Genomic DNA, 71,239 nt, shown 5'->3' with positions numbered 1-71,239 from the left:
AGTAATTTTCCTATTTCTCATCTTCTGGAGTTGTATTTACTGTTTCAACAAAACAGCCTGATACAAATTTCAGATTTTTGTGCAGTTATTAACTAAATGAGTTGCATTTGGAGTAATTTATTACACAATCATCAGGTGCATCAGCGAGCGGGCATCATCATTTTGTTTGACAGGTTACAGTTTATTCCAAGAAAATGCATAAACTGAAAGAATGGAACGATTGATGCAATGCAATGTAAATCACGTTGAATTAAAAGTGTCTACCAAATGCATAAATGATAAAATTATAAATGACGATTTTGCATTACCATACCCTATATATTGACCAAATATTGTATATCAGAGCTTCCTATGATCTTATATTGTTTAATATAACATCACTCTGTTCTTCAGGTTATCTGTTGTCTGAGTTGATGGAGGAGTTTAATGTGTGTGTGTGTGGTTTTGTAGGCCTTGTGTAAGGATAGAATCTACCCTGGAATGCATGTGTTTGCCAAAGGATACGGGAAGAACAAAGAGCCTCTGCGCGCTTATGTCCTCACCTTCATCATCGGCCTGGCCTTCATCCTGATCGGTAAACTACACCCCACTCAATGCTGACTTATCTACTTACATGCTAATGACAGAAACTGTGTCTAAAATCCAAGTGTGTTGGTGTTTCAGCTCAGTTGAACGTCATCGCTCCCATCATTTCCAACTTCTTCTTGGCTTCTTACGCCTTGATAAATTTCTCTGTTTTCCACGCGTCGCTGGCGAACTCCCCAGGCAAGTGTGAAGCAGAAATCCTCTCTGATGAAACTGAAAATGAGCGTGGTGTTCCTCCTCAGGTCGCTGACACGGATGGTTTCATACATCATTGAGTAATTCACAGATCTCCATCTGAACAGGATGGCGTCCGAGCTTCAAATACTACAACAAGTGGGTGTCGTTAGCCGGAGCCGTGCTGTGCTGCGTGGTGATGTTTGTGATCAACTGGTGGGCAGCGCTGCTCACAAACGGCATCGTCCTGGCGCTCTACATCTACGTCAGCTACAAGAAACCAGGTCTGTAAAACTGCACAGGAGTACGGGACTTAGTTCATGCATCGGTTGTTGAGTTCATGTTGGGATGTGGGCGTGGCTCTCAGAAGAGGGGCGGGGTTTAAGTACTCTTAATGATCGGAGAATCCTTCATGCGTCACCAGAGAGAAGATTTAATGAAACATGACAAGGTCAAAACTTTAAAAAGTGTGAAATGTGCAGATGAATCATTTACAATAAAATTAATAATATGCATTTAGAAAATATATTGGGTGGGTTTTCAGTTCACGCCAACTAATGCAATGCTGTAAATGACATATAATATGCGATATAATTTTCACAGTATTTGATATATGTATTTGTTCATGTTGGTTAATTAAAATGTTGTTTTTCATGTTAGTTCATTATCATGTTAATGCAGCGTTCCTGTAGATCATGGAACTGGTTAAATGTATATCTTGAATAGTCACTTTGGATAAAAGCGTCTGCCAAATGCATAAATGTAATTATGGTTCATGATAAAGGCATAGGCATCTTCTGTCATCATTACTCACCCTTGTGTTGAATTCCTTTCTTCTGTTGAAAACAAAATAAATAATTTTGAAGAACATGGGTAACCAAACAGTTTCCGGTAGCCAGTGACTTGGGAAATGAGTGGTTACGAACATTCTTCAAAATATCTTCTATCCACAAGAAATAAACTCTTTTAGATTTGGAACAACACGAGGGAGAGCAAATGATGACAGAATTATGATTTTGGCGTGACTGTCCCTTTAACTGATGTGAGGCCTTATTGTATAGTGTTTTAAAGTCATACATCACAACTGAGTGTTAAAATGCATCTTTCTGCTGCAGATGTGAACTGGGGTTCGTCGACACAAGCGCTGATGTACAATAAGGCACTAACACACAGTCTGCATCTCACCGGGGTTGAGGACCATATCAAGAACTTCAGGTGATCCACCGGCAGATGCTGTCTTATGTGACTCTATAGAGACCCAAAACCTCTCTGAAATCATTGTTCCCACAGGCCTCAGTGTCTTGTAATGTCTGGATACCCAAACTCAAGACCAGCGCTGCTGTATCTAGTGCACGCCTTCACCAAAAACGTGGGTTTGATGGTCTGTGGACACGTGCGCACGGTTAGTAAATTCAGTAAACATCTGACACATTGCAGTTGTGAGCATCTACAAACGCAAACATGCACTTGTCCTTGCTTTTTCCCACAGGGATTCCGTAGGCCGAACTCGAAGGATATGATGAACGAGCAGGTCCGCTATCAGCGCTGGCTCCTGAAGACACGAATCAAAGCCTTTTACACTCCTGTGTTTGCTGATGATCTCAGACAAGGAGCTCAGTATCTCCTGCAGGTCAGAACAAAGAGCTCATGTAATGACCTCAATCAGAACGCCTTTAAATCTAAGAGTAAACCTGATGTTGTTGGGGTTCACAGACCACTGGTTTGGGTCGCCTAAAACCCAACACACTGGTGTTTGGCTTTAAGAACAACTGGAGGGACGGTGAGATGAAGGATGTGGAAACCTACATCAACACCATCCAGTGAGTCTGACTGTGTGATGCTCATCATGTCTTCATCTTTAAGAACTGAAATTTGAATGATGCTGTGTGTGTTTCAGTGACGCGTTTGACCTACAGTTCGGGGTGGTTCTCTTGAGACTGAAGGAAGGTCTCGACATCTCTCACATTCAAGGTGGAGTTTCGTGGCCTAATCGTTTATGTCTTTTCATCAGTGATTTTAACTCTGATTCTGTTGGTCTTTCTTCAGATGAATTTCAGACCTCGCAGGAGAAAGCTCCTGGAATGAAGGATCTCTTGGTGTCCATCAACATCAAAGACTTTGACAGTGATTCCTCAAAACCGTCATCTAAATCCACCAGTTGCCAAAGCAGCCCGCTCATCTTCAGAGGTCAGAAAACAATGACAAGCTACACGGATAAAGCTATAGTTCATCCAAAAATGAAAATGTGCTCAAGATTTGGATGAGTTTGTGTCTTCATCAGATTTGTAGAAATGTGGCATTGCATCAGTGTCTCAGCAGTGAATGGGTGCCGTCAGAATGAGAGTCCAAACAGCTGATAAAACATCACAATAATCCACAGCACTCCAGTCCATCAGTTAACATCCGGAGAAGACAAAAGATTAAAGAAATCCATACGCCATAATGAAAAAAGTGTTCTTGTCTGAATCAGGAGAGAAATCTGCACAGATCAAGAAAGCCAAAACTGCCCTAAAAAAATACGTGGCTGGATTTTGATGTGAGACACAACAGGAGATGCACTTTTTCACGGGAGGAAGTGTTATTATGGACTGTTTCAGCTTTTGTCTTCTCCAGATGTTAATTGTCGGACTGGATTATTGTGATGTTTTTATCAGCTCTCATTCTGATGGCACCCATTCACTGCAGAGCATCCATTGATGAAACTCAACCTTGTTCTTAGATTGATGATGAATGTTAATTCTCCACAGAATGGCTTTTGGTGTCTCAGATTTATTTATCTAAACTGATGGTAAGTTCTCCTCTCTGACGATGCATATGTGATTTCAGACACCAAGAAGCCTCCGATGCAGCTCAGTCCTGCGGACGAGAAACTTCTGGCTGCCAGTCAACAGTTCCAGAAGAAACAGAGCAAAGGAACCATCGATGTTTGGTGGCTGTTTGACGACGGAGGTGAAGAGTTATTTCCATTTCAGTTCTCAATGATTCTTGAGCTTCAATAAATGATTGCTGATTGATTGCTCATTGTAGGCTTGACTCTTTTGATACCGTATTTGCTAACCAACAAAAATAAATGGCGCGACTGCAAGATCCGTGTGTTCATTGGAGGAAAGATAAACAGGATTGACCACGACCGCAGAGCGTGAGTATTGCGCTGAATGTATTATTTTTTTCCTTTTGCTTGGTTTTATAAAGAAGATTTTTAAGATCCTAAGGAATTCAGTCAGTGTGTCCAAACTTTTGTCTGCTAGTTAAACAAATAAAGCATTTTATGTAATGGAGCTATTCATTTACATTTTAGTGAAAACTACTAAAGCTTTTGCTCTCGCGCAGAATGGCGGCATTGCTCAGTAAGTTCAGGATTGACTTCTCTGACATCACCGTTCTTGGAGACATCAACATTAAGCCAAAGAAGCACAAGTAAGTTTCGATCCATTTGGCTTGTAAAGAGCATGTTTTTCTCTGATATCCATGAGAAGCAGCTGTTGTTTGATTTCGTGCTCAGTAAGAAGATGTTTGAGGAGATGATCGAGCCGTACAGACTGAAGGAGGACGACATGGAGCAAGAAGCCGCTGAGAAACTGAAGGCTGAAGAACCCTGGAGGATCACAGATAATGAGCTGGAGCTCTACAGAGCCAAGGTTACCATCAGTTTCTCCTCAGGAGATGTGATGCTCTCACATTGCTTTGATATGGAGCGCCGCTTGTCTCTGATGTGTTATCTGAACAGTGAAAACCAATCAGAAAGACGACTTTAGACAAGGCTCTTCAGTCTTCCTTGGATGGACCTTATTTAAAAGCAGTTAGATAAAAAAAATTGATTTTTCCCATGATGATTTGATCTGCTAGTTGTCCTTCAATGTGTATATTCTGCAATCAGTGCAGACTAAACAACATAGGAAAATACTCCTGCTGAATACTGAATATAGATTTCAGAAATGAGGTTTTAGTCGAGTTACTTCTGTTTAAGTTTTAATGTGATGAGAGCGAATCACTGAGGACCACAAAATAATGCAAAAACAAATAAACAACATTTCTATCGTGTAGTTTTCAAACATAGTGTAGTCTGAACGAAAGACTCTTAAGAACTGATTCTTTTTAATGAATTAATCAAACGACTCAAATATATGGAAGCCCGTTTCTGCCACTGAATAAAACATAAAACATGGCAACTGTGACTTTTTATATCATTATTATCAGTGTTAATTTCGTTGACTAAATATTTTCGTCATTATTTTCGTCACCAATATATTTTTGCGGACGAAAACGAAACGAAAACTAAAATAGAAGGCACTGATGGAGACTAAAACTATGACTAAATTGATTGACATTATCGTCAACGAATAAAGGACGAGACGAAAATAGACTGTGACGAAAATCAAATCAGCAGACGGGAGTGATGCGAGGAATGAGCAAAAGAACCGGCAAAACAGAACAGACTGCATGAGAGAAGAGAACCAATCCGAGCCTGACTTATTGAGACGTGAAGCGAAGGTTTTCAGTTTTTAAATGAGCTCCCGGGAAGTCGGCGTTCGAAGAGGTGATGTCTAAAAGAGCGACAAAATGTCCACAGCTCAATTCACGTTTGACGACGAACAAAACAAAACAAAGTGTAAAGCACGCGGAGCGCTCATTCGTGGCAAGAACACAACCAATTTGAAAAGACATTTACAGACGAGCCACCCGGACATTTTCTCAAATGTAATTTCACAACGATGTTCTTTTGTTTATTGAGCTAAGCAAAATTGGAATAGTGCAGTGCGTAGATGTTGTAGCATTAAATATTACGAACTGAAAAGTACTGTAAAATAGCCCCTTCTTCAAATTAGATGAGAGCACAATACTAATACGTAATATCATGATAAATACATTTGATTAATACTAATGTTTAGTATATTTTATAATGTTCTACTTGCTGACAATATCACAAATATTTCTATATTAGTCATGTGAAACATGAATGTTCACATCCTATCATTATACATACAAATCTAGCAATATTGTAGTATTTAAAACATACAATATTGCTAGACAAATTAATACCTTATAAAATCTTGTTACTTTTTTTATCCACCTAGCTGCCAACTTATTAAATATTTACTTTAAATGTATGCACTTATTGTTCAGCTCAGCTGTAAGCTTTAAGGTCCTGGACCTAACTTTATTTTTCTTTTATTGATGGTCAATTGGCAGCTAGTTATTGTTTACATTATCATGACAGTGTTTGTTGCTGCATAAAAGCTTTTGAATCGAAATAAAGACACAGTTGTGTTGAAATAAAGTTGAATTTGTGTTTTATATATTTTGGTTAAGTTTGTTTCCTATACCAGCTGTAAAAAATTGTCTAGTAAATCTGTTATTGATTTTAGTCTTATTTTAGTCGACTAAAATACCAAGCAATTTTAGTCGACTAAAATAAGACTAAAATTAAAACAAATCAGATGACTAAAACTTGACTAAAACTAAAAAGAATTATAGTCAAAAGACTAAGACTAAAACTAAATTAAAATTTCGTGTCAAAATTAACACTGATTATTATGACATTTTTCTTGCAATTACAAGGGGGAAAGTATATTTTCTTACAAGTATATTTTTATATCGAACAATTCCGACTATTTTCCTCACAACTGTGAGTTGATATCTTGCATATCTATCTTTTTATTTCTCACAATTATTACATCATTCCTCAGACTTCTCTAATTCTAATAAAAGTTAGAATTCTTAGAAAAGTTGGTTTCTGTCTTATTAATAAAAGTCTAATTGTTAGGGGAAAAAAATACTATTTTTTTATGATTGCATGTTCATATCACGCAATTTATAACTGACTTTATAACAAGCAATTGCAACTTCATATTGCGCAATTTTGAGAGAAAAAAGTAATAATTGTGGCACAAAAAGTGGCAATTTTCAGTGGCAGAAACGGGCTTCCATGCAAATCTGTTTCACACTACTCAAATTCTGTTTATAAAGCACTTTATAAAATACATATTGTGTCAAAGCAGCTTTACAGTGTTAAACAGGTTTAATTCAGCTTTTAAAAAACACGTCTCTAGACTTGCGTTTCTTCCGCTCGTTCCACTGCCCATGTCTCACCTGTTTGCTTTGATCTGTGTGAACGGCCCCAAATAATGTCTGAAATAGCATCAACATCTAAGTGACCTCAGTTCTTACATTTCCTTCATTTAGTCGAATCGGCAGATCAGACTGAACGAGCTTCTGAAGGAACACTCGAGCACAGCCAACCTCATTGTCATGTAAGTACCGACCACACATTTAACACAGAAAACACTTCATTTGAAAGTATGTGGCCCTTGTGAAGCACACGTGCCTTGATTTGATTCACCTGAGCATCTGATTCATTTGGGTTTGACAGAACCATGCCACTCGCCCGGAAGGGGACGGTGTCCAGCGCTCTTTACATGACCTGGCTGGACACGTTAACTAAAGATCTGCCTCCGATTCTTCTTGTCCGAGGAAACCATCAGAGTGTTCTGACCTTCTACTCGTGAAGCGAACGTGAAGTGACTGTGTTACAATCAGTACATATTGGCCAGATTTGTTCGCTGTTGCCAAATCGAATTACAGTATATTTAATATATTGAGCTGAAATAACCGATGCTTCAGAAAAGTTTACTTGTAGATATTTTTAATGTAACAACACTTACCTCTAAAAGAGCAGATAAAATGATGCTTGAAATAAATTTAAAGGGACAGTTCACCCAAAAATGAAAATTCTGTCATTTACTCAACCTCAAGTTGTTCCAAACCTTCAAAATAGCTTCTATTCATACAGGTTTGGAACAATGTGATGGTAATTATGTCAACGTTTTCATTTTTGGGTGAACTATCATTTAATGTCCAGTTTTGCACTAACTCTGGGGATAAAAGTTAAACCGTTTAATTTGTCTTAATCCACAACACTGATGACATTTTTCATTGCCAAGCCTGAAATTAAGTTCTTGCCTCCTAAAAACAAACTCACTCTGAACATATTTGTGCTTATCTTCATCAAATCTTCAAATGTCATCTGTCCACACTTTATCTATTCAGGCTGCTGTTCTTAGACGCTATCAAATAGTTTACTAAGAACCTACTAATTCTGATAGTTCTGGAGAAAGTGTGTTTGCATGTGTCTTAGTGCCAATGCAAATGTTAAAAGACACTGTTCTAGAAAAGAGAGATATTGAAAGATGCAATGCATTAAATAAATGGCCTTGATTTTAACCATGTAATTTGTGTTTTCCGTGCATTATTTTATCATATATGATACACATGATTATTAAAACAAATTGCAGTTTTGCAGTGCCAAAGTAGCAGCTATAAACTTTGAGAAATGCTTAGTCGGGGTAATAGGAAATGCAACTGCTAACTAAAACACACAAATGCACACATGCCCTTTTGAAAGTGTAGTTCATTGCACTTTTTGGACTTTTAATTTAATTCATGATTTAAATAACTTTTGATCCAAATTAAGCAGAAACTAAAGAAAGAAGCGTAGCATTTTTAATCAGTGTAAAAACATATTTATGGAATAAATTGAAGGGAACATAATATGTCAAAATATTCTCTTAACGTAAATTCTTCATCAGTATTTTTTGTCTTGTTTTCCAGTGCAAACCAAAATACATTTTCTTGAAATGGAAAATAACTTCAAGACGTCTTGTTTTCTGAGAAACCAATCAAACTGAAGTGAGTTTATGATTAAAGCAAGAACAAACAATGAGTCAAAATCAACTTAATTAAAGGGAAAACAAGTTTTCATATTACACTGACAGATATGTGTGCTTGTTTTAAGATTAAACTCGTTTTATTTCATTACTTGAAGACATTTTACATTTGTTGGAAGTTTATCTTGATTTAATGTTTTGATGTTTAGACTGTATCTGTATTGGAAAACAAAAAATACTGAGGAAGATATTCATGCTTTGCAACGTTTAATGCAATGACTTTGGGACTTTCTGTATTGATTTAATACCTGTAAATAAAACATAATGATGCTGTTGTAACTTCTTGATGGATTCATTTGCAACACAACCATTGCTTCACTCAAAACATTAGTTAGACATGTTGATGGTTTAATGTGTTGAGAGAGCCGTTCTCCAGCACCACGGCAATTGAGTTTCCATTAGCACTGGTGTGTGATTAATACCCTCCCATCCACTTGATTTAGGATCCATCACCGTTTTCTGTCAGAAATCCTGTGTGGAGAATGTCAGTCAGTTCCTCCCTTCAGCAGAGAATCAAGACGCACGGAGCGGATCCGGATGACAGCGGGGATGACTGGGAGATCGGTGTCGGGAATCTGATCATAGACCTGGACGCGGATTTGGAGAAGGATCGACAGCGATTGGAGATGAATCGCGTTTTGAGCGTTAAAAGCGCGGTGGAGGGTCGCGGAGAGCTCGAATATAATTGCTCGAGCGCAGGCGCCGCGTTCGACGGCCTGACGAAGCCGTTCCTCTGCAAAGAGCCCAAGAAATTCAAGCTGAAACGCAGGAATTCCACTACGGATACGGATCGATTCCCGCCGCTGGAGATTGTGAGCGGCATTCCTAAAGTATGCGTCGGTAAGCGGCGCGAGGCTCAAGGACGCGGCGGGGAGATGAATTCAGCACCAGCGCCGGTGGACAGCGACGAACCGGCGCCGCTCGGCAGAACCAAAGACGGCAAAAAGGGCAAACCCCCGAGCAAAGGAGTGAAAAGAGAGAAAGACTCGGTTAAAACACGGAAAGAGAAGCCGAGCGATGAATTCGGTCCGCTGTCAGAGAACGGAAGCGCCTTGGGAGGAACGGAGAATCTCATCTGCAGGGGCGGAATGGACGCAGCTATTGTTGACCACATTGTCGACACGAGCACCGAGGAGCACAGCCTGAGGACGGTAAGCTCACATCTTTCCTTCAGAAACCTTCATGTCGAATCACCAAGTTGATAATGCGCGTGTAATGCGTCCGATTGAACCGTGCGATCATGATACCAATCCCGTCATGCAGTCAGACTACTAATGTGTGCAACTATCACGATCCGTTATGGAGGTGAAGAAACGAGCTCGAGGCTGTAGGTTGAGCTGATGGCGGATTTACTGTTTGTGTGAATGGTGTATTGTAATCAAAGGTGCTTCGGTGTCCGTGTCTGATTTCTTCTTTGTGAGCTTGGCTATTTGAATCTCTTTACAGCCGCGAGATTAAAAAACAAAACAAAAACAAAAGCGCACCAAACACCTTCCGTGCAATGAAGTCGTTTCGCATGGCTTGGTTTGCAATAGCAATAAAAACAGGTTTTCTTTTGTTTGTCAGCCATTTCCTTTGTTAAAGCAGCCCCTGTGAATTTCTTCACGTCTGTTGCCAATGGAAACCTAAGCATCATAATTCCCTCTGTTTGTTTTGGACAAAGACATACCGCCTTGCTTGAAGCCAAGATGCTTTTCGGGTGTTATTTACAGTTTTAAACATAAAAGACAAGCTCCACCTCCTCCAGTCTTAGCCATTCTGCACTATTGTCCCTGTACCTTTATCTAGTCTTCATCGTCTGTTTGATTACATCTTTAATTGATTTTTCCGTACATTTCTACCATATGACAGTCACCACTGATTAGCTACTACTAAATATTGTAGAAAGGTAATTTTCTGTAAAGTTGCTTTGCAACGATTTGTAAAGTCAAGTCAAGTCACCTTTATATATATAGCGCTTTAAACAAAACAGATTGTGTAAAAGCAACTGAACATCATAAATTAGTAAAACAGTGTGTCAATAATGCAAAATGATAGTTAAAAGCAGTTCATCACTGAATTCAGTGATGTCATCTCTGTTCAGTTTAAATAGTGTCTGTGCACATTTGCACAAGTCAACGATTTCGCTGTAAACTAAGTGCCATAAAAAGCGTCATACAAATAAACTTGAATTGAATTAAATCTAGATGTCTTTTTCATTTTGCCTCGATTCCAGTGACATCGCTCAGAAAGACACCATTCACAGGTGTATACTGACATACAGACTTAATGCTGTAAGAGTTTGTGTGTGCTCTCCTTCTATAAGGAGGATTAAGTGATTACTTGATTGTTGAATTTGAAAATACAGAAGTGAAATGTTTTGATGAAATCGATCAAAAAGAAACTGGCATGCTGCTGTATTATACTTCAGCTGGCACTGTGATTGTGCTCTTTTTCTCTCTCCAGTTGAGTGTTAAGACGCGGTCGGTTGGAACTAACACACAGGAAGCCGAGAAAGCCCTTGAGTCCAGCAACATGGAGCCATGTCAACCAGGAACGAGTGTCAATCTAGAGGGAATTGTGTGGCATGAAACGGAGGAAGGTGAGAGCATGTTATTCTGTGCATTGTTCCACACATATAAAACAATATGCTGTTGTAAAATTATCTCCATGCATGTGTTTCCAGTTAGTATCTCACATCACTATTCCTTCTTCACCACATTATGAATGAATCTATTCAAATTGGTTTCGCTGGATATGTGATGAGTGAAGGGCAAGTTTTGTCATTAGCTCCACAGGACTGCGTTTTCAAAGCAGCTGTGAGATGGACGCTTTTGAAGGAAGAGGAGACACTGGTTGCATATTGATTAAGCAAATTAAAATTGCAGACCACCATCTTAACTTCCATCACTGAGATCAAGCACAGAATGAATCCATTCGAAAATGTTTTAATCCTTTGGGTAATTTTGGTTGCTTTTTAATTATTTTAGTGGGACTCATTACTGTGAATGTTTCTCTTTGAATTCAGGGGTTCTAGTTGTTAATGTCACATGGAGGAAAAGAACCTATGTGGGCACTCTCTTGGACTGTACCAAACACGACTGGGCTCCACCACGGTAAAACACCTTCCTTTCTTCTTGATTACTTGACTTGTAGTGTATATATACTTTTAAATTAAGATTCAAGATGGATTTGGGGGTCTAGATTCGAACCCGTTTTGATTTTAGATCTGTTCATTTTAAGAAAGTTGATTTATTTACATGCACTTATGACTACTTGTTGTTCTTAACCAGGTTTTGTGAATCACCAATGAGTGATTTTGAAATGCCATATGCACGTGGACGAGGTAAACGGATGCGGCTGGCCATACCAGATCAACCAACTGCAGACCCGAGTCTTTCCAAGATACGAGGGCTAACTCACAAGAGGCGCGGTGTGGGAATCGGCAACAAAGGTAGACGAGGGAGTCTGAATCTCAGTGGCTGTAGGACACCTGGATACTACACCGTAGAGGACATCAAATCCAATTCACTTATATGTGGAAAACGAAAAGGCAAAGCCCCAGCTGATCTAGATTTAAGCTTGGTCTCTGAGGACATAAGGAATGGGAATGGGAAAAGGATACGAGCCAAATCCAGGAGCGCTCCATCCACACCTCAGGGTAAATCTGACCCTGTGTTTCTTGATCAAGTTTGTGCTTCCCCAATGCTAATAGACTGTCCGCATCCGAACTGCAACAAGAAGTACAAACATATTAACGGACTCCGTTACCACCAATCACATGCTCACCTGAACAGTGACAGCAAGCAAGAACTTGAAGTAGAGAGCGAGGACAGGCTTTCAGATTTTGATGAAGCCCTCAGCTCAGTACCTTTTGATTCTTCTGAGAACATAATCACCAAGAAGCCCAGAAGCATGTATAAACTCAATGCAGTCAGTTCTCCAAAGAACAGGAAAGCATTGCTTAACAATGATAGCAGTCACATGACTAATGCAAAACTACGCCCGAATGTGGCAAATAAAGAAAGATCCATAGATGATCTGAGTAACCTCCCACTCATTTCCAACATGTCTGTTGTCCTTGAGAACTGCCTCATGACGGATCGTAGTACATCTGTTGAGATGCCTAAGCTTGAAGCGGAGGATGTTATTGATAAGAGGGACATATGTAGCAAAGTTAAGAAAGAAGGGTACACTGAGAGATGCTTAGCCAAGTCTCGAACCAACAGACTCATCAACACTGCCCCTGCCCCTCCGAAGCTGACCGCTATTCCACCTGCCGCATTTTCCACTAAAATCACAGAAGTTTCTTCTCATCAGGCCTCTCCAACTGTTGCCCTCACAAAAGCCAAGAACCTCTCGCTGAAACCCATCAAGCCAAAGATGGAGATTATTGCACAAGTTAACATGGACCACACCACTGCAGTCCTGAGCAAAGACAGTAAGAGAAAGGAAAAGCATCGCATAAAGGAAAGGAATTATAAAGATCCCCGGAGTCCCAAAAGTGAACCAATTTACACCAAAGTTGATGACACAAAGACTATCGGGAAAGACTTTCCTGTGAGCCTCTTGAAAGAGCACTTGAGCAAGCAAGATGTTGTAAATGGTCCAAGTGAAACGCAAGAAAGCCGCATGGCGAGTATCAGAGCCGAGGCTGACAAGGTGTACACCTTCTCGGACAATGCACCGAGTCCTTCCATCGGGAGCTCTGCAAGAATGGACTGCGTCCCTCTTACAAACGGAGATGGAGCGAGTACTAAAACAAACAGCCCTGCATACTCCGACATATCTGATGCAGCTGAGGACGGTGGGTCAAACTCAAGGTCCAGACGGAACTCAACACAAGATCCAAACTCAAACAGCAACATCAATCCCAAAATTCCCTCAATGAGTACCGCTCCCACAGTGACCCCAGGAAAAGAGGTCCAGTCCACATCTCACGGCCATGGTTATGAATCCCATTGTATCCCAGTTTACATGCATTCTGGGCAAGCCAATTCCACTTCGTTCCATAAGGTGGCCTCGCCCTATGGTCGGATGAAGGATGATTTGAGAGATTTAAATGAGGATATAAAAAGCTCAGAATCCTCTAGCCACTCAAGTTCCCAATCACAGCTTCAGTATGCTGAAACGCACACAGCACTGGCTCAGTCTTTGTACTATGGACAGTACAGTCGGGGTGTTCCAATGGACCAGAAGGTTCTAATGATACCCAGCACCCACAGACCTCTAAGTGAGACATGCTGTGAGGAAATACAGTATAGCAAGAGCAGAGGTCACGTTAGACGAGGAGCCGAGCAAAAGGAACGAACAAAGGATGAGCAAAAACAGTTTATAAGCTCTCCTCAGTCGATTCATAAAGGGGCGAACTCTGTTAAGATTAACTGTGCAAAACCTGGCTTCATCTATGTGGATTTGGACAAGCAGCTGTCGTTTCAACAACAACAGGGGAAAGTGTCCCATATCTCCATGTCAAAAGAACAAGGGGTCCTCAAGGAATCTGAAGACCTCGGTTTGGAGAATTCAAACTCAAAATCAAATGTGGACACAAATGTAACATTTCTAAATGTAAGTTACTGATGTTACTTATCATTTACTGAGGAAATGTTCTTTTAAAGACAATAACAGACCTTGGTTTTGGTGGAATAACAATTCAAATCATGTTGTTTTGAGTGCTAGATCCTTAATCATCAAATGATCGAATTGCCAGGATTCTTTGATGATTGAGATCCTATTGATTTCTAAGACATTTCCATCCCTTTTGAAATTTTCCATGACAAAGAACGCATTAAACACTAGTTTCACAGGGCTTCTGTTTCATAACAAAGGGCTTCCCTGTAAGGTGTGTGATTTCATTGGTTGTCAGACCAGAAACTGTTTGACAGTAGATGTTCCTCTGGGTTTAGGCTTCAGAATCTCAGTCCTGGAGCCACTCATATCAGTCCAAATATGTGAAGCAGCAAAATCAAGAGGTCAACAAGATCTCTGAGGAAATGAGTCTGAGTCCAGACAAGGGGAAAGACTGGCACATGCCTCTAGAGCCCGAGTCCAGGCTGGAGGCTGAACTCCAGAATGTCAAGTGTGAGACGGCTGCTGAGGTCATCGAGGAAAGTACCAGACTGGAGGGGGATGAGATTGCGGGTGAGACGTCTGAAGACTCGCAGAACGCAAGAGGGGCTGCGTCATCACCCCAGCAATCCTTCATCCAGTTCCAGCACTCCTACCCCTATTTGCATTTGTGTGAGACAAGCAGCAATGCTTACAGAGTGATGTCTCCAGCTTTGGTGCATAATTACCCAGGTAATCATCTTCTGTACGTTGTAAATATGAACCCAAAACTTTCATGTGGTGGAGTTTGTACCACAAACTACTTGTAAGTGTAAGTCGTGTGTTTTCCATTCTAGGTTTCCATTACCCTCTGTATGGAAAAACGGCAGGTAGAGAGGATTCAGAAGGGGTTCAAAGCAGCAAACCAGTGACAGATTCGACAGCATTAGAGCTTCTGTCACATCCTCTTCTGCCATATCACGGCAAATCTCCCGTTGTATGTATCTCACTTCAAAATTCAAGTAAAAGATATTGGAAAACCATTTTTAGAAAGGCGTACTTTCTACAACAGGGATAGATATGGCCCTAAATGTGATCCCAAAACAACATCTGTTAAATATCTACAATATAGAATCCAGAAACACAGCGAAAACATGTAAAGAACATAAAATGAATGCTGCACTGTAAACCCTGATAAGTTCACAGAACTCAAAAAATATTTTGTAACAGATTACACAAAAACATTTAAGTGATGTTTTTAAATATTTTAGGTTTACATAAACTTAAAAAAATTAATTCCAGTTGCCTTAAATTATCTCAGAGTTATCTTAAATAATTATATTTCTGAACTTATAATTAGGGAGTAATTCACTCATAATTTTATCTATTTTTCAACTCCTATAATGTTTGAAATACACTCAAAATTAGGCTTTTGCTGTCCATCCTCAGTCTAACCACAGGCTCTACTCTTCACCACAACGGTAACACTACAAATCCAACATTACATAAACCTTTGTAAAATCTAATATAACACAACATTTATGTATTAACTTATGTCCCTCTATGTTAATCTTGTGTAAAAACACACAAAATAACACTTAATTTCTAAATTTATTTTCCTTGTTTTCTGATGCAAAGCATGCTGGGAACTAGAAAACACAATCATTTTAAGTTCACCTCACTACAACAAATTTTTGAGTTAACAGAACTTATTTAAATTAAGTCCAATGAACTTTCGTTATTATTTGAGTGCAATTAACTAATTTCATTTGATTAATTTCACTGTTCGGTTTTACAGTGTGGCAAATAGACTCATGAAACATGTTACCAGCATTGCACTTGAAGTACTTAAGATTAATTACTGTTGATAAATTTGATGGATTCATGTAGGCGCTGTGCATTTTAAATATGTGCCTTGTTGTCCAAAGACAAATTGACAGCACAAAGCTTTCCTTTAAAATGTTTATGTAAAGGTCAGTGGCTTTGGAATTCTAACCAAATAAAACATGATGACCATAGACAGAAGCAAAGTCTTTCACAGATGTTTACACATTGTATTTGTACTCCTTGTACAGCCTGGAGAAAGAGGATCTCCAGAGCAAGAACGCGAGACTGAACGGGAAAGAGAATCCGTTCCCTTCGGACGCCACCTTCAGGCGCATCATCTCACTCACCTGGGCATGAGCTACACTCTGGTGTCCGGCCAATATGACCCCTTTCAAGGTGAAAAGGTCAAAAACAACTGAACTATACTACACTACTGAACTCTGCATTAAAGAGCTCATATCATGAGGAATCAAACTGATCTTGTAAAAGAAAAAAAAAGTTTGTAATATTCAGACCTCAGAGGTTCTTTTCCAGTCTCATTCTAAACTTCTGTAACATTCTGACAAGGTAAATAAGCAAGTGCTATTGCCATGTCACATATTTAGAGGACATATCAGTCTTATGCCAAATACACACTTCACAACTCAAGGTTTTTGACTAATCAACCACACACCCTCTGTTCATACTGTCAAGAATAAACTCACCCATTGCTGTTCCTGAGAAAATATATTATAATTTCAGAAAATATTTCAGCCCTGTAGCGTGAGCTCGGCTTTAAAGAGACTGCAACAAAAATTACCCATTTAATTCTAAGTGCAATAGAGAGTGGGATTATCAATAAAAATCTAGGGAAAATAAATAAATCATAATTAATGAAAATAAAATGTGGAATTGAAATAAGAATTGATTGTAATGTTCTGTGATCTATGATCCTTAAGGTTTGAGTTCTGCAGCACTCGTTGCAAACCAGCAAGTGACGACGACACAGACCTGCTCTAGCGGTGAGAAAACAAATGTATTTACCAATTCAACAAGATTAAATCAATTCCTGTAGCTGAAAGAGTGAATCGTGGCAGTAGGTCATGGGTTTGAATCCCAGGGAATGCATCAGGGTTGCCAAGTCTGGGGTTTAGCCACATATATGGTTTACATTTACACTGTTGATATGTGTTGGTTTTAAAGAGCGTGGGTTTAAGTGCTCTTGATGGAAGGAAAAACTGCAGAAAAAAGGTGGTTAGGTTGGTTTGGTTTTGTTTCACAGATCTGGCAACCCTGGAATGCATGTACACCTTGAACACATTGCAAGTCGCTTTGGATAAAGGCATCTAACAAATGCTTTACTGAATTGATTGATTGAATTAAAGCAGTTGAACATTTTTACAGTCACAGTTTAGAGCTATGAGGTCTTTATACATCATTCATGGAATGTTTATCTGAAACAATTTAGTTGGATTATCGTCTAACATTTTTTTAATATTACTTCTTGTTTCAGAGAACATTCAAAATTCATGTTTGCAGAATGATTACTTGAAATGTTCCTATAACGTTTAATTGTACAATTGGGCTTTTTGACCAAATGTTGTTTGATAAATGATGTTTTCATCTACAGAACATATTTTTATTAGCCGGGTTTCTTACTGTCTGTTTAATCTGCAGAAAACGACGGGAAGATGTGAGATGTTCCTGACTCACGTAAGGACTCACAGACATCAATTCCATGGTGTTCCTCATCGCCTCCTTAGGAGGCAGCGACTAATTTAATTTCTAACCAATGAATGTACTAACGGAGGGCTGCAGTGGAACTAGACAAGGCTACACTGAAAAACATTTCCTCTGCTCGTGGATTGGCTACATCTAGCTGTTTGTATGCACTTATATTGTCTTGTAATCATACTATTGAATGTATTTGCTATTTCATCACCTTTGTGTGGTAAAGGACGGGTTGCAATAGATTCTAAGTGACTGTAAGGTGGCTCGCTCCGCACTGACTTATTATTAACATGAATATACTGTTATTAACAGCTTTTAATCTATTGTATCGTATAAAGTGGATGTTAATCAACAGTTCATCTCAGTGCCATACAGTATTATCGTGATGTACATAGTTGTACATAGTTGAACGAAGCTCAACACCGACTATAACAAGCTTATGTACCTTTGTATTGATTCAGTGCAATGTATGGTTGTCTACCCACCTCACCTAACCGGCAGACGTAGTCCTTTGTTACTTCAATAGTAATGCATAACTAAATATGTTTACAAGTGGTTCTCTGGACAGAAAGTCAATGGTGTAGGTTGGTTGAGTCGCGTCATTAGGTTTTTCTTGATGTCTGCTATATCATCAAACTGCAGTTGCTTTTTATACTGTCTCTGCCTTAACATGTTTGGCAATCCAAATAAAAGTCAAGGTTATTTCTACATGCTGATGGTTGTTTTTGTATTGAAAACCATTTGAATGTGAGGTTAAAATAACTTTCATTAGGAACCATGATATGATGCTTATTGCATCATTAGTTAATATATATTCACAAAGCTAAACACATGAGATAATGCGCTTGTGAATGTTTGCTAGTAAGCTTATTAAGCATCACCTAATGATTAATATATATTTTTTTCCATGTAAATTAAATCTGCTATTGAAATTGATGTTCATGAAGGTAGTGTAAACTTTTATAAACATTTGATGAATGATGAATAGTTTTAGATTGGGTACTGCAAAAACATTTTTGCAGATAATATTTATGAGTAATATTAACAATGTTCACAAAACATTACGTTCGTCTAACTTTTTTTTACTTGTTGTAAAGTTCAGAGAACATTCGAAAGTAACGTTTCATGACATCTGGAAATGATCAAATGAAATGTTCCTTTAACGTTCGCATAACCAAGCTAATTTTTTAAAATGAAAAAAAAGGATGTTTTTTTTCGTTTAGGAAACATAAAAAAATAACGTTTTCACAAGGTAACGTCACCAAAACTTTCTAAGAACGTTTTTTTTTAAAAATCACAATAAATTAATATTGATCGTGTTGTTTTACCGGAGTAGCAGTCGATTCGGTTCCCCTCTGGAATTCCCGTTTCCCCCGGTTGCCTGTCTGTGTAATAAACCCAACCAAATAGTTAATCAAACATTTCCTAAAAAAAAGCCTAATTTCCGCGGATTTGGCAACACTGCTGCAGGCAAATACAAAAAACACACCTGGATGTAAGGAAAGCAAAAAAGGGACAAATCTCTTGCTACACTCCAGCATAGTAAACTGATTCTCAGACTCCCGTTTATGTTCTATTGTTTTTTATTCATTTTGCAATTGTTCCTTTATTTTTGCCTTATGTCCGAGTTTTTGCAGTTTATTTTTTCCATTGCAAATTAGTGTAATCTGTCCGTGCTGACGTCCAAACTAAGGGGGTTATATTACTGTTTCCTTATAGAGCAACAATACATTTGAACTAATACTATTTGATTAATCTGTGTACCTTCTTACTGATAACAGTGGAATATAGTTCCTCATATAGGTCAAAACTATATGAGGAAATTCTAAATTACAAAACTCAAGGTTTTTATCCATTTGATAAAAAAAAGAGCAGAAATATTTAATTTGCAGATGTTCCTCCAGTTTCCAAGTTGATGGTAAGTAAAGTACTTTAAGTGATAACTTCTCTACACTGACACGTTTTCTCATAGTAAAGTGAGGTAGTGATACACCAAAACAAAAAGTCAGTTCTTGTCAACACATACTTCCACAGCAAGGCATATAATAAAAAGTAAAAATAAATGAGCATAAATGAATAACTATACGATAGTATAAAACAGAATAGCCAAAGCCTCAATCACCACATTGTAATCGGTAATAAATCTGATTGAAAAACAAAAAAAAAGAAATCAGTTTCAAGTTGAAAAACCTCTCATCTTAAAACTAGTTTCAAGTTTAGGATTTAGGACGGTATTTTGAACCATTTGATTCACCGTACATTCAGTCATGCTTCTTGCGCACGCTAGTTCTGATCGTACGTTTAGTAACTCGCCTACTACGCAAGAATTGTAGAATGTTTGTGTAAAGGGGAACAGTATGGAGTTAGAATTGTGTCTTTATTACATGCGAGAAAATAAAAGATCTGAGAGAAAAAAAAAAGTTTGAGAGAAAAAGTTATCACACTGATAGCAAAAAAACATTTCATGAGAGAAAAAGAATATTTGAGAGAAAAAGTTTTCATGCCAATAGCAAAAAATAATAATATTTGAGACTAAAAAAAGTTTTTGAGAGAAAGTATTTTCTCATAGAACATAAAAAAATATACATTTGAAATTTTTTTAATTATTTCTGAGAAAAAAAATCTCTCTCAAAATACTTTGAAAAAAACTCTGAAATATATATTTTTTGCTATCAGTGTGAAAATATTTTCTCTAAAAAAAAAAGTGTTTCTCTCGAAACGCTTTTCTTTGCTCTTGATGCAATTTCTTGCTCTCGTGTCAGGATTTTGCTTTCACTGTGAGAATTGTGTCATGGGCGGGGCCACGTTCCTATTGGCCAGTCGGGTGAGCATCGTCTTGTCTTGGGAGTCGAACTGAATCATTACACCATTGTTCGGTTCACCTGCATAGATGCCGCCTCTGCCTTATGGCTGGTTAAGTTGAGCACGGACACTACAATGTTTGGGTAAGATGATGACACACAGCTGGCTGAGCAAGTTCAGTATCACTGAAGATGAAACATTAAAAAATAGCACTCATATTCATGAATTTATGTGTATTATATTATTTGCTTGCTAATCGCCAGTGCTTTAAGAGGTGCCGGTACTCTATTATAGCATATATATATATATATATATATATATATATGTTTTTTTTATGACTCCCCTCATCCCCATTGTAAAAAGAAAAAAACATAAAAAAAACAATGACAGTTGTAACAGTGCATAAATCAGACCTTAACTCTAATGAGCTTAAACTTATTTTTGTTCACAGTGCCCGAACTGTCAATCACTCCTGTACGCGTGCATCACTGACTGTCCTCATCGCAGCTGCAGCAACTTGTGCTCTCTTCATCAAGCTTTAAAACAAAAAGGGGACAAAACGGTCGTATTGTCTTCGTGCATATGGATTAATTAGATAAATAAATAAATAAATTCGTGCCTAGCCGCCTACGGTATTTTTGTTTAGAACTTAGAGAAAAGATGCTGCAGCCAATGAGACATCTGTTTCAATAGAGGCTTTAATCTTTAGCCTGCGCTGCCGCCTTTCAGAGCGCCCTTCACAATGCAAGCTTCATAATTCGTCTCACCGAGAGCGGAGACTACATTACCCATAAACCCTTGAGTTTCACTAGTGAAAAGCGCATGCGATTGCGTCGCTTTTCCCGCTGTCAATTACAACTCAGCATGGCCGGAGAAAACGTGTGATACGCGCTCGCTCAGTTCTGTGATATTCAAAGTCAGTGAACAACACTGATGCTTTCCTGGCTTCAGACTTGGATTATTATAAGAACAGCACGGTTAGAATCAGATAACTCGCTTGCTGACTCTTTACCAAGTCTGTGTGATATCTTTGCAGGGCAGACGCAAGCTAATGAAGTAATGCAGCAGCTCTTTCAGGAAGGGTGACCAGACATCCCGAAAAATTCGGGACAGTCCCGAAATCTAAACTGTTGTCCAGAATCCCGAATCTGGCCCTAATTGTCCCGAAAATTATACTAAAGCAAAATCTTGAGTAGTTATTGTCTGATAAACATTAAAAACTGTCTGCGGAGGTTGAGTCGTCCTGCAACCAGCCCCCGCCGGCTGCTCATTGGCTGCAGCATCTTTTCTCTAAGTTCTAAAGAAAAATACCGTAGGCGGCTAGGCACGAATTTATTTATTTATTTATCTAATTAATCCATATGCACGAAGACAATACGACCGTTTTGTCCCCTTTTTGTTTTAAAGCTTGATGAAGAGAGCACAAGTTGCTGCAGCTGCGATGAGGACAGTCAGTGATGCAGGCGTACAGGAGTGATTGACAGTTCGGGCACTGTGAACAAAAATAAGTTTAAGCTCATTAGAGTTAAGGTCTGATTTATGCACTGTTACAACTGTCATTGTTTTTTTTATGTTTTTTTCTTTTTACAATGGGGATGAGGGGAGTCATAAAAAAAACATATATATATATATATATATATATATATATATGCTATAATAGAGTACCGGCACCTCTTAAAGCACTGGCGATTAGCAAGCAAATAATATAATACACATAAATTCATGAATATGAGTGCTATTTTTTAATGTTTCATCTTCAGTGATACTGAACTTGCTCAGCCAGCTGTGTGTCATCATCTTACCCAAACATTGTAGTGTCCGTGCTCAACTTAACCAGCCATAAGGCAGAGGCGGCATCTATGCAGGTGAACCGAACAATGGTGTAATGATTCAGTTCGACTCCCAAGACAAGACGATGCTCACCCGACTGGCCAATAGGAACGTGGCCCCGCCCATGACACAATTCTCACAGTGAAAGCAAAATCCTGACACGAGAGCAAGAAATTGCATCAAGAGCAAAGAAAAGCGTTTCGAGAGAAACACTTTTTTTTTTTAGAGAAAATATTTTCACACTGATAGCAAAAAATATATATTTGAGAGGTTTTTTCAAAGTATTTTGAGAGAGATTTTTTTTCTCAGAAATAATTAAAAAAATTTCAAGTGTATATTTTTTTATGTTCTATGAGAAAATACTTTCTCTCAAAACTTTTTTTAGTCTCAAATATTATTATTTTTTGCTATTGGCATGAAAACTTTTTCTCTCAAATATTCTTTTTTCTCTCATGAAATGTTTTTTTGCTATCAGTGTGATAACTTTTTCTCTCAAACTTTTTTTTTTCTCTCAGATCTTTTATTTTCTCGCATGTAATAAAGACACAATTCTAACTCCATAGAACAGACATTCCGAGGGGAACAGAATCGACTGCTATACTAGCAGGAACGGCTATTTAGGGTAACTTTCCAATGCAAACTAACGTTAAAACATCGGTGGTGAAAATAACCTAAATCTAAATCTTGTGGTATTAACTTTTTACTTGCGATCTTCACTGGTATCACGGGGCTTGCAGCTGCAGGTTTTTTTTTTTTTTTAATTTGTAAGGGGCGTTACTGTTATTTTGGCGGACTCTGAAGGGCGCGCATAGTGATGACGTCATAAGCTTTGTTTGGCTGAGGCAGTTGTTGTCCCAGGGTCATCATAAAAAAAATATTGGTCTCAGGACAAGGAGGACTTGGAAAAATCAGGATGTGCTATGACTTCATCATGTAACCGATTCTGATTCAAATGATTCGCGATTCCGCTCCGAACTCCCGAACTGATTCAAATGATTTGCGATCCCCAAACTGACTCAAATGATTCGCGAACCCGTTTTGAACTCCCGAAATGACTCAAATGATTCGCGATCCCCAAACTGACTCAAATGATTCGCGATTCCGCTCCGAACTCCCGAACTGATTCAAATGATTTGCGATCCCCAAACTGACTCAAATGATTCGCGAACCCGTTTTGAACTCCCGAAATGACTCAAATGATTCGCGATCCCCAAACTGACTCAAATGATTCGCGATTCCGCTCCGAACTCCCGAACTGATTCAAATGATTTGCGATCCCCAAACTGACTCAAATGATTCGCGAACCCGTTTTGAACTCCCGAAATGACTCAAATGATTCGCGATCCCCAAACTGACTCAAATGATTCGCGATCCCGCTACGAACTCCCGAACTGACTCAAATGATTCACGCTCCATACTCCGAAATCCCAAAATGGTTTGGGCACTACCCCAGCAGCTCTGGTATTAAATATGTTTAATGGGACCATGGTTTGGGCACCACAATTCCCAGCATTGTATAAGGAAGTAGTGAAGATCGTTTGCTCTAGAACTTCCTCTTTTAATTTCGGGAATGTCGTGGCGGATTTAGAACGAGTGCTTAAAAGAATGGCAGCAGAAAAGCAGTTATGTTAAATACTACTGGAGCTTCGTTGAGAACTGAACTGTTGTGGTGGCTGGATTATTGCCTGACTGATGGTTGCCTGACTGTCCCAGTTGAAAATAGTGGATGTTAGAGGGATGCACGGTTACCGTTTACTTTAGATTTAAAACTTTTGTTTATTGTTTTCTTTTGTTTTGTGAATTTGAGACCCAGAGGGTCAGAGGAGAGAGTAGGCCCCTAAGAATCTGGCTTAATAGTGATTGTTAAAATGCGGATTTGTGTCTGTATCACCTGCATTGCCCACTGTTAATTAAGTTGTTTATTCTTTTCTTTTGTAGGTTCAGTTTGGGTTTCTTAAGCCAGTGGTGGCCACTGAGTTGCCCTCACTGTGTGGATGGTGGTGGTGAGGTGGCCGTGATTGTGTGGTGGTATGATCACTTTATCTTTGTTTGTTTTTTTCCTGTAGGTTTGCAGTGTTATTGCCGTGAGCTTGACTGCTGTGAGAACACTTTTGCTCGTGCCACTTCTGTCTTCACTTACTGGGTAACCCCATGGCCATCTATAGTTTGTTTTCTTTTGTTTATTCATTTATTTTGATTTTGCTTTCATGTGGGTATTTGCATCAAAGATTGGTGATGTTTTAATACTTTTGACCTGTCTGAATAAAATTGTGCCTGTTTGTTAAAGTCACCTCATGACCCCTTTTGCATGGTTACTGTTGACCCATTAAGGTCATCCCACCACAAATATAAAGGCTATCATGATCATTTTGCCAACAATGAACTATGGATTTGTTTAGTTTATAATGCGTTTTAATTTTAACTTAAACAAATACAACATATAACATTCAAAACTCATTGGCTTACACTGCATTTGAAGAAAAATAAACACATCAGTTTTCTGTATTCTTGTGCAAATTTATTCAGTAGAATTAGACTTCTAGAATGTTCTTTCCAGTGCAAAAAATAATATTTGTAATTTAATAAGACAACATTTTTAAAGAAGTTTAGTGAAAATATCTTAATATACTTAATATCTTAATATACAATAATGCATAAAAAAACAATTATTAATTAAATAATAATTATTTCCCTCCTCCGGAAGCCCATCAAGAATGATTGACAAATTATAAATACAGACGGTTGGTCTGGGAACGCCCCCGGGAACGCCCCGTCACGTGATTTGAATTTAGCCCGTAGGGGAAAACATTGCCTTGGCGCCAATTGAAATACACGGGACAATCCTGCCGAAGAGTTGCTGTGTCGTTTTCTGTACCTCCAATAAACTAACAAATTATGAATTGAAGTTCTATATCCTTTCTAATAAACATACAGAACCAGAAAGGATGACAAAATGGCTACAAGCAATAAGTTGTGAGGATTATCAAGGGAAGTGATAGAATCCCAAGACTAAGCATGTGTATGTGTGCAGTCGGCATTACATCATAGGTATGCTACGTTAACATTGTGTACATTATAACTTTATCAAAACTGTGTAAGGTTGTTTCAGAAAGTGGCATACATATATAATTAGCCTTATCATTCGACCTTAAGCAAAACTATGTAGCCTAGTGTCGAACCTAAACTCGCATGAAAACGCATCTGCTACGTGATACGCCGTACTAGAAAAGGCCAAGGGTTTCCGTATACCCACTTAAAAAAGCGTGTCTGAATTTTTACACTTTCATTCATAAATTCACACCGTCTGTGTTTGCGAAGCGACACGAATAGAATCGCGGAATCCAGTCACAAATGGAACTTGCTGTATGAAGCAGAACGTCACGGAATTTGGCTATTTTTGAATGAATACATCTACAGTAGAGTTATACAATGAATCAAATATCGATATGGACTAGTGTATGTGAATATTAAAGTTAAAAGAGACTACAATTGTTCTGCGTGTCTCTGGGAATGAGCGCTCAATATGTGCATTTTTGTCATTCAAATACACACGATGTTCGCCCTGTTTTCCCCCACGCCGACTCCGTCCCCAACTATGACTAGATGCCGACTGTATGTCAAGGAGCGGGAGACAGGAACACAACAAGGGGGAGCACTGGGGAGATGTATATGGAATGTTAGGCTAGACCTTTACTATCTCTTTTAATGTAATCACTTTCTTATCAACTATATTTGAGATTTAAAAATCCACATGATTATATAGCCTACAATATCAGCCTCTGGAGTCGTCTGATTATCGCCTGATGCGTACTGCCTGCTTAATATGACACACTCTGCCGTGCCAAACAGAAGAAACGCAACGTCATATGGTACAATTGGCCTTGTTTTCATTTTCCCTCACGCATTCCAGCCACTGGTAGTTAATTTTCCCATTCAATTCAATTATTTTTCTTGTTCACTGGCTGCTCGGAGGTATTCATTTTTAAATTTCACGCTGTTGTCACTTGTCGTAATCGTTGCTAAGATACTTGACTTACAATGACTGAAACGACCAATGGGGAGACATGGGGAGAAATTATTAGGCCTATCTACTGCACCGTCTGTTTTTTTATTGTCTTATCATATCGTTCATAGTCTGACATGTTTTTTAGAGGCTATGTGTGTGTTTGTCATGGATTTGCACTGAATTGATTCTCAAACATACTGAACAAAGTGCGTTCCGTATTAGTTCAATATGGAACAAGACTTTTATGTGTCAAATACAGGATGATTCCGTATTATAGAGCATCACATTCCCAGCCACAGCCGGTGCCGGAAGTAAAAATTCAATACAATTTATAATTGTTAAGTATAATTCATAAAAACGTAACCATACATGGTAGACTTAAAACCAGCTGCGGCTGTACTAAGCGATAGTATATGCTCATATAAACGCCAAAAGTTCATGGGGCACTAACCCTGTTTTAAGATAAATGCCTTTTATTTGCAATGTCTTGGATAAGTACTTCATTACCCCCAATCCCACAGTGATGCTGATTGGTGGAACTTGTGTAACCGTCTGGTTAAACCCTGCGAAGGTCCATGAAGACCGAAGATCATTAATAAAAAAATAAAATAAAATAAAAACCTGTAATGCTTTTTTGCACTGTAGACTTATCAGTGCAATCATGATCTCCTTGGCTGCCATGATGGCTTTTTTCAAGGAGGAAAACAAAAGTGTTCAAAGGGGTGAAAACCACTTCAGTTCGGGTCGTGTAACATTAGTTGAGCGTAGCGTGTCCAAGGGTCAGCTTGTGGGTTTTGTAAGGGCCGGCAGGAGGGACAAAACCTACAAAGTTTTGGTGAGTTTTGCAGGGAGGTTGGTAACGTTAGTTAGCATTATGGTCCACCTTAGCTAGGCTACTGTAGCCTTCATATGGTATGAGTCATATCAAGCATTTTATAATGCCACTAACGATATTTAGCCTAGGCATACCTTTTTGTGCATTTACTGAACATTTGTGCAATGGCAATGACATGTGTTGACGACTGAGCGGTGATTGCAGTCGGGTACAAAGCACTGCACCATGTTGCTGACGTTATCGTCAACCGCTTTCACACACGCACACAATATATAAAAGACACGATGATAAATATAAAAATCAATACACAACACCTATATAAAACACTATTTATTTACACGATAAATACTAAAAGAACTGCTATTACTGCACATTCACTATATAAAATAAAATTCACCGGATGAAAAATTTTGCATGGTCGTCGTCAGATTTGGAAGTCGCTCAAAAGGCTCATTCGCAGTTGTGGCTTCAGTTGACTTCAGTGGGGCGCGGTGGTTTATGGGATGAGTAGTTCCTTCGCTCGAAATTAAAATATGTACAGTCTTGTACCTTTGACTTTTTTGGATTTTCTCTTAATTTTTTTCACTCAAAATGATATGTTATTTGCTTATGAGTTCAGCCGTAGCTGGTTATCCTCAGACATGCTCTAAAACTCTTTAGATATGGATTTTTCCGAAAGTCAATGGGAGAAATGAATGGGAAATTTACTTCCGGCTCCAAAGCTCTCTCGGGCTGTGGGCGGGACTGTGATGCTCTATACGGAACGGTTGGCATCCCAGTAGGCTGCTTTGAACTCTCTCTTGTATGTCGGCGTGTAATCACTCAGCTTAACGTAGTCTTTGCCCCACAATGTATTTTTAACTGCGTGAGAACATGACTCGTGAGAGTGGCCTGGCTTGTCACAAAGTAACTAAACGAGGCGGGTATTTGCGAACGGTTTTGCGAACACTTTAATATTAATAATAATGATTCCATGATAATGCATGGAATATACGGCATAGCGCCAGTAAATAATCCACAGCCAGTCACGGGCTTAAGCCCCGCCTAACCCTATTGTTAATGCGGCTGTGACTATTGGCTTAGTTCTCTAATTTCATAACATCTACTGATTTTAAGGTACGAAAAGTATGTTGTTAACAAATAAAATATCAATATTTCCATTCCGAACCGCTTTCCACGTCGAAACATACACGAACATAACCAGGTGAGCAGATCACTCTCTCACTATTTGATTGCCAGTGTTGGGGAGTAACTAGTTACATGTAACGGCGTTACGTAATTTAATTACAAAATTAATGTAACTGTAATTAGTTACAGTTACTAAGAAAAAATGAGTAATTAAATTACAGTTACTTATGAAATTTTTAACGATTACAAAGGGGATTACATTTGAATATTTACACACATCCACATACAGATTTAACTGATTTATTTCCAAAATTGCACTGACTATTCTGAGACATACCGCCCTGATAATTTCCGGGATGCGGAAACACAGTCTGCTTCGTAGAATCCAGTAAAAACTAACGCGGACGGAATATGCCACATTTTGGATGTGCCTCATGACATGGACTAGTGTCTGTGAATATTAAGTCCCAAAAATGCAATATGTGACTCCTGCACGTTCTGCGTGTCTGGAAATCAGGCGCGGACTGGACACCGGGAGAAACGGGACAATTCCCGGTGGCGTGGCAGCCGATTTGGCCCGCTATTTTAATGTCATTATTGTATAATTGCCTGCCGAACGTAGGTTGCTAAAGCGATCATTTGCGAATCCGCCATTTGATAATTAAATCTCTAATAAGTCATGAAGTGTTAGTCGTGACCGCGCGCTCTCTTTATTTAATCAAGCAGCAGCACGTTGCTCATTAGTCATCACTCAAAATACTATATAAAGGACATCATTATTATCTGTTGTAATGTTACAGTAGTAATTTAGCTGAAAAAAAATCTGATTTTTTTGGGGGAATCTACGACAGACAACAACACACCCCTTACGAAAATTAACGTTTTATTATTTTACTATAAATCCAGAGAAAATGGTTACTATTGTTTAACTGTGATAACCAAAAATGTTAAATTATTTTACAAATTTATTTGTTTAAAAATAAATACAAATCCATTTGCAAAACAAAAAACAAAACAAGGTTATTTTACTTTTATATAGGCTAATAAAAGCATGGTCAATTTTTGTAAGGGAAAAACATGACTCTTGTACAGTATGAGGATTTTTCTATAAAGATATTGTAGTATTGTATTGTAAAGTATAGTTTTGTTCAATCTTGAGTATTAAAGTCATAAGAGAGATGGATAACGGGGAAAAATAAAGAGACTGAAGAGAAAAATGCAAGTGAAGGTGCAGTTCAGGAGAGAACTTTTAATTATTTTGCATGTCCCCAAATTAAAGATTTAAACCTTTTTTATGCCAGGTCCATACAAAAAATAGTTTTGTCCATGAATTTGTTTGTATGAGTTTGAATTTTCCAGTCTGAATTTTTTCCCAGCCCGCCCCTCCTGTAAATTAATGGCAAAGACATGGTTTCATCTACTACACATAGGCCTAATGAAGCTCGCAGTGTTTTCAACCTCTGCCACCTCAATATAGGAGTACACCAGCACATAAACATAATTTCTAGAACTGCTCTGTCACTTCATGCATTTTACTTATTTTGAGAAAACTATCATCATATCATATACAAAGAGACAGCAGTTAAAAAAAAAACACCAGTGTTTCAGGAGTTTATTTTACAAAATATGACACATGCTTATTAGATAACTGTATTTGAGTTGATGTATATGCTTTTATTTATTATTATTTAATTTTAACAAATTTAGAAAAGTAATCAAAAAGTACTTAAAAGTAATTAGTTACATTACTTTAATAAAGTAATTGAAAAAGTTACACTACTATTACATTTTAAACAGGGTAACTTGTAATCTGTAACCTATTACATTTGCAAAGTAACCTTCCCAACACTTTGCTGTAGTCTTTATCCACTCATCATCATCCTCCACCAATCAGAACAAACGAGAACGCTTTGACCACAGCTGCTGTGCTTCAAAAGCTCTTGCAGCAGCTCAACGCTGGTTTTCTCTGAGGTGGTAGGATCACATCAGATTGTGGTTAATCTTGCAGATCATGACTTATATCTACTCTTTCTCTCCCTGCAGTTTGGTAATATAAATATTCCTCCTTTGAACTCCAACCTCTTCTGTGGGTTTTATTGTTCTGGGTCTGAATTTGGGATCCTGGGGTCTCAAAAAAAGAAACATTTTCAATCTCCAAGGTGAACGTTATGACAACATGTTGATAGTATACTATTGAAAAAATCCAAGATCCAGAATCAGGGTTCATTACAGTGATTCCTTGATGATTTACAGTTTTTGTGTACGTATATATATATATATATATATATATATATATATATATATATATATATATATATATATATATATATATATATACACAATGCATGAACATCATTTAATTCAGATTTTAAATGCAATTTTATTGACATTTTTATTAAAACTTTGCCTCTTTTTTTCAGAACTTTTCACACAAATCCAAGAATTGCACACACAAAATGCAAAATCCATCACATCGCTTGCAAAATGAAGCACCACATTCAAAATATAACAAACATGTCTCAAAAGAAAACATTTGAAAATTCCTTTGCCATAATGTTAATTATTGTTACATTTGTGTGTATTGCATAGACAATTGTGCTGTGTTTTGCAAAAAAAAAAAAAAAGTGTTTTATGAAATTATGAAAACTGAGTCGAAGGCTGATAAATAAGTCCATGGTTTTGCAGATTTGGTGTGTAATTCTGTTTGAGTGACAGCTTTCAGAATCTGTAATCTGTAAGTAAAGATTTAATGTGTAAGCATTTGATAAAAACTGTAACGTCCCTGAATCACTTCACATGTATTATTACAAATTGTAGCTGTATTTAATTCTGAAATGTAAATCTATATAATCCTACAGGAACAAATCTACAGTCATATTATCTCTGCTGGTTTTATTAAAATTGAGTCCAGAAGCGAAGGACAGCGTTTATGAATGAAAAATAACCAAATCTTTTAAAGGTGGGAAGTCAAAATGAAGCAATAGCAGTCTGGTCAAAGATTTCTTAAAAGAGAATCAGAAATAATTTAAACCTGGAAATAAACTGAAGTTGGATGAAACTAAACGCTGTTGTTTAAAACGAGTGAGAAAAGTAATTAAAACATCTACTTTGATATTACAGTAGAGTTCTCTTTCTCTACAGACATTTAAACACTGGCACATATGCGGGTTCGCGAATCATTTGAGTCAGTTCGGGAGTTCGGAGCCGGATCGCGAATCATTTGAATAAGTTTGGGGATCGCAAATCATTCGAATCAGTTCGGGAGTTCTGAGCGGGATCGCGAATCATTTGAGTCAGTTCGGGAGTTCTGAGCGGGATCGCGAATCATTTGAGTCAGTTCGGGAGTTCAAAGCGGGTTCGCGAATCATTTGAGTGAGTTTGGGGATCGCAAATCATTTGAATCAGTTCGGGAGTTCGGAGCGGGATCGCGAATCATTTGAGTGAGTTTGGGGATCGCAAATCATTTGAATCAGTTGGAGAGTTCGTAGGGGGTTCGCGAATCATTTGAGTCAGTTCGGGAGTTCAAAGCGGGTTCGCGAATCATTTGAGTGAGTTTGGGGATCGCGAATCATTTGAATCAGTTCGGGAGGTCATAGCGGGTTCGCGAATCATTTGAGTGAGTTTGGGGATCGCGAATCATTTGAATCAGTTCGGGAGGTCGTAGCGGGTTCGCGAATCATTTGAGTCCTTTCGGGAGTTCAAAGCGGGATCGCGAATCATTTGAGTCAGTTTGGGGTTCGCGAATCATTGCTGTATATGGATAGGCATTTTGATATGTGATCTGTGAACTCTTATTTTTGGTTTTAATGATGTGCCTTTTAACAGTATCAACTATATTCAAAAACTAAACAAACCGTGCCTAAAAAGTGCACGCATCTACACTCTAAAAACAAAAGGTGCTTAATAGCACTAAAGGTGGTTCTTTGGCTCGTAATCATAGGGGAACCACTTTAAGTGCGATATAGCACTTATCTTTAAAGGTGCTGTACAGCACCTTTGTCAAATGGTGCTATGTAGAACCATAAGAAGTGCCATAAAGCAACTTGATTGTTTACAATTTCTTCAACAAAAATGGTGCTCAACAGTGGTTCTTTTGCTCGTTATAGGGGAACCTCTTTTGGCATTAATGGCACTTAAGCTTCATAGCACATTTGTCAAATGGTGCTTTATAGAACCTTTTTTTTAGGTAGTAGGCCATTATCATGACATATACTACAATGTTTGAGTCAATATGCTTCTAAATGACGCTTTTATACCAAATCGTGGATTGAAAGATTCAAAATCCTGTATTAAAAGCTTACTGATAAACAAAATACATTAAACATTTATAATAGTTTAATGCATTTATTTTAGTTTCAAATATAATCAGTGCTTTTTAACATTAACAAAACTGGCTAAAGGAGTTAGAAAAAACAGAAGGAACAAAATAGAAATTGGAATAAGCCCCAGAAAGTGTAAAAGAGAGGGAGAGATACTCTATGCACATATTGAGTTGTACACTCTTTTAATTGTGACAGGAAGTCCAGCTGCATCCTTCATTTTTAAGACAACCCACTCCAGGAAGGTCAGTGTCTTTTTCAGTCCTTTAGGACATTGGAACCCAAACAGAAAATATATACAAAGGATGAGGCCCAGTTCAACCACAGTGTTATGCTAGCTTTCACTATTCTAGACTGTTTTTGCTGCCTCTAAATAGTCAAATCAGCGTTGAGTCGCGTTCTGTGCAGTACCGCCCCTTTTTGGGCGATTTCTGTCAAACTGTGAATCGCCCAAAGTGCTCTCATAGACTTCCATTCAAAGATCTTTTTTTTTTCGAACTGCAGCCACTGCAATGCAATCTCAATGAATTCCGGGAGGGCTCGCCCAGAGCCATATAGAGCTCTGGGCTCGCCCTAACGTGCTTTCGTCATCGTGTGTAACCTTAACTTGTGCAACTGCTGGTGGGAACAGTGACATCCAATAATATTTAAAAACTATTTTTAATTTTAACAACAAGGAAAGATTTTTTAACTACTTTAATATCTTTATCAAATGTGAAAAAAAAAAAAAAAAAAAAAAAACTGAGAGACGGGGACAGCTATGCAAATTCAGTTGTCAGCTGAACTTGATCAACATCACTGCGAACGTTACCTCAGCATAGATTAATTCTATCGTGTCACTGAAAGAAATACCATTTATTTGTTGTAGCAATAAGGATAAATTGGCAATTAAAGAATTAGGACAACCAAGACCAAATTTAAACATCAAACAAGTATCTACAAAGGGCGGGAAGTCGTATAAACAAGTATTTTCGAGGAAGTGGTATGAACAGAGAAAAAGGCTAGTAGGCTGCAAAGCATAGACAGTAAAATAAATGGACACAGCGACCCCATTGGAACTCAACTGAGACAAGTGAAGCCCGTTTTTAGCTATTTTTAGCACTTCCGTTTCTGACGGGCAGACTCAAACGAAGCTTGACGACGTCAGCAACCTGTCTGACAGATGTAAATCTTCTAGTAGCTGTGCGTGCAAACTGCCATCGTTAATCTTGCAGAGACGGCGAGCTTGAGCGGGGAGTTCTTTGGCGTAGTGAGCAGGAGTAAGTATTATGATTAATTATTTTGTATAGTATTTTAAAATGTAACGCCAGTATGCCATATTAAGTTAATTGCCTGCGAGCTTCTCCTCCTGTCTGTACGGTAATGCGACAGAGAGACGTGTGGTTATGACGCAATCGTTAGCCTATTTTTTACAAAAACTGTTTCTACGGGGCCATAATGTAACATAGAAGGTAATGGAGCCCTTTATACATTGTTGTGTATCTTTAGAAATAAATAATGGACAAATGAAAACTTTAAACGCATCAGATATAAAGTTATTCGCTGTCAAAGTGATGCCAAAATGAATAGGAGTCAATGGGATGCTAACGCAAGTGAAGTTCTGCTACAAGATGGCGGCACCCGGCCGACTTCAACTTCCGGTCGACTTCCTTGCCGCCAGCTGTATAGTAGCTGACGCTTTATTCTACTAATTTACAGCTGCATTTTGTTATATCGCGAGAGCATGACGGACATTGCATGGATAACTACAGGTGTCAACCAAATGCATCATCTCTCGGAGAAGGTGAAAAAACACGAAAGAGCAAAGATGCATATGGATAGTAGGGAGCAGTGTAATATAAGTGAGTAATTTAAGTAAGCAGTGTAATGTAAGTGAGGACTGTGATATAAATGAGCAGTAATGTAAGCAAGTTGTGTAAACAGTGATTTATGTGACTTCAATTATTTCTTATTAAACTGAAATCGAAGTAAAAAGTTGTTTTGGGAAAACCACGTCCTGGCGTCAGTCTTCATTTGCTGTTGCTGTTAACATGCATATAAAAACATAAGGAGAGCAAGAGATTTAATTTATCAATTGAATGGGTGAACTATCCTCATTAATCGAGCAAACATGTGCCCCCCCTGAGAGAACTGGCAGGAGCCGCCACTGATCAAGTATATTAAAAAAACTAAACAAACCGTGCCTAAAAAGTGAACGCATCTATGTAAAAGACAACCTGACTACACCAACATATCAAAAATCTAATGAGATGCGCTCTTTTTAAAAGAGTTGATTTAATGACTAAATCAACATGAGAGGTCATGGACATGTTCCCATTTCTTCAGGTTCCACAACTTGTGAGTATTTGTTTTTAGTCAAAATTGTTTTAATGAATTTTTCTGTCTTTTTTTTTTTTTTTGGTAGCTGCTGCATGAAGTGAAGATGCGGTTTTTGGAAGGACCTTCATCTTAATCTAGAGACTGCTCTTCAAGTTCTGAACAGTTTAAATTAAATTAAATGTATGCATTTAGCAGTCACTTTTATCCAAATCGACTTACAGTGCATTCAGGCTAAACGTTTTTTACCTATCATATGTTCCCAGGGATTCGAACCCCCAACCTTGCGCTTGATAGTGCAATGATCTACCAGTTGAGCTACAGAAACACTACTGTTTACTTCAGCAAATTGACATAAACACAAAAACTGTTCTTTTTTTCCTTAACACAACCATTAGTTGCTTGGTTTGTTGAATGGTTACTCTAATAAATCTATTTATGCCATGGTTTGTTTCCCTGAATATTTTATTCTGATTGGCTAAAAGGTGTGCATTAAAATATTTTGATTCACATAAATTGATTCCAGTCAGTTTAATTACAATTAACGTTTAATGTGCTGTTGCAATGACATACATGCAAACAAAACACATTTAATTTTTTTTTACATTTTTTACAACCTCAGTTGCATTGCTTCTGCCATTCATAAATCCTCTCCTATGTTCTCATGGAGTAGTAAATTCTCCATTGTAAGCATACTTCTGAATCTCAGCAGAAGTACTTTGATTTTGGATGCTGCTCTGCTCACATACTAATTAATGATTAATGTTTAAAAGTGAAGTGTAAAATAAATTATATAAATATTTTATTTGACTAGGTAATTACAGTAATATTTCAGTCTTTATTTATTAAGAATATTTATTAATATTTCCAAAGACAACCATCACAGCTAAAATATAATGTTTTGTTTTGTTGTTTTTGTGTAAACAGATATTGCAGATCTGGATAAAAATGGAGCACTGCTAATCTTACCATCTTTATTCAGAGAAAACATGAAGTTTCTCTTCTGTCTGGACAATGTAAGTTTTGATATGTCATGTCTTTGTGTTGGTGGGGGTGGGGCGTGAGCTTGGGGGTTCAGAAAATGATCTGAACTTGAGTTATCTGAATTATTATCTGAAAAATTATCTGAACTTGAGTTCAAAACTGTATGGCATTCATTGTGATGAGCAGATATTCGAGATGCCATCATTTTAAGCCATAATTTTGTAGCTCTGTGAATGTGATAACAAAATAAAATAAAAAAGTCTTGCTCTTGTAGAATAATGTTGTAATGAAGAATGTTTTACTCTTATTGACAGTTGTTTTGTAATATCAGGAGAAATACAAAGATGTTAAAATTGAGAGAGGGCTGCTCAGTTTCTCACAAAAAAAAAAAAAAACATTTGCACAATTTAAATGAAGGACATGGAGGCAAAAAATCACTGATGCATTTTTTTTAGCAACTGCCCTTTAGATCTAGCATTCTGCATGCTTTAAATCAGATACAGACTTTTTTTTATTTTCAGTGTGGAATACCCCAAGCACATCACTCACATCATGAATTTTGTTGAGCAATACCTGTTTTAACTCTCCAGAAGCCAAAAAAAGCACTGTCCCAGTGCTCAAAATGTGTAATCAATTATCATAATACTTTGATATTTTGTGAATAGTGTTAGTGCTAATGTAAATTTGTAAATATGAGGCGATTGATAATATTCTGAAATGTTGATCTGAATTACAGATCTATATCTGTATATTTCCATTGTGAGTTATATTAATATGGATTTGTAGTTTTGAGGCACTTGATGTTGTTCTAACCCTGCTTGGGAATTTAGATTCATCTGTATATTTGCATTATTTATTAGTGATAGATTAATGTAATTTTATAATGGACTTATTTTGTAGTATGTAGATGAAGGTGAAACTGTATTTTCTTTGTTTATGAGATTTTTTAAACGGTTGGTGTTTTAATGTTGATTTGTACATTTAAAGCCTTGAATATTTGAAATTACAGTAGCATTCTTTCAGCAATAGTAATTCTTTTTGTTAATATAAATACATTACTAGTTCAATGCACTTTGGGTGTGCTTTTTTTCAGTATTCATGGGTGACTTTTTTATGTGAATTACATTTTTACATTTTAGGGTCTTGATGTTTGTCAATTATATGAAATATTTAATCCAGAAAGGACAAAAGAAATAATCATGAATGAACCCCTAAAAGGTTCCATAAAAAAACTTTTTCCTGGTTACAAAGAACCCTTAAAAAGGGTTCTATATAGATCCTTTTATGGGTTTAAAATACGTAGTGCCTGATAGAACCTTTTAAGGTTCTATATAGAACCTTATCTTCTTAGGGTGTAGGGTCGACAAGTGGGGTTATGATGTCATCATTTCAGAAAATATATGGAAATGCACAATTCTCTCGTAATATAGCTACCTCAATTATTATGACATGGTTTAAATGGCCAACCCCAATCAAACACACCTGAACAAGCTAATCAAGGCCTTCCATTCAGATCACTAGAAAGCTAGAGGCAGGTGTGTTTGATCAGGGTTTGAGTTGATCTGATCATCTTTGGATCTTTAAAACCCTAATTTACAGAGGTTGATGCTACAGCAATACGTTTATTCATTTTAGTTCTGTTCACTACACTGTTTGCTTCTTCTGGCACACCAAGTCAGTGCCTTTTCAAGCAGAGATCATTGTGAAATCGTAGGTTGGGAGGATGACCGCTCGAGTGCACTGCTCGATGATTGCTGTTGCATTGTGTCTGTTCAGATACTTGAGCATAACAGACGCTACTCTAGGTGAGAATATCTGTTAACTTCATTACACAGCCAGAATGAATGCAGAAATAAGTGGTTCGGGGTTTGGGGTTACTTGAGAAGCTGACGGGCTTGTTGTCCGATCAAGAATTTCCTTCTGATCGAGACTGCTCTGGAGGAAGCAAATGTTCTCAATTTCACTGTGAGTCTGTTTCAGTTTTTAATTAATGCCTAGGATCCTCTAAGAAAAAAAAAGTGTGTGAATACATTATTTTTGGTCCATTGTTGGTGAGAAAAGTAATGATACTAGTGATGTGTCGTTTGTGAACGAATCGTTCTTTTTGAACGAATCTTTTAGGTGAACGAATCTTTTAGGTGAACTAATCGTTCTCGTTCACGTAATCCACTGACTCATATTTCTCGTTCAGTGAAGTTCCTCCCTCCACAGCAGCACGGCGCTTTAAGCAGCGCATGCGCAGCTCAGTGAACCGGGTAACAACTGTTTCATCCTGTCAAAGAATTACTCAACCTCGAGCCAATAGCCTTCGAGTATGAGATGTGACAGAGTATTTGATTTGTTGAATGTAGTGAACGAATACGCCCTTCAATGAACCCGTTTCATATGAGTCTGAACTAGATCTAGAGATCTTATCGTTCGCGAATGAAATGACTGAACTGGTACCCATGTCGTTCGTGCACGAGTTGAATGATACATCTCGTTCGTGAATGAAATTACTGACCTGATGGTCAGGGTATATTCTGGCAAACAGTTTACCAATCACGTTTCTCAATCGGCAAAGCACATGTCGTTCGTGCACGAGTTGAATGATTTAGTAAATCTCGTTCGTGAATGAAATGACTGAACTGGCACACATGTCATTCGTGAACGAGCTGAATGAACGGATACATGTCGTTCGTGAATGAAATGAACTGGTACATAGCTTATCTAGTTCGTGAACGAAATGAATGATAGTAAACCGGGTCAGTCTGCCATTTAGCATGTCAATCTCACAAAAATGCAAAGCGCAGTTATAGGTACTGTACTGTGCACATACGCTTGTTTTGATTTTTAGCAACTCCACGTTTAATCCACGATTGATGAATGTGAATATATAATATACAAACTGTCTGACCAAACAATTAAAATGCTATTTAGGCAAGAAAACCTTGTGCTTTGTTCATCTGAACAACTTAATTAGACTTTATATATTGAATGCGATTATACACACATTTTAATAAAGCCAGATCAGTTTTTGCAACAACTGAATACGTTCGTTGACTTAAGACATAACAACATAATACACTTTTTTTTGCCATCTGCTGGCTTATTTTGTGTAATACGAAGAAATGGTCACTGAACGAATCAGTGAACAATTCTGAACGAATCATTTTGGTGAACGAACTGAAAATGAACGAATCACTAGAAAGAATCATAATTTCCACCACTAAATGATACATTTTTGCCCTTTTGTTCATTCTCGTCTAAAGAAAGTTTGAATTCATCCCGTAAGATAAGTATTAAACTCCGGATGGGTTTACAGAATAAACCGGAGTAATACTTGGACTAATTCACTGTAGGTATAACTTCCGATTCACAAACTAAATGTTAATCTGTATGTTGACGTGGCAAATCGTCTAGATGCACAAACTAAAGCTGACTATCTGTATCCGTGCAGTGAGGCCAGGTCAATGTCCCGACCCGAAGAATATTCCAAAGTTTGCCGCAAGCTGTGTCCATGATGGCCAGTGCCCTGCCACACAGAAGTGTTGCCCAACCACCCGTGGCCACGGATGCAGTGAACCAATCGGCCAGGGCCAAGGAATGGGCCAAGGAAAGGGCCAGGGCCACGGAATGGGTCAGGGTCAAGGCCAGGGCCACGGAATGGGTCAGGGTCAAGGCCAGGGCCACGGAATGGGTCAGGGTCAAGGCCAGGGCCACGGAATGGGTCAGGGTCAAGGCCAGGGCCAAGGAATGGGTCAGGGTCAAGGCCAGGGCCAAGGAATGGGTCAGGGTCAAGGCCAGGGCCAAGGAATGGGTCAGGGTCAAGGCCAGGGCCAAGGAATGGGTCAGGGTCAAGGCCAGGGCCAAGGAATGGGTCAGGGTCAAGGCCAGGGCCAAGGAATGGGTCAGGGTCAAGGCCAGGGCCAAGGAATGGGTCAGGGTCAAGGCCAGGGCCAAGGAATGGGTCAGGGTCAAGGCCAGGGCCAAGGAATGGGTCAGGGTCAAGGCCAGGGCCAAGGAATGGGTCAGGGTCAAGGCCAGGGCCAAGGAATGGGTCAGGGTCAAGGCCAGGGCCAAGGAATGGGTCAGGGTCAAGGCCAGGGCCAAGGAATGGGCCAGGGCCAAGGAATGGGCCAGGGCCAAGGAATGGGCCAGGGCCAAGGAATGGGCCAGGGCCAGGGCCAAGGAATGGGCCAGGGCCAAGGAATGGGCCAGGGCCAAGGAATGGGCCAGGGCCAGGGCCAAGGAATGGGTCAGGGCCAGGGCCAGGGCCAGGGCCAAGGAATGGGCCAGGGCCAGGGCCAGGGCCAAGGAATGGGTCAGGGCCAGGGCCAGGGCCAAGGAATGGGTCAGGGCCAGGGTCAGGGCCAAGGAATGGGTCAGGGCCAGGGCCAGGGCCAAGGAATGGGTCAGGGCCAGGGTCAGGGCCAAGGAATGGGTCAGGGCCAGGGTCAGGGCCAGGGCCAAGGAATGGGTCAGGGTCAGGGTCAGGGCCAGGGCCAAGGAATGGGTCAGGGCCAGGGCCAGGGCCAGGGCCAAGGAATGGGTCAGGGCCAGGGCCAAGGAATGGGTCAGGGCCAGGGCCAGGGCCAAGGAATGGGTCAGGGCCAGGGCCAAGGAATGGGCCAGGGCCAGGGCCAAGGAATGGGAATGGGTCAGGGCCAGGGAATGGGTCAGGGCCAGGGAATGGGTCAGGGCCAGGGAATGGGTCAGGGCCAGGGAATGGGTCAGGGCCAGGGAATGGGCCAGGGCCAAGGAATGGGTCAGGGTCAGGGTCAGGGCCAGGGCCAGGGCCAAGGAATGGGTCAGGGTCAGGGCCAGGGCCAGGGGTTGGGCCAAGGAAAGGGCCACGGCCAGGGGTTGGGCCAAGGAAAGGGCCAGGGCCAGGGGATGGGCCAAGGAAAGGGCCAGGGCCAGGGGATGGGCCAAGGAAAGGGCCAGGGCCAGGGGATGGGCCAAGGAAAGGGCCAGGGCCAGGGGATGGGCCAAGGAAAGGGCCAGGGCCAGGGGATGGGCCAAGGAAAGGGCCAGGGCCAGGGGATGGGCCAAGGAAAGGGCCAGGGCCAGGGGATGGGCCAAGGAAAGGGCCAGGGCCAGGGGATGGGCCAAGGAAAGGGCCAGGGCCAGGGCCAGGGCCAGGGGATGGGCCAAGGAAAGGGAAAGGGCCAGGGGATGGGCCAAGGAAAGGGAAAGGGCCAGGGCCAGGGCCAGGGGATGGGCCAAGGAAAGGGAAAGGGCCAGGGGATGGGCCAAGGAAAGGGCCAGGGCCAGGGGATGGGCCAAGGAAAGGGCCAGGGTCAGGGGATGGGCCAAGGAAAGGGAAAGGGCCAGGGGATGGGCCAAGGAAAGGGCCAGGGTCAGGGGATGGGCCAAGGAAAGGGAAAGGGCCAGGGCCAGGGCCAGGGCCAGGGCCAAGGGAAGGGAAAGGGAAAGGGCCAGGGGTTGGGCCAAGGAAAGGGCCAGGGAATGGGCCAGTGCCCAGGATTGGGCAAGGCCAGCGGTCAGGTTCACAGCCTTTGATGTGGTCAGGAAATTGTGGAATTTGGAGGTCTTTTCAATTCAGTGCTTTATTCATATGGTCTCCCTTCTTGCTACGATCGTTTCGAAAGATTCTTTCCTTCCCTCAAACAAAAATAAAATTGCTTGATTGACGAGTTGTCATTTGGCTGTTTTCTCACAACTGCTTTATGGCATCAGTGTTTTGTGCAAGTTCTCCTCCCTGAGACCTGGGGTCTCATTTATAAAAGACTCCGTAGATTTCATCCTAAAATTTTACGTAGGCACAAAAACTAGATTTTGCATACAGCCAAAAGTTTTAAGATTTATGAAACCATGCATACGCCAGAACCTGCACAAAATCCTTAATCCCTTAAATTTAAGTCAAATGATCCTTTATGTGCTTTACAGATGACAATGTGAAGTCTTTATCCATTCATAATGTTCAATAATCGATCATCTTTGACTCTGTAATGAACCGCTGATTCTTGAGTCACTCTATTAAAATTTCTTTTGCTTCAATAACTCAGTGTGGAAACCAATGGTTAACGAACTGAATAGATCTGAGGTGCAGGGCTCAGACGTCCCGGGGTGGTTTCCAATCGGGCTCCAAAATCTATAACAGCTCTGCCCAACAAGCTGTCTAGAATAGTAATGTAAGATTCCTAACTTGATTTGTGGTGTTCACTCTCTCTTGCAGGGGTGAAACAGATCGTAGTTGATCGTTTGCATTTGTTTCTAAGTCTTGTCGATTCAAGCGTTTTAAACCATTCGCAGCTTGCGCGCACTCATTCAAAGCATGTGCCAAGAGCAGCATTTCAGACAATTCTCTTAAACCGAACTGATTCCTCTTTGGCATATCCTAGCTTCTGAATGAATACATACACAAAATAGTCTCTGCAAGTATTGTTGTGAACACAGTCTGTTATGACTTTAGTGAATATAGTGGAGAAAGAAATCTCCTCTGCATTATTATATTGGATCCGTGCAGTCGTTCTTAAAGGGGCAGCATCCAATAAATACCAGGTTTTCCATTAGTGTCACCTGTTGTCAGAGTGACATTTGCGTCTCATCCACAAAGGTAAAATCGGACCATTCTGTTTTTGCTTCAGTTTTGTTTTAATTATTGCATCCAAATAACATGTATTTAGCAACTTTTTTTGGATACTAATTCAAATGGTTTCCTCTGATTTTAAATGGAGCGCAGACAATTTATTTTGGTTAAATGTAGATATTTCTTCTAGTTATAAGAATTTATTCGATATGTTTCAAAATGTAAAAATTGTTGAATTTCAATTTAGTTTTATTATTTGACATTTCAATTTCACAAATAAATATGCAGAATTGTGTCTTTTTTCTAATAATAAAAGGACACATTTTTATTTATAATTTGTCTTAAATATCATTCTGTAAAAAAATATGTATATAAATTGTAAGAAAATTGTACGGTGTAATCTGTATTGTGAATTTTATCGCATCATAATTTTACTGAATCGTTAAATCCAGATATGCTTCTAGTTTTTTCCTATCATGCTGATTTGTCCACAGTAAAGTTCAGCCGATGTCTTTTTTTTTTTTTTTTTTTTTTTTTTTTCTCGCTCGGGGGAAATTCATTTTGGGCTACCAAAACTTGATGAATGCCTGACTGAAGAGCTACCAGGGATTTTGAGATTTTGCAAGCCCTGAGGTGTTTCCCAAAAGCATCCTTAATAACGGCATTGCTTGTGACCGTGGGAAACGAGCCCTGTCAATTTTGACTCAGCGATTCTTTTGCAACTCTTCATTAAACAAATCAATTGAATAACTTGGACAACTGTGCCAGTTGTTTTGGCTACTTTTATTTTGTATTTTGTGTGTCTGGATTCATTTTGAAGCTTGGAATGCAGCATGGAACAGCCTGGAATCCCATTCATTCAAATTTAATTTATATTGATTGGAAGATTTAAATTCAAACAAATTCTGTGGAAAATGTATGTTCTTAAAAATAAAATGCAAAGAAAACACAAATCATATGGCTGGTAAATGTCGGAAAGCATAAAAACAAGATATCAAGTTATATTCCTTTGTGTTACAAAGCTTAAGTATTTCAAAGTATTCAAAAGTATTTAGATTAAATTACTATGGCTTGTTTGTACTATGCATAACCTCATCTGCATATCATTTACATGCGAATCCCCATGCACGTGACACCACGTTTAACACAGAGACAGTAGGGAAATAGTATCCCTGCTATGTTTTAAAATAAATACATGAAAATATCCATAAAAACACAATGGTTTCAAATAGTTGTCAGATATTTTAGATCTCATTCTTTTACACTGGCCAAGTAAAATTTTGATTATTTCAGATTAAAAGTATGCAGATTTGCTGATAAGATAAACATTTTAGTGGAAAGTGATAAACGCATATTTATTACAGTGTATTGTCTATTTCGGCGCATCACTGACAAAGTACTGTAAAAAGAGGCCATACAAATCCTACCGTTTTCTCCTAGTCATGTCCTTCAAATATAGTGGAATTTTTCATAATGTTGTAGAGATGACTTTACACGACATTAACACCTCTGTGCAGCTGTGGTTGTAGAGTAATCCAGCAGTGTCCGCCATAATATCGCAGTAAGTACTCGATCATCGATCATTGTTCACGCTAAAATATTTCTCATAACATGTGGTCTGTAGTTTAGTTTAAAGATTATTGTGCACCTATAGCACTCCTCGCTTTAATAAAAAATAACGTCACATGAAAATTGTTTATTGTTAATGAAATTATGCAATTATGTTTTTTTAAATATTATATAATTTCAGTGTTAACTCTTTTAATGCTACTGGAATATTTAATGTAAACGTGTATATCAACATGAAAACAAAGTTGTTGTTTACTTCAATATTTTTTTCTCTCCATGAAAAATAATTTGTAAGCATGGTTTATAAGGTCTGCACGTTGCGTACATATTTACGCCAAGTTTATTTTTTATAACCCCGATATATGTGCATCAAAAAATGTGTACGCAATTTCTATGCCTATTTTGTGCGTACGCAACATTTACAAATGAGACCCCTGGACATTTTAAAGTGACATTTGCCAAGTATGGTACAGTAACAAATACTCTGAACTGGTGCTCTGCATTTAACCCATCCAAGTGTCCACACACACCTGGAGCAGTGGGCAGCAATATCTACCACCGTGGCCTAATTTCATTTTGAATGTAAATTTGTAAATATGAGGCGATTGATAATATTCTGAAATGCTGATCTGAATTTGTATCTGTAATTACAATTCTTTATGAGTGATATTAGTGTAAATTTGTAGATTTGAAGTACTTGGTGTTCTGAAATGTTGATCTGTATATTTCCATTGTGAGTTATATTAATATGGATTTGTAGTTTTGAGGTACTTGATGTTGTTCTAACCCTGCATGGGAATTTAGATTAATCTGTATATTTGCATTATTTATTAGTGATAGATTAATGTAATTTTTAATGGACTTATTTTGTATTATGTAGATGTAGGTGAAACTCTATTTTCATTATTTATGAGATTTTTTAAATGGTTGGTGTTTTAATGTTGATTTGTACATTTAAAGCCTTGAATATTTGAAATTACAGTAGCATTCTTTCAGCAATAGTAATTATTTTTGTTAATATAAATAAATGACTAGTTCAATGCACTTTGGGTGTGCTTTTTTTTCAGTATTAATGGGTGACTTTTTTATGTGAATTACATTTTTACATTTTAGGGTCTTGATCAAGTATATGAAATATTTAATCCAGAAAGGACAAAAGAAATAATAATAACCCCTAAGAGGTAACCCTAACCCTAACCCTAAAGGGTTCTTTTAAATGAATTTGAATCTATATAGAACCTTTTAGGGGTTCCAAATACGTAGCGCCTGATAGAACCTTTTACGGTTCTATATAGAACCTTATCTTCTTAGAGTGTAGGGTCGACAAGTGGGGTGATGATGTCATAATTTCAGAAAATATATGGAAATGCACAATTCTCTCATAATATGGCTACCTCAATTATTATGACATGGTTTAAATGTCCAACCCCAATCAAACACACCTGAACAAGCTAATCAAGGCCTTCCATTCAGATCACTAGAAAGCTACAGGCAGGTGTGTTTGAGTTGATCTGATCATCTTTGGATCTTTAAAACCCTAATTTACAGAGGTTGATGCTACAGCAATACGTTTATTCATTTTAGTTTTGTTCACTCCTGTCTGCTCCTTGTGGCACACCAATTCAGTGCCTTTTCAAGCAGAGATCATTGTGAAATCATAGGTTGGGAGGATGACCGCTCGAGTGCACTGCTTGATGATTGCTGTTGCATTGTGTCTGTTCAGATACTGGAGCATAACCGACGCTACTCTAGGTGACAATATCTGTTGACTTCATTACACAGCCAGAAGAAATGCAGAAATAAGTGATTCTCAGTCTTTGAATATAGTTTTTTTTTCTTTTAAGGTTTGGGATTACTTGAGAAGTGCAAGAATCTCCTTCTGATCGAGACTGCTCTGGAGGAAGCCAATGTTCTAAATTGCACTGTGAGTCTGTTTCAGTTTTTAATTAATGCTAGGGGTGCTCTAAGAAAAAAGGTGTGTGTGTGTGTGTGTGTGTGTATCTATTTTTGGTCCGTTGTTGGTGAGAAAATCTATTACATTTTTGCCCTTTTGTTTATTCTCGTCTAAAGTAAGCTTTAATTCATCCTGTAAGATAAGTATTAAACTCTGGATGGGTTTACAGAATAAACCGGAGTAATACTTGGACTAATTTACTGTAGGTATAACTTCCGATTCACAAACTAAATGTTAATCTGTATGTTGACGTGGCAAATCGTCTAGATTCACAAACTAAAGCTGACTATCTGTATCCGTGCAGTGAGGCCAGGTCAGTGTCCCGACCTGAAGAACATTCCACTGTTTGCTGAAAGCTGTGTCCGTGATGGCCAGTGCCCTGCCACACAGAAGTGTTGCCCAACCACCCGTGGCCACGGATGCAGTGAACCAAGCGGCCACGGCCAAGGAATGGGTCCTTCTATCATTTTAAACCATCTTCTCACATTCCTAATCTTACCTACTCTTATATTTTCATGCATTTCGTCAGTGGATATATATATATATGATGGAATTCCATATATTACATCTTTTTTCCCCTTTTGTACTCTAATCTCTTTGGTTGTGACATTTTCTCCGTTCATTTTCTTTTATTTTGAGTAGTTTGTTTTTCTGCCCAATATCTTTCACTATGATCAGAACTCTCCCTTGACCAATACACTTGTTTTTTTTTTTTTTTTTTTTTTTATTTCTTAATCGATTGCCTTGGATAGTCCTATGGGATGCAAATGCGATACTGTACTCTTTTCAAGTGTTAGCATAATTTTGTGTCCATTCTCCATTATTTCTTGGTTTTCTTTTTTTTTTTTTTTATCCTCCATTGATTCCATCATATCTTCGCTATCCCCCTGATCCTTAGATTTCTTTCTATTTATTCTCTTTTTCGTTATTTTCCCCAAATATACCTCTGTAAATCCTTCCATTATCATTTCCTCAAAATCTTCATCCATAACTGCACAACAGCAACACCAGCCTCTCCTTCTCCCCACTCATTAATTTCTCATACAATCACAACCCAATCAAGCACACCTGAACAAGCTAATCAAGGCCTTCAAACTTACTTTAAATCAGGTGAGTTTGATCAGGGTTTGTGTTGACCTGATCATCTATGGATCTTTAAAACCCCAATTTACAGAGGTTGATGTTGCAGCAAGACATATATTTGATTTAGCTTTGTTTGCTTGTTTTACTGTCTGCTCCGTCTGGCACACTGATTCAGTGTATTTTACAGCAGAGATCATTGTGAAATCGTAGGTTGGGAGGATGACCTCTCGAGTGCACTGCTCAATGATTGCTTGTTGTATTGTGTCTGTTTGGATACTTGAGCATAACAGACGTTATTCCAGGTGAGAATATCTGTTGACTTCATTACACAACCAGAAGAAATGCAGAAAAAGTGGTTCTCAGTCTTTGAATGTAGAATGTGTGTGTTGTGTGTTGTGTGTTTTTTTTGTTTTTTTTTTAGGTTTGGGATTACTCGAAGCTGATGGGCTTGCTGTCCGATCAAGAATCTCCTTTTGATCGAGACTGCTCTGGAGGAAGCAAATGTTCTCAATTTCACTGAGTCTGTTTAAATTTTTATTAATGCTAGGGGTCCTCTATGAAAAAAAAAAAGTGTGTATACATTATTTTTGGTCCGTTGTTGGTGAGAAAAGTAATGATACATTTTGCACTTTTTGTTTATTCTTGTCTAAAGTAAGTTTGAATTCATCCCGTAAGATAAGTATTAAACTCAGGATGGGTTTACTGAATAAACCATTACACAACCTTAAGAAATGACTGGTTCTCAGTCTTCGAATGTAAGATTGGGAATCGGTAGTATGTATTAGTAGGTAGTGAATATGTCTCATTATTCTTATTATTTTAAGAGGTTAAAGGTTTGGGATTCCTTTTAAGCTGACAGGCTTGCTGTCCTGTCGAGGATGTTCTTCTAACTGCTCTGGAGTAAGCAAATGTTTTCTATTTCACAGTGAGTCTGTTTCCAGTGAGTTTCAGTTTAAATGATGCTAGGGGTCCTCTTAAAAAAAGAGGATGACATGACAGCTACATCTCTGTTAGTTGTGGGCTGGCACAAACTAAAGCTGACTGTCTGTGTCCATGCAGTGAAGCCAGGTCAATATCCCGACCCGAAGAACATTCCACTGTTTGCTGAAAGATGCATCCATGATGGCCAGTGCCTTGCCATACAGAAATGTTGCCCAACCACCCGTGGCCATGCACGCAGTGAACCAAGCAGTCAGGGCCAGGGAAGAGGTCAGGGCCACGGTCGGTGATATGGTCAGGGGAAATTATGGACTTTGAAACTTTCATAGGAATTTTGCATGACACATTCTTGAGGGCTTTTCAATTCAGTACTTTATCCATATGCTGCCTCCCCTTTTTTGCTGCGACCATTAAAGATTTTCTCCCTCCTTCCCTGAAATAAAAAGAAAATTGCTTGATTGACTAGTTGTTATCATTTGGCTGTCTTCCCCACAACTGCTTTCTGGCATCAGTGTTTTGTGCAAGATCTCCTCCCTGAGACCTGGCTATTTAAAAGGGATATTTGCCAAGTATGATAACCCATTTTTTTAAGACATGAATCCCTGGTCACAGTTTCGCAAGGCCATCGATTTCAGAATGACACAGGCAGGCACTGCTTTGGTCTGCACAGCGCTACATGACGTCGAACACACCTATTGGTAACACGACATGATAGCTGTACCACCTAACCATTGCAGATTCATTTCACAGTTCATAATAGGTTGTTAACTTTATTTATTTTCATATAAAAGCAACAGAACTTGAATTACATCCAGTTTATTAGCAACACTGTGCACAAGTGTGAATGCCGATAGCCATCTTTGATGTCACAGGTGTCAGATCCATTACGAGAAGAGAGATCTGTCTGCTTTGTTCACTCCTCCTCTCAATGTAGCCTCCTACTCTCCCCTACATTTCAGGCTAGGCAAGGGGCATCTCAAACAAGCCTATTGTTTAAAGGCAGCATTCAGTTCATCCAAACCCAATTAAACACACCTGAACGAGCTAATCAGTTAGTTTGATCAGGGTTGGAGTTGACCTGATTGTCATTTAAAAACCCATTTTACCAAGATTGATGTTGCAGAAACACATTTATTCGTTTTAGTCTTTTTTCCACTTTACAGTCTGCTCCTTCTGGCATACAAATTCAGCGCATTTTACAGTACATATCATTGTGACATCATAACCTGGGAGGATGACAGCTCGAGTGCATTGCTCGTTGATTGCTGTTGTATTGTGTCTGTTCGGATACTTGAGCACATCAGATGCTACTATAGGTAAGAAAATGTTTACTTCATTACACAGCCTGGAGAAATGCACAAATAAGTTATTCTCAGTCTTTGAATGTAGGATTTGGAATGGTTTTAAAATGCTTTTGATTCGAAGATAATACATATGTAATAAATAAGGTTTGGGATGGCATGGGAAGCTGATGGGCTTGCTTTCCCATCGAGGATGTTCTTCTGATAAAGACTGCTCTAGAGGAAGCAAATGTTCTGTTCTCGATTTCACTGTGAGTTTCAGTTTATAATTGATGCTAGGGGTCCTCCAAAAGAAGTGTGTATACATAATCTGTTTTTGGTTTGTTGATGATTAGAAGAGTAATGATACAATTTTGTCCTTTTTGTTTATTCTCATCTAAAGTTAGTTTTAATTCATCCCTCAAGATAAGTTTTAAACTCAGGATGGCTTTACAGAATAAACAGGAATAATACTTGGACTGTAATTCTTGTTGTAGGTATAACTTTATTTTCATGAACTATAAATGTTTCTTGCTGTATATTGATGCGGCATACCATCTTAATGCATAAACTAAAGCTTGACTATCTGTGTCCATGCAGTGAAGCCAGGTCGATGTCCAAACCTGAAGAACATTCCACTGTCTGCTAAAAGCTGTATCAATGATGGCGAGTGTCCTGCCATACAGAAATGTTGCCCAAACACCCGTGGCCATGCATGCAGTGAACCAAGCAGCCAGGGCAGCGGCCAGCGAGGCGGCCAGCGCATGGGCCAGGCTCAGGAAAGCGGCCAGGGCCACGGTCGTGGTCTGGTTCACAACCAGGGTCAGGGAAGCATTCAGGGAAGTGGCCAGGGTCGCAGCCTAGGTCATGAAAGCGGCCAGGGTCAGGGAAGCATTCAGGGAAGTGGCCAGGGTCAGGGAAGCATTCAGGGAAGCGGCCAGGGTCAGGGAAGCATTCAGGGAAGCGGCCAGGGTCATGGCCAGGGAATGGGCCAGGGCCAGGGAATGGGAATGGGCCAGGGCCAGGGCCAGGGATTGGGAATGGGCCAGGGCCAGGGAATGGGCCATGGTGAGGGAAGTGGCCAGGGAATGAACCAGGATCAGGGAAGTGGCCAGGATCAGGGAAGTGGCCAGGGTCAGGGAAGTGGTCAGGGTCACGGCCTGGGCAAGGCAATGGAACTGGGCATGGGCATGGGCCAGGGAATGGGCATGGGCCAGGGCATGGGCCAGGGAATGGGCATGGGTCAGGGCATGGGTCAAGGAATGGGCCAGGGCATGGGCCAAGGAATGGGCCAGGGCATGGGCCAAGGAATGGGCCAGGGCATGGGCCAAGGATTGGGCCAGGGCATGGGCCAAGGAATGGGCCAGGGAATGGGCCAGGGCATGGGCCAGGGAATGGGCCAGGGCATGGGCCAAGGAATGGGCCAGGGCATGGGCCAAGGAATGGGCCAGGGCATGGGCCAAGGAATGGGCCAGGGCATGGGCCAAGGAATGGGCCAGGGCATGGGCCAGGGCATGGGCCAAGGAATGGGCCAGGGCATGGGCCAGGGCATGGGCCAAGGAATGGGCCAGGGCATGGGCCAGGGCATGGGCCAAGGAATGGGCCAGGGCATGGGCCAAGGAATGGGCCAGGGCATGGGCCAGGGCATGGGCCAAGGAATGGGCCAGGGCATGGGCCAGGGCATGGGCCAAGGAATGGGCCAGGGCATGGGCCAGGGCATGGGCCAGGGCATGGGCCAAGGAATGGGCCAAGGAATGGGCCAGGGCATGGGCCAAGGAATGGGCCAAGGAATGGGCCAGGGCATGGGCCAGGGCATGGGCCAAGGAATGGGCCAGGGGATGGGCCAAGGAATGGGCCAGGGCATGGGCCAGGGCATGGGCCAGGGAATGGGCCAGGGCATGGGCCTGGGCATGGGCCAGGGCATGGGCCAGGGCATGGGCCAGGGCCTGGGCCTGGGCATGGGCCAGGGCCTGGGCCTGGGCATGGGCCAGGGCATGGGCCAGGGCATGGGCCTGGGCATGGGCCAGGGCCAGGGCCAGGGCCAGGGCTAGGACATGGGTCAAGGGTAGAGGCCAGGGCATGGGCCAGGGCAGTGGTCAGGGTCAGGAAAGTGGCCGGGGCCATGGTCTGTGATGTGATCAGGGTAACTGTGGACTTTGAATCTTTCATAGGAATTTTGCATAACAAAATTCTACAAAATTTAGCTTTGACTGTTAAGAAAGATTCTTCCCCTCCTTCCCTCAAATAAAAAAAAATTGCTTGACTGAAGAGTTGCTTGTTATCATTTGGCTGTTTTCTCACAACTGCTTTCTGGCGTCAATGTTTTGTGCAAGTTCTCCTCCCTGAAACGTGGACATTTAAAAGTGACATTTGCCAAGTACAGTAACCCATACTGAATTGGTGCTTTGCACTTAACCCATCCATGTGTGCACACACACAGCAATGAGAAGTGTACTCCCACCCGGAGCAGTGGGCAGCTATATCCAGCACCCGGGGAGCAACCAGAGGTTCAGTGCCTTGCTCAAGGGGACTTCAGCCATGGGTATTGAGGATAGAAGAGAGTGCTATTCATTCACTCCTCAACAACCCATAACTCCAGCCAGCACTGACATTCGAAACCTCTGACCTTCTGGTCAGGGCTTGAAAACGAAAAGAAAATTCAATCGGTTCACTCCGAGCAGAATCGATATTTTAACGTTTCTGTTCCTGCGTTCCTCTGAATTATTACCGTTCTGAAACTGGTTCAGATGGAAAAAATACCAGTTAATAACGTTATTTTTTTAAAACAATATTATGTGTCTATAATTTGCCTAATTATAATGTAACACTTTTCGTTTCTATATGCAGGCTTTACAGTTCTTACCGTGAGCTAGGTCGTTGGCTTTGTTGGAAGGAGGACACCGACAGGGAGCTTGGCAGGTCATGACACTTGATTTATTAAACATGAAGAGGTGAACATTAGAAATTAGCCACATCTGATTACACAGTGTGCGTAATTTTTCTCTCCCTATCTACCTCTCATAATTGCACGGAGTGCGCGCAGACTATTCTCTCCTGCGATTCTAATAGTGGGTCTCTGTTCTCGCGATATTACCTTCATATCTTATTTAAAGTTATAGAACATTAATTTTAACCTTAAATTTCACTCCCTACAATAATAGTGATGTAATAATATTAAAGTACAGCGTTTTATTTGCTTGAAAAGAAAAAATTGAGATCTAAGGTTAGTCAATAACCCTCTGTGGTTAGTCATATTTTCTAGATTTTGGCCAAATGTAGGCTACAAAAAAATAAATAAATCTATCAACACTTTAAAGACATTGAAGTTTTTAAGATACTTAAAAATATTTGCTGCATTGTAAAAAAAAAAAAAAAACGGGATGAAAGATTGCGTTTTGAAAGTGAAAAAAAAAAACTAAAGTTGGGGCATTGCATTGTATTAGCCCCTATTACTTAACGAAATAATGAAGGCTTAAATGCCTGTAGTCTAAAGCAAAATGTTTACAAACATTATAAAAGCAGCTATTAGTTTCTCTCGGCTTTATCAGCACAGTGAGGCGTGGTCACTCTGAATGCAATATGTACAACGGAGCAGTCTAACCTTTTATTTGTTTCTTTAACTCTATTTTATTTTGTTAATGTACAGGCTTTAATAAAGCAAAACTATGTTGTGTCAGCGCGATGGTCATACCAAAGCTGGTTGATTATATAGAAGCAAGACATTATTCAAAGCTGTCAGCTTTTGCAAAATAATTAAAACCGTAAAGCTTTTGCAAAATAAAGAAAACTTCTCTTTGCAGTTTCGTTTTCCTTTCCGAAAACTTTGGAACGTGTCACAATGAACCGTAATTTAGCACACTTTTTCTTTCGTTTCGTTAATCTGTCAATATGATTAAAGTGAAATATATTTAGTGTATATGCCTATATTCCTTTTTTATGTAAGCCTGTATGGGTTTGTTTTTCAGTTTTCTCCATTCACCGAAGTGCTACAGATGTGTGATCTGTTGAATTCATCTCACACCATCCTCAGATAAACTCTTAAGTGTGGTGCATTGCCATTGCACACATTTGCATATGCGTACTACTGGAATTCTTGATTCATTGACAGCAAATTTCAAATATTAAATGGGACGATAAAATAACGTTATTAACCGGTTAATGGCCATTTCAAATTTTCGATTCTGTTCGGAACTATGAAATTTGATTTAGTTTCTGTTTCTGTTCCTTTCAAAATTTCGTTCGTTTCCGGTTTTTGTTTCCGTTCCTTGAACCGGTTCAGAGCCCTGCTTCTGGTGACAAGTCCAATTCTCTAACCATTAGGCCACAGCTCCCGTTTTGTGAAAACTTTGGAGTTTGCTTGATTTCGTGATGAATTCAGCTATCGCAGAATCTCAAAATCTTGGAGGGACTGTATAGTTATTAGTAGGGCCGGGCCTCGATTAAAAAAAATAATCTAATTAATTAGAGGCTTTGTAATTAATTAATCGAAATTAATCGCATTTTAATCGCACATAAATATTTGACCTGAGAACAGTGACAAGTAATTTTTTTTTCACATGGATTTATAGTATACCATTGACTAATGACTAAATACATAAGCTTAAGCAACAAAATATTGTTTATTTTTGTTCAACCAAGTCTAGCAGACCAGTGCAATTTTTGCCATGAAGTGTAGCAATGGCATATTTAGAAACAATTTAGAAATAGTACATTTCAGAAATTCAGGAAGCTTATAGGTGCTGGAACCTTCTGTAAAGTGTTTTTTAAGTAAAACACAATACTGTCAATTACATTCAGAACATTGGAAACCCTGACTATTAGAAAACATCTCTCTGTTGCTTCAGAGGCCATAACATACTAAGTCCAACTCTCAATAACCTTTGCCAAAACAATAAAGATTTCAACATAAACTGTTGCACCAACAAAATAATACATAGTTCAACATAAAGTGTAAAGTCCACGCTAGCTGCTATATGTTTTGCGTTGAGGTGATACTTGAGGCTCGATGTGCTGCTGCGGTGATATGCGAACGCTAGTTGGTGCTCCAGTATAATCGGTCCCGCCGAAACTCATCCAGTGAGAAACGTTCCGCGGTGCAAAAATAAGTTATTAAAAATGCGGGAATTTTTTTCTGTAACTAATTAATCTTAATTAACGCGTTATTTTTTGTGTAATAAATTAATCTCAATTAACGCGTTAAAGTCCCGGCCCTACTTATTAGATAATGGATGTAATTACTATAGATATATCTGTTACATATTACTTTTAACCAAGTGTAATCCAGTACAATAAAATATTCTTTTAATAGAATGTTATAGGTTAGTTATTGCAAGAAAGCTAATTTAAATTAAGCACTTTTGGTTTCAAGAACTCTTATTTTGGTGCATCACAGTTTGCATGTGTTTGTATTTCCATACTTGCTGTATGTGAGCGTTGTTGGGGCCATGATGAAGTCCTCCAGGTTGCTCAGATGGTTTGTTTTAGCCAGAGCAAAGATGAGCTCGGTCTCTACATACGACTCTCTGGCTTTCTTTCTTGCCATCTGAAGAAACTTCAACAGATCCTCCCAATTCACAAATATTTTCATATTAAAGATAACTTTTATGGAAGATATTTATTAATAAAGATGTTTTTTTATTATTTTTAAGACTTGAAGCCCTGGTCACAGTTTTCGCTAGGCCATCAATTTCAGAATAACACCGGCCAGCACTGCTTTGGTCTGCGCAGCGCTACATGAAGTCGAACACACCTACTGGTATCAAAACATGATGGCTGTACCACCTGACCAATTCAGATTCATTTCACAGTTGATAATAGGTGCGTTCGACTTCAAGCAGAACTGCGCAAACTGATCGCAGTCTGACTTGAAGCAGTGCATATGGCGCGCACACCGTGCGAAAATAGAACGACTGATCGAACATCTATCCGAACGTCTTGAGCTTTGAGCGTATTACTCTGTGGGTGACCCACGTGACGACCAGACGTGACATCAGCGTCTTAAAATTATCTGTTTTTTAAACATTTAAGGAGCCAAGCAACTGTGTAAAGACTATAAATGGACATTAAAAGCATTACAATAAAGGTCTTTTATACCTAAATGAATTCTCAACCATTTCCTGCATCCTGCTGTGCTTACCTGCTGTACTTGCTGCTCTTCTTATGTACTTAAAGAAAATTGTTGTAGGCTATTCTAAGTTGTTCTGAGTGATAAATTGAAAACGCTTCCACCTGTAGGCTATATCATGACTAAACAAAATATCGTAATTTACTTGAGGTTCTGCTATAATAACAACAATAAAAATCCATAACATTTATATAGCACTTTTCTGCTGTTCTAAGCACTATAAATGAGTCAATTAGAAACAGTAATTTAAATGATTTAATTAAACAAAATAATAATAATATTATATATATATATATATATATATATATATATATATATATATATATATATATATATATATATATATATATATATATATCCTTAAATATTAAACCAATATTTTCTTCAGTTATTTCCACACTTAATTATAGTTAAGTCGAGTCACTTTTACTTATATGGTACTTTAAACAAAAAAGATTGTGTCAAAGCAACTGAACAACATTAATTAGGAAAACAGTGTGTCAATAATGCAAAATCTCAGTTAAAGGCAGTTCATCATTGAATTCAGTGATGTCATCTCTGTTCAGTTTAAATAGCGTCTGTGCATTTATTTGAAATCAAGTCAACAATATCGCTGTAAATGAAGGGAACCCAACTAAGCAAGCCAGAGGCGACAGCGGCAAGGAACCGAAACTCCATCGGTGACAGAATGGAGAAAAAAACCTTGGGAGAAACCAGGCTCAGTTGGGGTCAGTTCTCCTCTGACCAGACGAAACCAGTAGTTCAATTCCAGGCTGCAGCAAAGTCAGATTGTGCAGAAGAATCATCTGTTTCCTGTGGTCTTGTCCTGGTGCTCCTCTGAGACAAGGTCTTTACAGGGGATCTGTATCTGGGGCTCTAGTTGTCCTGGTCTCCGCTGTCTTTCAGGGATGTAGAGGTCCTTTCTAGGTGCTGATCCACCATCTGGTCTGGATACGTACTGGATCCGGGTGACTGCAGTGACCCTCTGTTCTGGATACAGACTGGATCTGGTGGCTACAGAATTTTATACCTATTGTGTAAGCTTTTGTTACTTTCACTGTTCAGTTTAATGGCACATTCAAAATGCTCCATTGCAGCAGCTCAATGCTCTAATGCAGGGAACCCTTCCTTAGACATTGTACGAGTATGCCCATATATTTTAGTGATGTAATTTCTGTCTCGCGCACTGTACGCAGACACTCACATATGAATAAAAAACTATTTTAGAGCAAGCTAAACAAAAACTAAAGGAAGTAAAAAAATAGGCCATAACAGAAACAGACATAAAGTTGGCTTGACGTTGGATGTTTGAGAGTCTCAAATTTAGGGACCGTCTCTAAAGTTACATGCAATATTGGTATACGCTTTTCTAACCTCAGTAGCATTTGAGGAGAATGACTTACAGTCATAAAAACAACTGTAATTGTTCATCTAGGTGTCAGCTATAATGCACACCTTATGCAGTTTTTATATATATACAAATAAATTATAAATAATTTAGGTAAATACAAGACCCATCACTTTCAGGCACATTCCTGTGAAAGTTTTTTTTTTTTTTTTTTTCAGGTTCCCTAACGAAAATTTGCCATGGTTTTAACAATTACACCACAAATGATCATTCTTGTAGCCATGGTAACTGCAAATTAACCATGGTTTTGTTACTTCAAATAATAATTTACAAAGTATTAATATACTGTAATATTTTGTTGTTGTTGTTGTTGTTGTTGCTATAAAAACAGACCCAAGTCATCAATAGCCTTTAAAATGACTTAAAATGCATTATATAAAAAACAATGAGGCAATAATGACTGGTTAATAATAACACTTAAAGCTGCAGTAGGTAACTTTTGTAAAAATATATTTTTTACATATTTGTTAAACCTGTCATTATGTCCTGACAGTAGAATATGAGACAGATAATCTGTGAAAAAAATCAAGCTCCTCTGGCTCCTCCCAGTGTCCTATTGCCATTTGCAGAAAGTCATCCGCTTCCGTTAAGAAACAACCAATCAGAGCTGCGGTCCGTAACTTTGTGTTCAAAATGGAGAAAAATGTATATAATAAGCGAGTACACCATGAATCCATTTTCCAAACAGTGTTTTTAGCTTGTCCTGAATCACTAGGGTGCACCTATAATAAGTGTTTATATTCGGACTATTTTAGATTGCTTCGGGGGTACCGCGGCGGAGTAACCCAGTACTTTTGTGATTCTTCATAGACATAAACAGAGAGAAGTAGTTCCGGCTACGATGTTCTTCCGCAAGACGCAAGCAGTTCTGTTTATTAACCGCTAGAGCGTCAAAAGTTACCTAACGCAGCTTTAAAATACATAATGTAGGCAAATACAAAATAAACAATTTATGTTATTACAAATGCCTGCAAAGGGAGCCAAATGCAATGTAATTGTTTATTTTCATGTCTTCCACATACAAAAAAATGAGCCTGAACTAAATTATTGATAATTTGCATAAAATAATATGTAACGCGTTCCTACATGTGCTTACGTGTTGTTAACGCGTTCCTATGGCGACTGGTGGAAGTGAGAGTAACCGATCGTGTTCCTAATGTGTTGTTGACGTGTAGAAACGTTGTAACATGTAAAAGCTCTTTTACTTCATGTCTTCACATAAATTATACAAACTATGCAGGTTTTTAAAGACATCTCGTGTAAAAAATATATATATATATATATATATATATATATATATATATATATATATATATATATATTATACGGCAATAGTACGGCAGACTAAAAAAGACAGTAGCAGGAATGAGAACACTGACATTAGCTCTTCACATTAATTGAATGTGATTTATTAACACCTGTAAAATGCGCTCATAAAATTAAATGCATAAAACAGTGTAAATAAACAATATCTTAAAAGAAAGCTTTAAGTAGTTGTACAGCTTAAAGTGTGAAGCTTGTTCTTGTTCACAGTTATGGACTATTCATGGCAGTACAAATGTAATTCACGCATTTATTTGTAATTTAAACTGATGTAAAAAGAGAAAGAGTTGCCTAGACTAAAAACTTATTCTATTTCTGGTAACACTTTAGAATAAGGTTCCATTAGTTAATGTTAGTTAATGTATTAATTAACATGAACAAACAATGAATAATACATTTATTACTGTATTTATTCATCTTCGTTAATGTTAGTTAATGAAAATACAGTTATTCATTGTTAGTTCATGGTAATTCACAGTGCATTAACTAATGTTAACAAGCACAACTTTTGATTTAAATAATGCATTAGTAAATGTTGAAATTAACATGAACTAAGACTTATAAATGCTGTAGAAGGATTGTTCTTGCTTAGTTCATGTTGACGAAAGTAGTTAACTAACATTAACTAATGGAACCTTATTCTAAAGTGTTACCCTATTTCTTATTATATTCCTCTAGTGGACAGAATTAAGTATTACAGCCTACATTCCTCAGATAAGGTAAGTCAATGGATTTTTTGGGGTGAAAGAATAAGCTCAACCAATAAGAAAAGAAATACCAACGTGAGCCAGATAAATCTGAAGGTCTTTGCTGAGTTTGGCGAGGCTCTAGGTGGAATCAATTACTCTCATGATAAAATTATAATATTAAAAACCTATATTTAAATGTTTAAATTTGTTAACTTTCTAAAGCCAACATAATAAAGAAGCCTCAGAGAAACATCAACAAATTTAGTAATAATAATCTGCCAGAATATGCCAAGTATGCCAAGTCGCAGCAGAACGAATTATGTGCCCAACAACATATTCCTGCTTCAAATATTATGAATTATATGTTATATGTTATTTGTTCTGACTCTGATTCTGCCTCTCATAATTAAAAGGTCATAATGAAGGAGGAGCAATGTGTCAAAACTGAGATTTCCACAAAATAAAAAACAGCTTGCGGTTTATCTCTCAATCAGATGTGTGTGAAGGTTGTGTTCAAATCACTCAGAACTACTTAGAATAGCCTACAACAATTTTCTTTAAAGAGTAACTATACCCTAAACCAACTTTTTTTAGTTAATGATCTGTAAGAATGGTGCTTTATTAGTGCTGTTCATTGATTCAAGTAACTTTTTTGACATTTGAGTATAAAGTGTTTTAATTCTACAATGGTGTAAAAACGTCTGAGTGCTGCCCTCTTCAGGTTGAACGGTGGCTACTGCAGTTGATTTTTCCTATTGGATGTTGCGGTGGCAGGTGACGTAAGCAGTTTCCAGCTCACCACCCCCCCTTGGTACGAGCTACCACGCCCCTGGCAGTATAAAACCATCTTGTTCCGTCAAAATTACTGTAGTGAGTCGGGAGTTGGAATTGCAAGTATTGAAAACGACCAGGATAGACTATTATAGCATCTATTTAGCATAGCATTTATACAGTTATTTAGATAATGTTGTGTAGACTATGTAGTTAATTAGCATAGTTGTTAGTGTAACGTTAGTATTGTTAGAAGCATAGTTAGTAGCATAGTATTGCATCAGTTAGGATAGCTTCAAATTGGCGTAGATTTATCTGTATTTAGTACAGTAGTCAGGATGGTACATATGCGTAGTGTTGCTGGTTGCGACAGCCCTGCTGAACTGTATAGTTTTCCAGCAGACTTTAAAATTAGGCACCAGTGGTTGCATGCACTTGGCCTGGAAGATCGCGACTTCCCGCCTAGAGCTGGAGTGTGCAAACTGCATTTTACGCGGGATTGCTTATCCTAAGGCCGGTTCATCAAAATGCTCTGCCCACTGCTAATTTCAAGACGCTGACGTCACGTCTGGTCGTCACGTGGGTCACCCGCAGAGTAAGATGCTCAAAGCTCAAGATGTTTGGATAGACGTTTGGTTTGACGTTCGAACGGTCGTTAGGTCATTAGATTTTGGCACGGTGTGCGCGCCATAGTGCAATGCCGGTTAGAAATTTTGACCAACTTGATGCTGACACCACATGACTACATCAGCCGCAGCAGTTTCTTCAGAGCGACTGCAGGAGCACTGATGATGATACAGCTGTTTCACGATTGGCCAGATCCACCACATGACTTTGATCACGTGTGTTTCAGGTTAGACAAACCTTTTCAGTTCCAATAATGGAAACAAATCAGTGTTTTTTAGAATGGTACAAGCTTTTTTGCTGTAGTCGCAATGTTGTATTGAGTCACGTTTATCATACAACACCGATAAAAGCATATATACCCCATTGTAATTGTATTTAAATAGTATATGATTATATTAAACTTTATTCTTGAAAATATGGCACTGTATTAAGCAATATGTAAAAACAGTTTATGTTGCTCATGAAAACCTTTCTAAAACATCTGTGTATTTTACAAATATTGGATTTAATTCACTTCATATGTCATACAGTATGCAAACACCGCATGAGAGTGACTAATGGGAGCATTGAGTAGGCTTGTTTGAGATGAGCAAAATCTGTGCATAACCGATCACCGGTGATCACCGCGAGATGCATGCCGGTAAGAAAAGTGTCCGAGTTACGTCCACCTTGCTCTGATGTCATGCTGACGTGTGCCAAAAAAAATCTTGTGATGTCGAGCGCAGTTGCTCTCCACCGACTGCACTGACCAAAAGCATGATGGGAAACGACTGACTGACGACACAGCTTCATGCTCATTGGCTGAGAATGTCAACAGATATATTTTCTCTTTATTCTAAAAATTAGATTACACTTTTATTTATATTTACATGTGAACTAAACAAAAATAAAACACGTCTAGTGAAGTTAAGAATTAGGATGTGTTTATTTCATACAATTTTTCTTTTTATTTGAATTCTTCCTTATTGTAATTTTCACTTTATTCTATTGTATGTTTGTGTGAATAAATAAATCAATCCATTAAAAAAATCCATTAAAAATATATGGATATATATATCTAAATGGACTGTTTAGCCATTATGCCTCATCTTTGTGTGGTTTCATCTGAGAAGTGTCGGGGTCTGGCTTAAAACAAGGGAAACAATTCTGAAGAATATTTGCTACAAAACAGCTTTGACTTGCATAGTTTGGAAAAAAATACCATGGATGTGATCTTCACATGATGACAAAACAGTGGTATTTCGATTACATCAACTTCGTCTACGTTTGCTGGCGACAAAACAGCGAGATTCAGGAAGTGTCCGACTTTAAAGGTCTTTTTTGACCCCTCCACATACTGCAGCCACCTACTCTCGCCTACATTTCAGGCGAGACAAGGCGCATCTCAAACAAGCCTAATATAAAGAAATGCAGAATCCTCTAGTAATAAGGTTACCTTAATTATTATGACATGGTTTAAAATCATTAGTTCATCCAACCCTAATCAAACACACCTGAACAAGCTAATCAAGGCCTTCCATTCAGATCTCTAGAAAGCTACGGGCAGGTGAGTTTGATCAGGGTTGGATTTGACCTGATCATCTTTGGATCTTTAAAACCCTAATTTACAGAGGTTGATGTTATAGTAACACGTTTATTCATTTTAGTTTTGTTTGCTTCACTGTCTGCTCCTTCTGGCACACCAATTCATTACATTTTCCAGCAGAGATCATTGTGGAATCATAGGTTGGGAGGATGACAACTCGAGTTTATATATATCGTCTATATGCACAGACTAAAGCTGATTATCTGTGTCCATGCAGTGAAGCCAGGTCAGTGTCCCGACCCAAAGAACATTCCACTGTTTGCTGAAAGCTGTGTCCGTGATGGCCAGTGCCCTGCCACACAGAAATGTTGCCCAACCACTCGTGGCCATGCATGCAGTGAACCAAGCGGCCAGGGTCAGGGTCAAGGAATGGGTCAGGGTCAAGGAATGGGTCAGGGCCAAGGAATGGGTCAGGGTTAGGGTCAGGGCCAAGGAATGGGCCAAGGAATGGGTCAGGGCCAGGGCCAAGGAATGGGCCAGGGTCAGGGCCAGGGCCAAGGAATGGGCCAGGGTCAGGGTCAGGGCCAAGGAATGGGCCAAGGGAGCAGTCAGGGCCACGGTCGGTGATGTGGTCAGGGAAACTGTGGACTTGGAAACTTTCATATAAATTTTGCATAACCCCATACTGTAGATCTTTTCAATTCAGTGCATTATTCATATGCCCCCCCCCCCCCCCTTCCTTTTTTGCAAAAACCATTTAGAAAGATTCTTTCGCTCAAATAAAGAATTGCTTGATTGAAGAGTTGTCTTATTTGGCTGTTTTCTCACAATTGCTTACTGGCATCAGTGTCTGGCACCAGTCTCCTCCCTGAGACCTGGACATTTAAAAGTGACCTTTGCAAAGTATGGTAACCCATACTCTGAATTGGTGCTCTGCATTTAACCCATCCAAGTGTGCCCACACTGTAGTGAGAAGTGAACACCCACCCGGAGCAGTGGGCAACTATATCTAGCACCCGGGGACCAACTGGGGGTTCAGTGCCTTGCTCAAGGGCACTTCAACCATAAGTATTGAGGGTGGAAGAGAGTGCTGTTCATTCACTCCCCACACACCTACAACTCCTGCCAGCACTGAGACGTGAACCAGTGACCTGGGGCCTGTTCTTCGTATGTCGCTAACTCAGTTAGCTGGATTAGAATGTTGACGATTTGGCGTGATCTTGGATCGTTTGGTCATCCAAGGAGCTTCTGTCACAGCAACAGGTCCGTTAGCTTAAACCTGCTCGGGAGCAGGCTTATTTCATGTAAACAGGATTAGATCGCTTCTTTTCAACCAGAACTGATACTCAAAATGTCTGCTACCACCGCTACTTTATTACAAGAGTATCGTACTGATCCAGGGACAATAATTTAAAATAATTTAAGATTATTTTATTAAATTATATTAAAAATTATTAAAAATAATATAAAAAATGCTACTATAGGCAAATATTTATTTGTCATAAAATTATTACTTCCTAATTGTATTAGAGTCTTACATGTTATACAGATAATAGAGTCGTGCATTGTTTTGAGTGATGACTGCTATTATAAGAGTGTCTTGATGGAGAGCAGGAGATGCAGATAACATGTTATTGACCCTTAAGAAACTTTCATTAATGCTGTCACGTAACAAATCTGTCCAAATATAAAATTAAATTTATAGATAATTTACATTTTTATTTCAATGTAGAAAGACTGCACAACTATTATAAATTGTGAAATCCAAATAATTGGGAATCATGAAAACATTTCTAATGAATAAAAAAAAAAAAAGATCTATTATCCGTTTCGTGTATCTATTATAACATTTATGTAGTTTTGTTTGCTTGGCTGTTTCCTTATAAAAGTCCAGAAATTTGTCAAGTTTTTCGTCAGGTGTCGTTTTAAATTATATGACATCATTACATTGCCGTCTTGCCACCAGCCAATCGCTGCACTGCTGATCATGATTTCGAGTATCGATACATATCCCCTTTTAAGCCAACACATGAACGCGCAATTATCTCTGATAACTCAATCCAGCGATAATAATCATACACAACAGGTGTGTTCGAAGAACCCAATTAGCCGGATCATGATTAGCACGATGATATCATCTTGGATGTGTCATTTGATCTCGGATGTAATAAGCGACGTACGAAGAACAGGCCCCAGGGCTACATGAAGTCGAACACACCTATAGGGCTTGGGCGCCACATTGCATTCTGGGACATGATGGCCATGTTGATGGCCTTGCGAATGTAAACATACAGCAAGTCGAACGAGAAGAAGCAAAGTTGTGGGATTTACAGTGATACGCTAAATAGGGATGCCAAAGAACCGGTATGTGGAACAAATCGTAACTAACGGGTAGGATCCATGATATGAAATTACCAACAAAGAGTGGAGCACTGAGGATGACTTGCAGCCGCACTTTTGCATTACAGATATCTTCGCCTACCTTGTTTGTTTTATGAATGCCTACAGTTCAGAACAGTTTCGAAACTACAAGTCATTGGAGTCTCATGTGCAGTTCACAAATGGATGGGTTCAGGAACTGCAGATCATAAAGCCGGCAAACTGTATACAGTAATACAGTAATCCGGACAAAAGTAAGCTTTGCTCCACCTAGCTGCTAGTTTAGTAACCGTTAGTGCTAAATACCATTCACACATGTACTTTTAATGATGTGTTTCAAAAGTGTAGTTAGAAGCTGTCAACCCTCCCGTTTTTTTCCGGGGTTCTCACATATTTGAGCTCTTTTGCCGCTATCTTCCCGCTTTAATATTTTTCTGTAAAATATCCCGTTAGCCCTTCCATCGGACCTGTCAGTCTCTGTACTGTTGTCCTGTTGCTACCCCCTTGTCCTTCCAGTGAAATAGATGTTTTCAAAGCATCGTTTGCTTACTTGAAAACAACCTTAGCATGATGTTGTCCTTTTTAAGATAGTTTGGTTGTTGTGAGAGCACGATTTCATGCCAATCTGTAAGTAAAGTCACATTACACCTAGCTTCACAACTCGCTTAAGGGGCCGTTCACATATCGCACCTTAAAACGCGTGGAAAACACTAGGCGCGCCGCTTTCTCCTTCTCTCAGAAGTGCTCGTGCAGTTGCGCCCCTGAGCCGTCTGCCATTGCTAAGCAACCATGACGTGCTCTCTCCATGAAGATGCAGAAATTTCAGCAAAGGATAAATGGATTTGCAGCTCTAAAAATCGCTTGCAGTAGCTCTGCTACTAAATTTATTTCAAAATTGCAATCCATATACAGCTATGATCAGCTGTTCCTTCATCTTGGCTGAGCTTCAGCATTGTTACGGGCAGGGCCAGCTCTAGGTTATTTGGTGCCCAAGGCGAGAGAGACCCCCCCCCCCCCCACACCCCACCCGGAAAACAACTCCTCTGTTATTCCATAGTTATTCATTTTTTATTTTAAATGTTCACACAACAACTCTTTAAAAGCAATAACCTGAAGGATACAGTAGAAAACAATAGAGAAGCATTAAGATCTCAACCCAAGGACAAGCAGTAATAGTGTTTTCATTTTAGGTTTGGCAAAGTTAGAAAAGATTGTGGGCTATTTACACAAAGAGTGGGTATACGGTGTATACATGCGTATCACGTAGACTACTCCACTGCTGTAACACAGCATGTTGTTGCTGTTAGCTCATAGCCTACCGCAAAAAGTTCCTTTGGTAAATTGATATAATAATAATAATAATGATGCATTTTATTTACTGTTAAGGTGTAAAAAGTTGTTGATCATCCTCGTCTTTATCTCCTCCGGGTAGGCTGTGAGCTTGATGATATAGTCTGCATAAGTTACCTCTGCTTTGGGACCGTTTTTCTTCCTCCTCCTTCCTTCGTTTTCGGAAAGCCGATCCCGATAGCTTGGGTGTTCTTTTCATCATAAAAGATTATATATATATATATATATATATATATATATATATATAATGATGGGCTTTTACCCCATCATTTAAAGCGCTAAAACCAGCTTTCAGATGTTTTCGCGCCACTCCCAGTTGCTGAGCAACGTGCGTGAGTTTGACAGCTGCCTGTCAGAGTGACTCAGTCGTTTTTTTAGGATTGTAAATCATGTAAAAGAAATGGACAAATACAAGCAGTGTGAGGACAGTGCACAGTAAAAGTGTACTGCGTGTGTGCAGCTTTAATAATGCGATACATACATTTAATTAACTTTTTTTTATATAATTCTGCGCCCTTTCCAGCAGATGGCGCCCCAGGCGGCCGCCTGTGTCGCCTGTCGGCAAAGCCGGCCCTGGTTACGGGACAGGATGAAGCTGATTGGTTAGTTCTTGTCACATGACTCGCGGTGCACTTGCGGCATTCTGAAAAGTTGATCCGAAAGTCGATGCGGTGCGGATGCGCCTGGAAAAAATGAGCGCGTCGCACCGCGTGCACGTCACGCACGCTTCGCTTTCATTGTGAGTGCGCATATGGCGCACCTACACTGGAAATAACGAACTTGAGCGTGCAAAAGACGCGATATGTGAATGGCCCGTAATGCAGCAGTTTTGTAGTAAAAATGATTGCTGTCAGCAGAGGGATAGCAACAGAAAGATGAATGTTTAAATTTTCCCGTTTTTTGGATGAGTAACCCGGGAAATGTCCCTTATTTTCAAAATTCATTGTTGACTTAAACTATATAAAGTAATATTCAGATGTTATGGTCTCCATGGTTGCGCCTCCAAGAAGGAAAGTGGTGGAAAGTTAATCCATTCTCTTTTTTTCCAAGGTGATTATGTGTTCCGCTATTATACCCCACAATACAGCAACAGTGGTTGAAATACCATGCTTGAAATAGATTTTTAATTAATCAAATTAAGACACACGGCTGAGAGGGAGTGCGTCTGAACACTGCCCAGTAGTCCAAATAGCAGTAAAGGAGGCCATCAACATGGTGGCCACGGCAAGTAATGATGTCACAGTGCCCGAGACCTATTGGTAACACAACATGATGGCTATACCACCTGACCACTGCAGATTAATTTCACAGTTGATAATAGGTGCATCCGACTTCACGCAGCACTGCACAAACCGGTCGCAGTATTACTTGAAGCAGTGCATGCCGGTTAAAAATTTTGTCCGACTTTAAATGGCGGCGATGCCACATGACTGTCACGTGTGGCATCAAAGTACAGCAAAAGTGTTCGAGAGCAGCCGGCTGACTTAGCCGCAGCAGTTTCTACAGAGCGACTGCAGGAGCACTGATGATGATACAGCTGTTTCACGATTGGCCAGAATTACCACATGACTACAATCACGTGTGTTTTGGGTAAGACTAACCTTTTCAGTTCCAATAATGGCAACAAATCTGTATTTTTAGAATGGTAAAAGCTTTTTTACTGTAGTCGCACTGTTGTATTGAGTCACATTTATCATACAACACCGATAAAAGCATATATACCCTACTGTATTTGTACATAAATAGTATATGATTGTTAAACTTTATTCTTGAAAATATGGCACTATATTAAAATGTATGTGTATTTTACAAATATTGGATTTAATTCACTTAATATGTGATAAAGTATGCAAACACTGCGTGGGTGTGACTAACGGGAGCAGAGAGTGTCCGGCCTGATGGATCCGTTTTCAACTCTGCCCCCGACTGCAAGTGGCTACTCTAGTTGATCGCCGTCTGTAGCTGTGCTTCAAGTTGAACGCAGCCAGTCAATCACCACTGAAATGCACAATCCTCTGGCAAATAGGCTACCTTAATTATTATAACATGGTTTAAATGCAGCATTCAGTTCATCCAAACCCAATCAAACACACCTGAACAAGCTAATCAAGGCCTTCCATTGAGATTACTAGAAAGCTACAGGCATGTTAGTTTGATCAGGGTTGGAGTTGACTTGATTGTCTTTTGGATCTTTAAAATCCTATTTTACAGAGGTTGATGTTGCAGTAACACATTTATTCATTTTATTGTTGTTTGCTTTACTGTCTGCTCCTTCTGGCACACCAATTCAGTGCATTTTACAGTAGAGATCATTGTGAAATCGTAGGTTTGGAGGATGACTGCTCGAGTGCATTGCTCGATGATTGCTGTTTTATTGTGTCTGTTAGGATACTTGAGCATATCAGATGCTGCTCAAGGTGAGAATATCTGTTGAATTCATTACACAGCCTGAAGAAATGCAGAAATAAGTGATTCTCAGTCTTTGAATATAGGATTGGGAATCGTTAGTAGGTTTTAAAATGCTTCTGATTTGAAGATAAATGTTTCTTTGTTGTTTGTTTGTTTGTTTGTATTTTTTTTTATTTATTTTTTTTATTTTTTTTAAGGTTTGGGAAGCCGTGGGAAGCTGAAGGACTTGCCTGCCCAACGAGGATGTTCTTCTGATAGAGACTGCTCTGGAGGAAGCAAATGTTTTCGATTTCACTGTGAGCCTGATTCCAGTGAGTCATTTTATAATTGATGCTAAGGTCCTCAAAAAAGTGTGTATACATAATCTTTTTTTGGTCAGTTGTTGATGAAAAGAGTAGACAAATTTTTGCCCTTTGTTTATTCTCATCTAAAGTAAGTTTGAACTCATCCCCTTAAGTTTTAAACTTAGGATGGCTTTACAGAATAAACAGGAATAATACTTGGACTATAATTCACGCTGTAGGTATAACTTTATATTCATGAATTAAATGTTTCGTGCTGTATAGTTATGTGGCATATCATCTAAATGCACAAACTAAAGCTGACTGTGCTCATGCAGTGAAGCCAGGTCAATGTCCCGACCCGAAGGACGTTGCACGGTTTGCTAAAAGCTGTGTCCATGATGGCCAGTGTCCTGCCACACAGAAATGTTGCCCAACCACCCATGGCCATGCATGCAGTGAACGCAGCAGCCAGAGCATGGGTCAGGGTCGCGGCGAGGGAACTGTTCACGGTCAGGGAAGCGGCCAGGGTCATGGTCAGGGTGACATTCATGGAAGCAGTCAGGGCAGTGGCCAGGGAAATGGCCAAGGAAGTGGCCAGGGCCAGGGAAGTGGTCAGGGTCGCGGTCAGGGGAGTGGCCGGGGAAGCGGCCAGGGAAGTGGCCAGGGCCAGGGAATGGGCCGGGGCCAGGGAATGGGTCAGAGTCAGGGCCAGGGGATAGGCCAGGGTCTGGGAATGGGTCGGGGCCAGGGTCTGGGAATGGGTCGGGGTCAGGGCCAGGGAATGGGAATGGGCCAGGGCCAGGGAATGGGCCAGGGCCAGGGTATGGGAATGGGCCAGGGCCAGGGAATGGGCCAGGGCCAGGGTATGGGAATGGGCCAGGGCCAGGGAATGGGCCAGGGCCAGGGAATGGGCCAGGGCCAGGGAATGGGCCAGGGCCAGGGAATGGGTCAGGGCCAGGGAATGGGCCAGGGCCAGGGCCAGGGCCAGGGAATGGGCCAGGGAATGGGCCAGGGCCAGGGCCAGGGAATGGGAATGGGAATGGGAATGGGCCAGGGAATGGGAATGGGAATGGGAATGGGCCAGGGAATGGGAATGGGAATGGGCCAGGGAATGGGAATGGGTCAGGGCCAGGGCCAGGGAATGGGTCAGGGCCAGGGAATGGGCCAGGGAATGGGTCAGGGCCAGGGCCAGGGAATGGGCCAGGGAATGGGAATGGGGCAGGGAATGGGGCAGGGAATGGGCCAGGGCCAGGGCCAGGGAATGGGCCAGGGCCAGGGAATGGGCCAGGGAATGGGTCAGGGCCAGGGAATGGGAATGGGCCAGGGAATGGGCCAGGGAATGGGAATGGGTCAGGGCCAGGGCCAGGGAATGGGTCAGGGCCAGGGCCAGGGAATGGGTCAGGGCTAGGGAATGGGTCAGGGCCAGGGAATGGGAATGGGCCAGGGAATGGGAATGGGTCAGGGTCAGGGCCAGGGCCAGGGAATGGGCCAGGGCCAGGGAATGGGCCAGGGCCAGGGAATGGGAATGGGCCAGGGAATGGGAATGGGTCAGGGCCAGGGTCAGGGAATGGGCCAGGGAATGGGTCAGGGTCAGGGCCAGGGAATGGGCCAGGGAATGGGCCAGGGAACGTGGCAGGGAATGGGGCAGGGCCAGGGAATGGGCAGGGGAATGGGTCACGGCAGCGGTCAGGGAAGTGGCCGGGGCCAGGGCCACAGTCGTTGATGTGGTCAGGGAAACTTTTAACTTTGAAACTTTCATAGGAATAGGCATTTTGCTTTTCACCTACTGGAGATCTTTTCAATTCAGTGCTTTATTCATACGCCCCCCCCCCTTTTTGCTGCAGCCGTTAAGAAAGATTATCTCCCTCCTTTCCTCAAATAAAAATAAATTTGCTTGATTGAAGAGTTGTTTGTTATGATTATGTTATGATCACGACTGCTTTCTGGCATCAGTGTTTTGTGCAAGTTCTCCCTGAGACGTGAACATTTAAAAGTGACATTTGCCAAGAACCGTAACCCATATTCTGAATTGGTGCTCTGCACTTAACCCATCCAAGTGTGCACACACACGCAGCAGTGAGAAGTGAACACCCACCCGGAGCAGTGAGCAGCTATATCCAGAGCCCGGGGACCAACTTGGAGGTTCAGTGCCTTGCTCAAGGGCACTTCAGCCATGGGTATTGAGTGTGGAAGAGAGTGCTATTCATTCACTCCCCACACACCTACAACTCCTGCCAGCATTGAGACTCGAAACCTATTACCTTCTACCGGACTGAAGCTGAGCCTGAGCCAGACGACTCCAGACTGAACCTTCGGCACAGCGCTCCGCAAACTCATACACCCGGTATAAATCGAGAATATATTTAAGTTTATTCATTTAACAGAAGTTTTCATCTAAAGCTACTCCCAAATTAGCAAAACAACTAAAAGCAAATAATTTTAACTGTATATAACATTAATTTAGCGGCTGTTTTTTACTTAAAACTACGTACAATGAAAATAGATATACAACAAAGCAAATGATTTTAATAAAATATCATTTAATTTAATGTAATATTTTATAATAGAATACTTTCATTCGAAACTACTTACAACTTAAAAACTACAACAAAGAAATTAATCTTAATTCAATATAATAAAATATACAATATAAAATGTTGCAAAAGCTAATTTACTATGGTGATTAATCTCAATAAAATAATTAAATTAAATTAAAAACATTGTGATGTATAATATTTACTTTTCATTATATTTAATCTTTTATATATTAATATATTTACATTTTCACTTAGTATGTGTAAGAAATTTATGGTAATAAATTTGGATGTATTAAGCAAATGCTTTTATTCAAAACTGCTTAAAACTAAGGAATGTAACCAAGAGATTAATCTTCATTCAACATAATATATGATATAAATATAATTTAAAGAGCCAGTAAGATGAAAATTCTAAGCTTCCTATCACTGTTTATAAGTCCTGTACATTAGGTTTAAATCCATCCAAGGTTAAAAAACATTGTCATTTTGTCAAAATATCATTTTAAAATTACCTCAATTCTCAGAGATCCCCAAACGGTTCGTGCGAAGCTGTTCAAAAGATTCAGTTTCCTTAAACCCCACCTTTCGGTAGCATACTGTGTTCTGATTGGTCAACTAACATAGTCAGGTTTGATTGGTTGTTCCGCACACAACTTCACGGTAAACAATGCGTTAGCATCTCTTTGG

General features: G+C 39.6%; 5 protein-coding genes and 2 long non-coding RNA genes across 9 annotated transcripts in view; all 7 read left to right on the top strand.

The window, feature by feature from the left end:
* LOC113052628 (solute carrier family 12 member 2) overlaps window positions 1-7,985 on the top strand; it is a 15,880-nt gene extending 7,895 nt beyond the window's left edge. The window contains exons 12-26 of one of the 2 annotated variants that reach the window (XM_026216996.1): window positions 451-574; window positions 664-765; window positions 888-1,043; window positions 1,875-1,974; window positions 2,050-2,161; window positions 2,249-2,389; window positions 2,473-2,579; window positions 2,657-2,730; window positions 2,806-2,946; window positions 3,586-3,708; window positions 3,787-3,898; window positions 4,090-4,176; window positions 4,262-4,397; window positions 6,943-7,010; window positions 7,130-7,985. In XM_026216996.1, the coding sequence (XP_026072781.1) occupies window positions 451-574; window positions 664-765; window positions 888-1,043; window positions 1,875-1,974; window positions 2,050-2,161; window positions 2,249-2,389; window positions 2,473-2,579; window positions 2,657-2,730; window positions 2,806-2,946; window positions 3,586-3,708; window positions 3,787-3,898; window positions 4,090-4,176; window positions 4,262-4,397; window positions 6,943-7,010; window positions 7,130-7,265 (1,719 nt within the window). In that variant the 3' untranslated portion in view covers window positions 7,266-7,985. Of the gene's footprint in view, window positions 1-450; window positions 575-663; window positions 766-887; window positions 1,044-1,874; window positions 1,975-2,049; window positions 2,162-2,248; window positions 2,390-2,472; window positions 2,580-2,656; window positions 2,947-3,585; window positions 3,709-3,786; window positions 3,899-4,089; window positions 4,177-4,261; window positions 4,398-6,942; window positions 7,011-7,129 lie in introns of both variants that reach the window. The other variant, XM_026216995.1, reaches the window with a different exon arrangement.
* Window positions 7,986-8,111: 126 nt separating this feature from the next.
* Window positions 8,112-18,252, top strand: LOC113052627 (zinc finger protein 608-like). Of its 2 annotated transcripts, none has more exons than XR_003277099.1 (9): window positions 8,112-9,634; window positions 10,929-11,064; window positions 11,491-11,578; window positions 11,756-14,030; window positions 14,369-14,762; window positions 14,867-15,006; window positions 16,085-16,240; window positions 16,775-16,837; window positions 17,493-18,252. XR_003277099.1 is itself a non-coding variant. In XM_026216994.1 (9 exons), exons 1-9 carry the CDS (start codon window positions 8,966-8,968, stop codon window positions 17,510-17,512), a joined length of 3,933 nt encoding a protein of 1,310 aa, XP_026072779.1. In that variant the 5' UTR covers window positions 8,112-8,965; the 3' UTR covers window positions 17,513-18,252. The 2 variants fall into 2 exon arrangements, 1 of the variants encoding a protein (XP_026072779.1); XM_026216994.1 differs by having other exon boundaries at window positions 16,085-16,232.
* Window positions 18,253-37,357: 19,105 nt separating this feature from the next.
* On the top strand, window positions 37,358-40,407 carry LOC113052626 (spidroin-1-like; the record flags this gene model as incomplete). Its single annotated transcript, XM_026216993.1, has 2 exons — window positions 37,358-37,571; window positions 39,206-40,407. Coding segments are annotated over exons 1-2 (1,284 nt in total), but the record flags the coding sequence as incomplete, so codon positions are not given.
* Window positions 40,408-45,394: 4,987 nt separating this feature from the next.
* LOC113052825 (uncharacterized) lies at window positions 45,395-46,733 on the top strand. Its single transcript, XR_003277116.1, has 3 exons — window positions 45,395-45,622; window positions 45,715-45,794; window positions 46,129-46,733. It is a non-coding gene; the product is annotated as an uncharacterized LOC113052825 (long non-coding RNA).
* Window positions 46,734-47,475: 742 nt separating this feature from the next.
* LOC113052824 (uncharacterized) lies at window positions 47,476-48,291 on the top strand. The gene is made up of 2 exons (XR_003277115.1): window positions 47,476-47,807; window positions 47,967-48,291. It is a non-coding gene; the product is annotated as an uncharacterized LOC113052824 (long non-coding RNA).
* Window positions 48,292-49,080: 789 nt separating this feature from the next.
* LOC113052804 (glycine-rich cell wall structural protein 1-like) lies at window positions 49,081-51,388 on the top strand. Its single transcript, XM_026217263.1, has 4 exons — window positions 49,081-49,162; window positions 49,295-49,408; window positions 49,727-49,870; window positions 50,435-51,388. Exons 1-4 carry the CDS (start codon window positions 49,081-49,083, stop codon window positions 51,175-51,177), a joined length of 1,083 nt encoding a protein of 360 aa, XP_026073048.1. The 3' UTR covers window positions 51,178-51,388.
* A 16,076-nt stretch (window positions 51,389-67,464) lies between these two features.
* On the top strand, window positions 67,465-69,423 carry LOC113052803 (fibroin heavy chain-like). The gene is made up of 4 exons (XM_026217262.1): window positions 67,465-67,535; window positions 67,649-67,739; window positions 67,929-68,042; window positions 68,351-69,423. Exons 2-4 carry the CDS (start codon window positions 67,658-67,660, stop codon window positions 69,421-69,423), a joined length of 1,269 nt encoding a protein of 422 aa, XP_026073047.1. The 5' UTR covers window positions 67,465-67,535; window positions 67,649-67,657.
* The last annotated feature ends 1,816 nt before the right edge of the window (window positions 69,424-71,239 follow it).

Source organism: Carassius auratus, chromosome 33 (assembly GCF_003368295.1).
Source record: "Carassius auratus strain Wakin chromosome 33, ASM336829v1, whole genome shotgun sequence".
Taxonomy (NCBI): domain Eukaryota; kingdom Metazoa; phylum Chordata; class Actinopteri; order Cypriniformes; family Cyprinidae; genus Carassius; species Carassius auratus.
Note: the sequence above shows the minus strand (reverse complement) of the source record. Positions and strands in the feature narration are given on the sequence as shown.

Coding starts and splice junctions, on each gene's coding strand:
- LOC113052627 (XM_026216994.1), top strand. CDS start 8,966: ATGTCAGTCAGTTCCTCCCTTCAGCAGAGAATCAAGACGCACGGAGCG. Junction 14,031..14,368: donor CAAATGTAACATTTCTAAAT/GTAAGTTACTGA, acceptor CTCTGGGTTTAG/GCTTCAGAATCTCAGTCCTG. Junction 16,838..17,492: donor GACACAGACCTGCTCTAGCG/GTGAGAAAACAA, acceptor TTTAATCTGCAG/AAAACGACGGGAAGATGTGA.
- LOC113052804 (XM_026217263.1), top strand. CDS start 49,081: ATGACAGCTCGAGTGCATTGCTCGTTGATTGCTGTTGTATTGTGTCTG. Junction 49,163..49,294: donor CACATCAGATGCTACTATAG/GTAAGAAAATGT, acceptor GTAATAAATAAG/GTTTGGGATGGCATGGGAAG. Junction 49,871..50,434: donor ACCAAGCAGCCAGGGCAGCG/GCCAGCGAGGCG, acceptor GCATGGGCCAAG/GAATGGGCCAGGGCATGGGC.
- LOC113052803 (XM_026217262.1), top strand. CDS start 67,658: ATGACTGCTCGAGTGCATTGCTCGATGATTGCTGTTTTATTGTGTCTG. Junction 67,740..67,928: donor CATATCAGATGCTGCTCAAG/GTGAGAATATCT, acceptor ATTTTTTTTAAG/GTTTGGGAAGCCGTGGGAAG. Junction 68,043..68,350: donor TCACTGTGAGCCTGATTCCA/GTGAGTCATTTT, acceptor GTGCTCATGCAG/TGAAGCCAGGTCAATGTCCC.